Genomic DNA, 72,089 nt, shown 5'->3' on the forward strand with positions numbered 1-72,089 from the left:
CTACTACCATCAGTTCAATGTCTGAAGTGATTTCCTGCCAAGTACCTGGTACGTCCTCAAACCATGTACAATTGGAATCATCTACAACTTCATAATAGTTTGCCAGGCCCACAATGCTGATTCAGCTGTGACGCCATTATCGTATTACAGATGTGCTATAGAACAGGTCCCACAGTCACTGAGGCATAGGTAACTTTATATTCTGAGTAATTGAGGTTTGGTTTAAACTACATTTAGGATCCTGTTTTTTCCCTCCTTCTCTTATTAGTAAGATATGTTGTGAAGGGTTAAGATTTGTTTTGTTTTGTTTTGTCTTCTCCAGGAAAATCAATAAGGTTAAATAGAAATAGAATTCAACTTCTTCATGAAAATTTAACCCAAAGTACAAGAAATTTTTTTTAAGATTTTCATCTCATTTTCTGCTCTCAAGGAAAACCACCTAGTCAATAAATATTTGTTGAGCATCATATATTTGCAAGACACTTTGCTATATACTGTGGATTCTGTGGTGAGTGTGGCAGAGTCCTTGTCTACAATGACTTGTCCGCTTTTTGTTGTGCCTGTAGAACCAGAAAGACAAGGAGTATTTTACTGACTAAGATGGGAGTATTTCTAGTAGACAACTCAGAGTGCAACGAATTTGCTCACATCCAATGGTAGAATGATAAAAGGAACTTAATTGGGAGCCAGAAGTTCTTTGTTCTAGCCTTGACTTTACCATAATCTCCTTGTGAGGCCACAGAAACGTCCTTCCTGGGACTCTCAGCATTTTGACTTCTTAAGTTTTTGAATAAGATAGTCTTGGAAATATTTTCTATTTCTAAAGCATAATGACTTATATTTCCCTTGTTGGCTTTCGTGCTTGATGTCTCTAAATCTTTGGAGTTTTTTTGAGTCTCTTGTCAGTTAGTCAACTGCAACTTTAAAAAAAATGTTCATGAAGGATCATTCCTTAATTTGAATTTCTGTTAGTCATCCATTGAAAAACAGCCTGGGCTTAGCTAAATGTGGTACACAAATGACAAGACAAGCTAAAGGTGTAAAACACACATCAACACAGACATAAACTTTCCATCTTCATGGAGTCTAAGTCATTCATTCATCTGCTCGTTTGTATAGTAAAATTTACTGATCCTCCAATATGTATTGAGTAAGCTGGGTTTGTGCCTTCTGGGAATCAGAGGAGGAACACAGGCTTTAACTTGATCTGTAATTTATCTTGATTTATGATTTTTCTAATTCTAAATTTCTTCAACTACATAATGATGGATAGTGTTTCTTAATTTATAGAGTTGTTATGAGTATTAAGCGAGATAATTTGGATCTATCTAGTCTCTGGGGTCCTACATTTAAAGGGTATTGGAAATCCATTTTTCGTTACTAAAGATCACACATAGACGTACACATCCGTAAATACATACACATTGTTGCACACACACACAAGCATACATTCACATAAAAATACATGAATATACTTGGATATCAGTTATTTGACACCTTCATCCTTAAACTGTTATATAAATGAATCTAAATTTAAAAATCGTAATAATATCTATTAAAAATGAAATGAGTGAAAGAATATCATAAAGACTATTTCATGCTTGCCATGGAAACTGTGATGAATCAATGTTCTTTGTTCTCTGGATATTGTACTATTCATCTCTTGGTGACTGGAGGATGTAAGAGAAAGCAAGAGCTTTGCTGGTCAAATATGTATTGGACACAATTCTAGTCCTTTATACACAGTGCAACTATAAGCAAATAATTTAAGCTCTCAGAGCCTCAATTTTCCTATTGTTGGTATGAGAATAATAATCCTCCAGTGGGGAGTTAGAGCAAAGAATGAATGAAAGAACACACTTAAAGCCCCAATATGGCACATTTAGGTCATCATTTTTTCTCTCTGCAGGGTCTTTCCCATGGACAGAACAAATGCATGGCCAAAAATTAAGCACTTTCTGTGATTCCTCAATAATAATGTTCCTTTTTGAGTCTATGGCCATCCTGATACATGGCTCAGAATTCTGTTCTGCTCAGAGAAACACAGCCCAGTAGCTGAAAAGTAATTTGAAAGTAACTACTTGCTTTGTGTTTCTCAAAGAGCAACAGGTGTTAACTCTCGTTTTCTTCTTGTTCATTTCTCAAACACTACTCAGCTGCTCCAGAGATGGCCTATATGATTCTAACACCAATTCCAATGTATAGGGCTTTCTCTCATCACTAAGAAATTAACTCAATTCTGACAATATCTACCTGGAGATAGTATAAGATCCCAGAGTTTAAGGGCTCAGTCCTACAAGACTGCCCCCAAACCCAATTCAGATGGCAATCACAAGCCCAGGTTGTCACCTGTGCTCTGACCAACGGGCTATAGATTGGAGGTTCCAATGACCTCCTCCTTGGCTTTATCATAAAAGAATATTTCAGGAACAGCTATGTGGAAGAGACACATAGGGCAAGGTATGTGGGAAGGGGCACACAGCTTCCATACTCTCTGAGCACCCCACTCTTCCCACATCTCTATGTGTTCACTGACCTTGAAGTTCTCCCAGCCTTGTTCTTTTGTGTTTTTATAGAAGCTTCATTTTTGCATAGGTATGATTGATTAAATCCTTGGCCATTGGTGATTGAACTCAATCTCCACCCCTCTCCGCTCCCTGGAGGTCAAGAGGTGGGACTAAAAGCTCCCACCCTCTAATCTCATGGTTGGTTCCCCTTGCAACCAGCTCCCATCCTTAGGTTACTTCGGGGCTTTCCAAAAGTCACTTCAGAAATTCCAAAGGCTTTAGGAGCTCTGTGCCAGAAATGGTGACAAAGACCAAACATATATTTCTTATTATAAATCATAATATCACAGTCTATGGCAACCCCATAGATGCTGACAAAGTCGTGCTCCAACCTCAGTCCTTTGCAACACATCTACCTCTTTATTCCCCACTTGCCTATTAGATTCTCTCCTTCTCCACCAATCTTCTACGTTTTAAGGGAAAAAGAGTGGAACCTTATAAACACTATTTATTGAGTTTATTATTTGCTGCATCCCAGACTCTGCACTTTTTATACATTATCTTACTTAGTACTTGAGAAATCTTGCTATGCATGCAGTTTTATGCAAATTTTAGAAATTAGGAAAATGAATCTCAGAGAAATTAAAGAACTCACAAAAGACCCCAGGCTTATGAGTGTAAAATATTTAAGATGGGGGAAAAAAACAAAATTTTAACAAAGGGCCGTTTAATTTCAAAGCTTGTGCTCTTACACACTACCCTCCCATGTTTCCCTGCTGTTTTTTCAATGTATGGTGGTGCTCTATTGATTTCCAGTGACACTCTTGTTAACTTTATGTAAAAGTCATTCATGTTATTTGTTCATAAAGATACATGGTGTGTGTTTTGTTTCATTTGGTTTTGTTTTGATTGGTTTGATCTCTTCTCCATGAGATGCTTTCCCAATGCTATTGATTTGCAATACTTGGTAAACAAGGATTGCATGTGGATGGGATTCCAGGTCCTCTAGGTGTCTGACTTTACGATTTTGGGTAAGTAACTTTCTGTGGGCCTTGTTTTTCTCATCAGGAAAAAAACATGCTTCCTAAAACACCTACCTCATAACGTTATTTCCAAAGTTTAGTGAGATGATAAATATGCCATTCTGTAAATTCTAAAGCGGTTTTTTTCTATACTTTGTGAAAATGGTGATGAAGGTAATGCAACTTGATGGTGGCTTTGAGACTGTTTACTGTAGGAAACTGCATATTGTGAGTTTTTTGGTAGATACTCTACTTTTTCGCTTCAAAAATGCTTCCAGCTAATACAAAAATATTTTCTTTCATTTAAGAAATCAGAATATTATCTGAAGGGTGTGAACACATGTTTTGATATAATCCAGAGAAAAAGATATGTGCAATGTTAAATTACAAAACTCTTAATTACTACCCTTTCAGATTGTAGCTTAAAAAAATTAATTGGTAATTATAATCCCTCAAAAGGCACCAAGACTGCTTTGCCCACTTATTTTCGGTCTGTGTCTTTGCTGTGTATTTTATGTGTCATGAAGTGAATTAAACAATTGATCCTATGTGAAACCATGCAAGTACTCTCAAACTCAGGATGTAAAAATATTTTTAATAATTCTCTTCTCTGGTATATTTTAATAGCTCATTTATCCTCTGCAATTGGGTGAAGAGGGTATTTCTTCTGCTCTATAACTCCGGAAAGATCACTGTATCCTTGCAAATAACCTGAAAATGCATTCCTAAGCACTCCTTTCTGCCAGAATAAACAGATATGTAATTGATTCCTACATGTTTAGTGAGGGAAAGATAAAGAACAAATGAATATGTGAAAAAAGTGTGAACTAATGATCAAGGATAAATAAAAGTTATAGGAGAGTGAAGGTTATTAGTTTAGAGGGTGTCATATATAGAACTCATCTTTTTCTCAACTACGAATCAGTTAAAAGGTAGAACGTTTAATTGATGGAGATGAAACAATGGCCTTTATTAATGATAAAGCTCATACTTATATTAGTAACTGCACCTTAAGTGTATGATCATAACACCTCTTGATTCTATATCCAAGAATTTTTCAGAATAATGAACCAGATTCAAGTTACTATAGAAAACCACAGCCCTCACCATGTTGAGGTACTTATGTAAAACTTACAGTATGAGGTGACAGAGCTTATCAGATGAGAAATGTTTGCTCTGTCTGGGCAGCTGGCTTCCAAAAAGAAGGAAGGAGGTCTGATTTGCACCTGCTAATTTCTACTCCCAAAGATATCATCAGAATTCATCAGAAAGGAAGAAGTGAGTGAGCACAGGTACAGGACAGAATTATAACAGATCAAGGTCTCTTGACGTGGAAACAAGAAGCAGAGAGAGATTTGACTTCTAAGAGAAAGAGAAGACTAGCTGCAGGAAAAAGGCCTGTGACAAGTCCCAGTTAAACATATCCTGGGTTCCTACAGGATCTAACTTAGCAACTTATTGATTCATTTAAAGACTAACATGTCAAGATTTACTTGCTATCTTGGATGTTACTCTTCTAATATTTCCTGTATTTTAGTAGATAATTGGTATGAACTGAAGACACTTCAAGTTTCAAGGAGGTGAATTCTAATGATGAAATTATTACAATCTTGGAAATAGTACTATGGAGCTCCTATTTAAAAAAATGAAAAATTTGGGGCCAGCGCAAGCAGTTAAGAGCGCGCGCTCTGCTTCGGTGGCCTGGGGTTCGCAGGTTCCTATCCTGGGCGTGCACCGATGCACTGCTTGTCAAAGCCATGCTGTGTCAGCATCCCATGTAAACTGGAGGAAGATGGGCATGGATGTTAGCCCAGGGCCAATCTTCCTCTGCAAAAAGGGGAGGATTGGCATCAGATGTTAGCTCAGAGCTGATCTTCCTCACACACACACACACAAAAAATTAAAAAATAAATTAATTAAACATTTTTAAAAAATGAAAAATTTAAAAGCTGAAAACATGGAGACATTAAAAATTAGGATTGCTGGGAAGATGGTGGCATGAACTCACCTCCTCTTGTGGACACAACAAATTTACAACTACCCTTGGAACAACTACCCCTGAGAGAGAACAAGAAACTGGATAAAAAGAACCCTCACAACAAAGGACAGTGCTGACTGAGCTGGAAGAGGCAGAAATACCTTTCTGCAGAGGAAAAAAGCCATATTCGAGCCACAGCACTTCACAGTTGGGAGCAATCTTAAGCCGTATAGGGGATCTCCCCACCTTGCAACACCTGAAACAATTGTGTATTGCTATGCCTGGGGCTGGCTCCACACAGCTGCAATCCTGAGAGAGCTGACGACAGGCACGGAGGCCAGAGACCTACAGCAATTATGAGCCTCTGAGCCCAGCAACCAGCCACAATAAGGGTCTACTCACTTAACAGAAAAACTGCAGCAGGAATGTGCCATTAGACCTTGCAGCTGTGCTGGGGCTCCCCCACCCAATGAAGTGATTAAAGGGTCCATAGCAGCCATACACAGCTGAGCCTTACAACCAGCTGGCCAGGGGGACAGCCTAGCCTTCCCATGCACCTGCAGCAACCCCACTACAACAGATGGACACGTGTAGCCCACACAGGGGACACTCCTGGAACATTTGGAACTGGTGACAAGAGGGAAGCACATTTCTGGGCCTCATAAAGAATCTCTTACATAAGGCCACTTCTCCAAGATTAAGAGATGTAGCCAATCTGCCTAAAACATAGATATAAGCACAGAGAAATAGGCAAAATGAAGAGAGAAAGGAATATGTTCCAAGTGAGGGGACAGGAGAAATCTTCAGAAAAAGAACTAAATGAAACGGAGATAAACCATCTACCTGATAGAGTACAAACTAATAGTCATAATGATGCTCACTGGTTTTGGGATAAAAATAGATGAACACAGTGAGAACTTCAACAAAGAACTGGAAAATACAAAAAAGAACCAATCAGAAGTGAAGAACACAATAATGGAAATGAAAAACTCACTAGAGGGAATCAATAGCAGAGTAGATGGTACAGAAGAACAGATCATGGAACTGGATGAAAGACTAGAGGAAATCACCAAGCTGAACAGAAAAAAAGAAAAAATAATTAAAAAGAATAAGGACAGTCTAAGGGACATCTGGGACAATATCATGCACACTAACATCCATGTTATAGGTGTCCCAGAAAGAGAAGAGAGAGACAAAGGGGCAGAGAATCTATTCAAAGAAATAATAGCTCAAAAATTTCCTAACCTAAGGAAGGAAACAGGCAGTCAGGTACAGGAAGCACAGAGAGCACCAAACAAGATGAACCCACACCAAAACAGATTACAATTAAAATGTCAAGAACTAAAGACAAAGAGAGAATCCTAAAAGCTGCAAGAGAAAGGCAACAAGTTACATACAAAGGAAACCCCATCAGGCTATCAGCTGACTCCTCAGCAGAAACCTTACAGTCTAGAAGGGAGTAGCATGATATATTTAAAGCGCTGAAAGGAAAAAACCTACAGCTGAGAATACTTTACCCAAGAAGGCTATCATTCAGAATGGTTGGAGAGATAAAAAGTTTTATAGATAAGCAAAAACGAAAGGAGTTATCACCAATAAACCAGGCTTACCAGAAATGCTAAACAGAGTTATTTAAGTGGAAAAGAAAAGACTGCAAGTAGAAATAAGAAAATTATGAAAAAAAATAATAAAATCACTGGTAAAGGCAAATATACAGTGAAGGTAGCAGATCAACGGCCTATGAAGCTGATATGAAAGTCAAAAGACAACAGTACTAAAATTATGTATTTCCAAGATAAGAAGTTAACAGATACACACACACACAAAAAGAGGTTAAATATGCATCAAAAACAGAAAATGTGGGAGGAGGGGAGTAAAGAGTAGAGCTTTTAGCAAGAGGTGAAAGTAAAGAGACCATCAACTTCATATAGATTGCTATATATGTAGGTTATTATATATGAACCTCATGGTAATCACAAACCATAAACCTACAGTAAATACACAAAAAATTAAGAGAAAGCAACCCAAACATAATACTAAAGAAAGCCATCAAACCGCAAGGGAAGAGAGCAAGAGAAGAAGAAAGGAACAGAGAAGAACTACTAAAACACCCAGAAAAAAGTAACAAAATGGCAATAAGTACATATTTATCCATGGCTACTTTAAATGTCAATGGGTTAAATGCTCCAACCAAAAGACATAGGGTGGCCAATTGGATAAAACGTCAAGACCTATATATATGCTGCATACAAGAGACACACTTCAGACCTAAGGACGCTCACAAAGTGAAAGTGAAGGGATAGAAAAAGATACTCCATGCAAATGGCAATGAAAAGGAAGCTGGAGTAGCAATACTTATATAAGACAAAATAGACTTTAAAACAAAAATTGTATCAAGAAACAAAGAAGGGTACTACATAGTAATAAAGGGAACAATCCAATAAGAGTATATAACACTTGTAAATATCTATGCACCTAACATAGGAACACCTAAATATATAAAGCAATAATTAACAGACATAAAAGGAGAAATATACAGTGACACAATAATACTAGGGGACTTGAACACTCCACTTACACCAATGGATAGATCATCCAAACAGAAGATCAATAAGGAAACCTTGGCCTTAAATGACCATTAGACCAGATGGACTTGGTAGGTATATACAGAACATTCCACCCAAAAACAACAGAATACACATTCTTTTTGAATACAAACGGAACATTCTCCAGGGTAGATCACATATTAGGCCACAGAACAAGTCTCAATAAATTTAAGAAGATTGAAATAACGCCAAGCATCTTTTCTGACCACAACAGTATGAAACTAGAAATCAACTACAGGAAGAAAACTGGAAAAGCCAGAAATATGTGGAGAATAAACAAAATGCTACTGAACAACTATTGTGTCAATGAAGAAATCAAAAAATACCTGGAGACAAATGAAAATACGACATGCCAAAATTTATGGGATACAGCAAAAGTGGTTCTAAGAGGGAAGCTTATAGCACTACAGGCCTACCTCAACAAACAAGAAAAATCTCAAACAATCTAACAGTGCACCTAAAGGTACTAGAAAAAGAAGAACAAAGCCCAAAATCAGTAGAAGGAAGGAAATAATAAGAATGAGAGAAGAAATAAATGAATTAGAGACTAATAAAACAATAGAAAAAAATCAATTAAACTAAGAGCTGCTTCTTTGAAAAGGTAAACAAAATTGACCAACCTTTAGCTAGACTCACCAAGAAAAAAAGAGAGAACGCTCAAGTAAATAAAATCGGAAACAAAAGAGGAGAAATTACAACTGACACCTCAGAAATACAAAAGATTATAAGAGAATACTATGAAAAGCTATATGCCAGCAAATTGGATAATCTAGAAGAAATGGATAAATTCTTAAAATCATACAACCTTCCAAAACTGAATCAAGAAGACATAGAGAATTTGAATAGACCAATCACCAGTAAGGAGATCAAAACAGTAATCAAAAACCTCCCAAAAAATAAAAGTCCAGGACCAGATGGCTTCCCTGGTGAATTCTACCAAACATTCAAAGAAGACTTAATACCTATCTTTCTCAAACTCTTCAAAAAATTGAAGAGGAGGGGAAGCTCCCTAATTCATTCTACGAGGTCAATATTACCCTGATACCCAAACCAAAAAAGGACAACACAAAATAAGAAAGTTACTGGGGCCGGCCGGGTGGCACAAGTGGTTAAGTGTGCGCGCTCCACTGCGGCGGCCTGGGGTTTGCCAGTTTGGATGCCGGGCTTGCACAGACGCACCACTTGGCAAGCCATGCTGTGACGGCGTCCCATATAAAGTGGAGGAAGATGGGCATGGATGTTAGCCCAGGGCCAGTCTTCCTCAGCAAAAAAAAAAAGAGGATTGGCAGATGTTAGCACAGGGCTGATCTTCCTCACAAAAAAAAACAAAAAACAAAAACAAACGAAAAAGAAAGTTACAGGCCAATATCACTGATGAATATTCATGCAAAAATCCTCAAGAAAATACTAGCAAATTGAATACAACAGTACATTAAAAAGATCAGACACTATGATCAAGTGGGATTTATTCCAGGGATGCAGGAATGGTTCAACATCCACGAATCAATCCATGTGATACACCACATTAACAAAATGAAAAATAAAAATCACATGATCACTTCAACAGATGCAGAGAAAGCATTAGACAAGATATAGCATCCATTTATGATAAAAAATCTGAATAAAATGGGTATAGAAGGAAAGTACTTCAACATAATAAAGGCCATATATGGCAAACCCATAGCTAATATCATACTCAATGGAGAAAAACTGACAGCCATCCCTTTAAGAACAAGAACCAGACAAGGATGCCCCCTTCACCACTCTTATTTAACATAGCATTGGAAGTCCTGGCCAGAGCAACTGGGGGAGAAAAAGAAATAAAAGGGATCCAAATTGGAAAGGAAGAAGTGAAACTGTTGCTATTTGCAGATGCCATGATTTTATATATAGCAAATCCCAAAGATTCCACCAAAAAACTCTTAGAGATAATAAATGAATACAGTAAAGCAACATACAAAAATCAGTTGCATTTCTGTACGCTAACAATGATGTAGCAGAAAGAGAAGAATACAATCCCATTGACAACTGCAACAAAAAGAATAAAATACCTAGGAATAAATTTAACCAAAGAGGCGAAAGACTTGTACACTGAAAACTATAAAACATTCTTGAAAAAAATTGAAAAAGGCATAAAGAAATGGAAAGATATTCCGTGCTCTTGGATGGGAAGAATTGACATAGTTAAAATGTCCATACTTCTTTTTTTTTTTTTAATTTTTTGTTTATTGCAGTAACATTGGTTTATAACATTGTATAAATTTCAGGAGGGAGGAGGGCGAAAGGGATAATTCGGCACATGTGTGTGGTGATGGGTTGTAATTAGTATTTGGGCGGTGAACATGATGTAATCTATGCAGAAATAGAAGTATAATGATGTACACCTGAAAATGTCCATACTTCTTAAAGCGATCTACAGATTCAATGCAATCCATATCAAAGTTCTAACAACATTTTTCACAGAAACAGAACAAAGAATCCTAAAATTTATACCAAACAACAAAAGATTCTGAATAGCCAAAAGAATCCTGAGAAAAATGAACAAAGCTGGAGGTATGAACTCTCTGATTTCAAAATATACTACAAAGCTATAGTAATCAAAACAGCATGGTACGGGCCAAAAACAGACACAAAGATTGATGGAACAGAGTCAAGACCCCGGAAATAAACCCACACATCTATAGACAGCTAATTTTCAACAAGGGAGCCAAAAACAATGGAGAAAGGGAAGTCTTTTCAATAAACGGTGTTGGGAAAACTAGACAGCCACATGCAAAAGAATGAAGGTAGATCGTTATCTTATACCATACACAAAAATTAACTCAAAATGGATTAAAGACTTGAATGTAAGACCTGAAACCATAAAACTTCTAGAATAAAACATAGGCAGTACGCTCTTTGACATTGGTCTTAGTAGCATATTTTCAAATACCATGTCCGAACAGGCAAGGGAAACAAAAAAAAAAATAAACGGATTGGACTACATCAGACTAAAAGCTTTTGCACAGCAAAGGAAACCATCAACAAAACAAAAAGACAATATAATAATTGGGAGAAGATATTTGCAAACCATATATGTGATAAGGGGTAATATCCAAAATATATAAAGAACCCATGCCTCTCAACAACAAAAAACAAACAACCTGAATAAAAAATGGGCAAAAGATCTGAACAGACATTTTTCCAAAGAAGATATACAGATGGCCAACAGGCACATAAAAAGATGTTCAACATCACTCATTATTAGGAAAATGTTAATCAAAATCACAATGAGATATCATCTCATGCCCGTCAGAAGGGCTATAATTAACAAGAAAAGAAATAACAGATGTTGGAGAGGATGTGGAGAAAAGGGAATTCTCATACACTGCTGGTGGGAATGCAAACTGGTACAGCCGCTATGGAAAACAGTATAGAGGTTCCTCAAAAAATTAAGAATAGAACTACCATGGGATCCAGCTATTCCACTTCTGGTTATTTACCCAAAGAACATGAAAACACGAAATGCGTGAAGATATATGCACCCCTATGTTCATTGTGGCATTATTCACAATAGCAAAGAGTTGGAAACAACCTAAGTGCCCATCAAGGGATGAATGGATAAAGAAGATGTGGTATATATACACAATGGAATACTACTTACTCAGCTATAAAAAAAGATGAAATCTTGCCATTTGCAACAACATGGATGGACCTTGAAGGTATTATGCTAAATGCGATAAGTCAGATGGAGAAAGTCAAATGCCATATGATCTCATCCATAAACAGAAGATAAAAATAACAACAACAACAGACAAACACCTTGATATAGAGATTTAGATTCGTGGTTACTGGAGAGGAAGGGGAGAGGGAGGAGGGTGAAAGGGGTGACTGGGCACATGTGTAGGATGGTGAATGGTAATTAGTTTTGGGTGGTGAACATTATGTAATCTACACATAAATTGAAATATAATGATGTACACCCGAAATTTTTATAATGTTATAAAGCAATTTTACCTCAATAAAAAATTAATGGTAAATAATTGAAAATAATATAATATATATATATATTTACACGGGAAAATAAATTCATCCGTATTTACAAACTTCTAGTCATATCATTGATTAAGTATTATTTTGTATATTTCCAGTCTTTTTCTTTGAGAATATACAGTTTGTATCCATAAAAATTATATGTATACATATGTACATATAATTATATATAACTGTAACTACATGTAAATATATAAATATATATCCATTTTTTTTGTCTTCACTGTTTTGACCTAGGCCTATATTCCACTTTGACTTGGTGTGTCTTAGAACCCTGATAAGGTGTGGGCGATAATCATCAGGAAATATTTATTCAACATTGCAGAAGACTATACTACACAATGTTGGGGACAACAAAAAATAGAAATCACAATTGTTGCTCTGAAAGAGTTTATAATTTAGAAGGAGAGAACAAAAGTATATCTGAAACAAAAATTATACAAAAGTATATTTGAAAACAAAAATTCAGGTAGAAAATTGGATGTAGTTAATGTCAAATGAGAGATTAAAAAAAAGTGTAAAGAATTTAGAAGGAAATAGCAAACGTCCTAGAGGCCAAGATGGTCTAGTAAGGCTTCATGGAAGAGGCAGAGTTTACAGTCAGTCCTGAAGGATTACTATGATTAAGGTAAGTGAAGAGGATAGTAGAGAGAATTCAAATAAGAAAGACAGATATAATAAAATTACAGACTAATTCTCTCTTTGGGGTAAACATTTAGTAGACCTGCTTGATTAGAAGAGGGAAGAAGGAGAAAAAGAGACAGAATGTAATGAGGAATAACGTGTATGTTAAAGCCATCCATCCATACCAAGTATATAGCTAGAGAGAGAGGTAAGAAGCAGAGCTAGGATTTGAACTAGGATTGCTGTGCATTCAAACTTATACTCTTAAAAACTGTAAGAAGTTTTCAATACATGTTTGCAAGAGGTGAATTGGAAATGTAGAGATGGGGTGAGTTTCTTTATAACTCTTTTTCAAGGATTAACTTGATAGATTTAATAGGTGGAGGCCAAGGAAGCAGTGCTGAAGGAAGAAAAAAAGAGAGAGATGTGAGCGCACGCATGCTTTGGTATATGTATATGTGTTTGTGTATGTGTACAAAAGAGAAAAAGGTGATTCAGCCATTAAGTTAATAGCATCCAGGTCAAAAGAATGAATGAATTATCCTCTTCAGCACTGTGTTTGCTCTCTGGTTTGCACAAGGTTTCTTCTATTCCATTCGTCCTTTGAAATGCTGCTCACCAAGGAGATCAATAAGGTGAGAAGAAAGAGAGTATGACTGAATGCATGAACAATCTTCACTGTAACAGGAACAGCTCCCATGCCACTTCATGCTGGGAGCAGATGGGGTAAGGAAGACAGAAGCTGTACATGTGTTAAAACTTTCAGAGTATCATTTGGTTTTGGAGAGTCCTTTAAAAGGTCACATAAGTACTCTGAGCCCAGGTACGGACATCTGTTAAATTATATAAAGACTGAATAAGAATGTGATTAGACTATATGTGTAAGTACTCAGCACTTAGTAGTTAAAAGTTGATTGATTTTGAAAAAAAAGTCTCATCTTTGTATATAAAAAACAATGATGTGTTTTAGTTTTGCTGAATCTACATGATGATTGAGATGTGCGTATGGATATACTGTGGAAAGAAAATAAAGGGCAAGTGAGTCCAGGTTTATTCATTTCATGCATTAAAATAAGAACAAGAAATGCACATGTGTTGGATGAGGATTTAAACTGTTAATGTGACTTAATAGCGCAGAGAATAGTGCATTGGTTCTCTGTTTTAGATTTCTATAATGTTTATTTCTTCTCTGATGGGTTGAAGTCCTCCTATTCCACTCCCACAAAAACAATTATAATACATTAAATTAAATATCATTTTAAAGGTGTTATATGGGGAACCAAAGTGAAGTTTAAAAAGATCAAATCTCCCACCTCCTTATGACCCCAAAAATCAAAGAAGAAAATAAGATCTGCTTGTATAAAAAACATAGATCCTTGTGGTAACCTATGTACCCAGACTGCTTCATTCTCCTCTGCCATATGTTAAAAAAATAATTAGAAGCCTCACGTGTATCTCCAATTTTTTGTGTTTCGTGTAAATCAGTTTTAGTGATATGTGGGATGGCCAGCCTTTGTAATGTTATTAAGTTATATGATCTTTTGAGATTGGCATCTGACTGTCATGGAAAAGATCAGTAATTTCAAAATTGCTGAATACAGTATGAACATGATCAAAGAAAGCAAAGACACAATTCATCTCAGCATTGGTGACTTTATGATGTTCAATCCATAGCTAAACAAATTCACATTGATCCAAAGGTTTTAGCAGCACTCAGCAATGCTGGCAATCTAATTTAGCTCAAAATTCCATAAAAAGTAGACTTCATTCACCAAAATGTTTTTAAAGGCTATTTTTTTCTTTGCCTTTTTTTATGGATTAGCAGATTGAAGTCTTGGAGGCTTTCCCAAAGAGTTAACTACATTCATTTACAAGCTAGCTAGCATTCATTGATGAAATAATTGTAAAAAAATAATAACATATAGTATTTAAAAGCTGAAATAATAATGTTACCTGCTAGAATTTTTTTTTCAGATAAGCCATTAGTATTAGATGCAATTAAAATCAATGCAATGAAGGCTTGGTGAATTTCAAACAATATACTTTATTAGGGACAATCTTCTCAGCTTATATAGAAGAAACAGTACTATTTCTTTGGTTTTTCTTGGGAAAATCACTATTATTTTTTAAGCCTTTCTTTGATATTTTATTATAAGCACAGCAAAAATCAAAGTTATTTCTTTTTCAGATGGTTTGAAACAATATTGAACAAAGATACATTAGAATGAAGTCCTTAGGCATTCGGGAGGATTTTGTTTATTAGTCCTGCACTGATGCACTCAACTTAAGAACAAACTTGAGTGTGAGATAATATTTTTGAGATATTTTTGGAATCTAATTTTTCTCCTCTGGATCCTTGAGGTAATCTAATGGTTTGAGTAAACAATCTGATACTCTCATATTTCCATTTATAGTGTCTCTGAGATTCAAATTTATGTCACAAGCTGGTGTGAAATCACAATATTTTGTTTGTTGTTTTTGCTTGTCTGGTTTTGTGCTTAAGGTGCCCCCACTCCCTTGCTCATGTTTTTGGTCATCTTTAGTTCCTCTTTGGTTTGGAAGATTTTGCTTCTCTTTTCTATTAAGAGAGAATATTTACAGTGGTTCATGTGTCCACATTTCAATCATGGAGAATAGGCAGTTTTGAGAAACCATGCTGTTCTTATCTTTGGCTTTCCTAATGCCAACTTGGTTCTAATTTCCCACTGAATTCCGTTTTGGAAACAACAAGAAAGACTCTGTTTTCTTTTTTTTTTAATTAAAATATATTTGACGTATAACATCATGTTAATTTAAGCTGTAAAACACGTTAATTTGGTACATTTATGTGTTATGATATGATTGCCATTGTAGTGATAATTACACATTATTATCACGTTGCATAATTATTCTTTCCTTTTAGTGGTTGGAATAATTAAGTTCTAATCTCGTAGCAAGTTTGATGATTACAATACAGTATTGTTGTCTCTATTCACTATACTGTGCATTAGATCTCTAGGTATATTTACTACTCATTGCAAGTTTGTACCCTTAAACCACATCTGTCCTATCCCCTCAACCCCCCATCCCCTAATGACTAGCATTTTACTGTTTTTATGAGTTTGGCTTTTTGAGATTCCACATATAAGTGATACCATGCATACTTGTCTTTCTCTGTCTGACTTATCTCAAGACTCTGTTTTCTGAAGATCAATGCTTTGAGAAAGATTTGAAATGTTTTCACATCAGAGGGGGAAATACCAAAAGAATTTCCCCATTTCCTAGCATAAATTAATAAGAAATTCAATAAATTTCTTTCCCTTTGAAGCCTCCCTTTGCCTCTGCTCCTGAAATATCACTCTTTTTCTCTGTAAGAGACATTTTTTTTCCCAGAGCCTTTCTGATATGGGGGATTAATGTTTCATTACATAATTATAAATGCCTGCCTTGGCAGACACTTTTCTGTCCCTTGTTAACATGACTCTTGGGGTAGCCTCTTCAGACAAGGCTTTCTAGTGAGTGGAGAGCAGCTTTTAACAAGAAAATGGCACACGATGATGGGATGTAAATGCACAAACACCACTCAAATTAAAGTTCTTGTCAGAAAAAATTGAACTATTAGAGAGAAAATGCATTTCTCTTTCTAGTTTATGCAGTACCCTTATTATCCCAAGTGCTTTTATGTATAAGACTTTGGGAATCTTTCTATTTGGTTTACTGCTGTTCTGCCAAAGAAAGAAGTAACTACAGTCAACTTCTTTCACAATAGGGAAGTGCAAATAGATTTCCAAGTGTGTGTCAAAATCAAGAGCAATCCCAGATTTTTATGGGGTTAATGGATGGAATGGTGGTTAAAACCTCAAACACACCTGGGTTAAATTCCTAATAGTCCATATTATTGCTTTGTGATCATGTTATCTGTAATTTTCCTGTTCCTCATTTAAAAGTGGAGATGATAATAGTATACTTGTCCTGGAATTGCTGTGAGGATTAAAGAAGATATGACACAACACAAGTATTAGCTGTTATAATCTATTATTGTTATTAATTCAGGTGTATACTTTCATAACAGAACAAAATAATTACTGTTTCTACTTTCACACTTCTTAATACATTCTCAAATCCCTGCTTTCTCCCTACTGCTCTTTCCATTTCATGAAAACTTCTTTATTCCAGGTCAATAATGACTTCCCATTTGCTGAATAAATGGGCATTTTTCAGACTTGAGCCTCAACTCACTGCAAATTTTAGCACTGTTCATCAGTACTTTCTCCGTGCAACTCTTTTCTACTTTGACTTTTCAGTTGATTACAGAACACATACGAATTTCAAAATCTGAGCCTCCTCTCTTTACTTCCTGCTCAACTACTAAGGAATTCTATTGTTTTAAGTATACGCCCTATGCTGTAAGCCCTATGTGCCATATATCATCTATGCCCTTCTATCCAGACTATGTGGGTTGACTCTTCCACTACGGGTTTTCCAAAAGTAAACGTAACAAACTCATGTATTATAGATGAGATGAGATTACTTGTCAAAATCAAGACACATTATTTGGATGAAAAACTATGCTTGTAACAATAGGAATATGATTGTAGGTCTGAGCTGTAGTTTGGTCCTAATATCTATGCTCCCGCAGTGCATTATCATGTATCACTGGGGTACAGATAATTTGTATCTGGACTTTGACCTTAAGAAATAAACCAAAAAAGGAATCATGGTTAAGGATCCATAGGTGAGGTAAGGATATTTAAAATGGTCCCTAGTGACTTTCTTATTGGAAGTCAGATATAATTGCCTCTCCAATCAAGAACAAGTGATTAAAAGACAGAAAAATTAAAACATGAAACAGCAAGAAAAGTCTGGATACTGTGGCTACTATTTTAACACAAGAAGGCAAGAGAGGTGCCAGCAAAAGAAGAGTAAATATTTCACTGGCAAGAAAAGGTCTAGGGTAGTAGTTTTCAAATTTAAATGCACATTAGAATCATCTGGGGTTTTTGTTAAAAATATAGAGCCTCAACCTCTACATATTTTGGGTAGTCTTTAGAGAGTATCTTATACACGCTCTCAAAGAAATCCTCCTCTGCTGACTGCTGCTGCTTTCTGGCCAAGACTGCAGGGCATCTGACACGTCCACTGGGAGGCCACTCTGTCCCTGGGCATCATGGGCTACATCTGTACTCTGCTGTTTCTCCTCTCAGAAAGGCCACTCTGCCAGACAGCTGTGACCCAAGTACCAAGTAAAACCCAGTACCAACACCCCTGAGATTTTAAAACACTATTGCCCTCCCTGTGGTTCTCTCTGCAGTGGAGCCTAGCGTCACAATGCTCTGTACAGAAATGGGGAAGAAATGCACTGTTGCCCCGTCAATTTCTGCCTCTTCACTCATCACCTGTATACTTGCAGGAAACTTCACCCTTTTATCATTTCTTCTTTCCCCATACATATCATGCAGCAAATACATGTCTTAGAGGTTGCTGGCTGCATATATCCAGCCCTACTTGAGGCCCACACTGCACTGAAATTTTTGCCTGAATTTTTACAGTGGTCTTTTTGCTGACATCTCTGCCTCTCATCTCACTCCTTCTGGTCCATTCTTCCTTCAACTAGAGTTGTCTTCCTCTAATGTAAATCTCACCATTTCACTCTTTGGCTTACGATCCCTCGATGAGTGCCTCTTGCTTTCAAGATGACATTTAATTCGACACAACCAGTATTCTGTTCATCTTTCAGTCTTAGTTCTCACTACTTGCCTCCACACCTCAAGCCTGTCTTTCAGACATTATCCTCATAGTCTATGTCTTTGTTGAAATTAGAATGTGTGACACCTTTTCTCCATTTACTGATAACAAGCCCTTCAACCCAATAATACTGTAAGGTCATTTTAGTCAGGGACTGTTTCTTGTTCTTTTGTATTTCCATGTTCCCTAGCATAGGACTTTAAATATTGTTGCCATGGTAAACCAGGAAGACAGGAAGGAAGAAAAATAGAAAGGAATGAAGGAAGGAAGGAAGGAAGGAAGGAAGGAAGGAAGGAAGGAAGGAAGGAAGGAAGGAAGGAAGGAAAGAAGGAAGGAAGGAAGGAAGGAAGGAAGGAAGGAAGGAAGGAAGGAAGGAATACATTTGTCTAGAGACTAATACCTAGATATAAGGTTTGTTTAACATCCTCATGTATTAGTACTTTGTTTTTCTAATACATTTCTACTATAGAAACAAAACTGAATTACAGAGAGTGATAAGCTATTTCTTCTCGGCTACAATTGCTGGGTACTACTATTTCCACCACTTTCCTCTCAGGCACATACCACTAATACAACCATCAATCCATGCTTCTGGTTGTTAAATGAGAATCAATAGAACACCTTCAATCATTCATATTGCTGGGCAAGGAGGGAGGCCAGAGAGAGAAATATTGCCACACCAACGAAGGTAAGAAGAAAAGAAAACCCATGGGAGAAGCAAATGGAAATCCATAACTTAGGGATTTTTTTTTAATTGGTCTCCTGCACAGTTGTTTTGCTGTTCTGAAATAATCCTTAAACACACTTCAGAAACTCCAGCCAGGCCAGGAAGTAACAGCCCATTTCTTTTGAGTCCTCAGTGGTATAATGAATATCACTTGAAGACAATCCATTTCATTTCTAGTGCTTTCTACAGTTTATTGCTCGACATCTAATTGTTAAAGAAGCAAAGAAAGGAGTTGGTATTTATCCATACATAGTCTTTCAGCCAAGGCCAACCTTTTATACTCTTCTTTCTGCAGCTGGGGCTACATTTCACACATATTTTGTCAGCTAGAGTTTTGCTAGGTTCTAAGAATAGTGGCCTTTAGCAGGAGAGTGGATGGCAAGAGGAGAGAAGAGAATAGCTTCCTGCTTTCTTGCTGTTCTTAGCATTATCACACCAACTGTGTCTCTTCATCCCAATACCAGCAGTTGGTCCAGCTCCAGCTTCTTTTACCACTCCTAGAGACAAGCCCACCAGACCTCCCCACAGGGCAGTGTGGGAACTGGCTAATGCTCTCTCTCCTTTGTGGTTTGAGATCATCTTACATGACTTCTCCAAATTTCTGGACCCCAATCCTTTCCATTTTGTTTTCCGAGCTTCAGAGTAGTAAATGCATTCTACCCAAAAGTTATATCCTTTAGGTACCCCAGTGTTCACTTTTTGTTCCTTCACCACCAACCTCCCACCTAATAATAGGTTACTAACATCCTAGATTGAATCCACTCTCCTGAAATTATCTAGTGCCAGTTGTGTTTCCCAAGTGTACTTTCATCCACCAGGACTCTGGATTCTGTTTTCAGTCCTCTATTAACTGAGAGGTCGTAATATTTCTACACTGACCGACATCAAACTTATACCCATGTGTCTGGACTATATTAATGGCACCCTTTCATTTTCATCTTTCTCATTTCTACTCATCCTCATTTCTTCCTATGCCGTAATACAAGCCTTACATTACAATTATTCCTGTGTTCTGCATGTTCGACGTGTCTGCATACCTATTCTCCTCTAGGTGCCTTTTTTATACTGGTCTCCAACATATTTCTTCTGCCTAAGACATCTACTTCAAGTCCTATCCCAGCACCTCTAACAATGAGTAGCAGCCTCTACTACCACCACTTATAATACTCAATTTATTTTGTAAGCTATTGCAAGTCTATCTTACCTTATAATAATGTTGAAGATGATGATGATGATGATGATTTCCTGTTTCTCAACATTGTTTTCTGAAGTTAAATGTTATGTGAGGACAAAGACTGTATCCTCAGTTTCTTTTGCATTGCCCATTGCATATATTACAGCCAGCTCCTCAGTGAAGCTCTTTAACTGTATACAGATTGTCTAATTTTTTCCAACAGCTTAGCAAGTAACCATAGTTCATTCTTTTTTCTCAGTGTGGGTGTTCTGAATGTTGTATTTCCAGTATATCAATGCTTGCTTTCCAATATGTGTAGAAGGATGTAGTTCTTAACAGTGATAAGTGTTTGAGACTTAGCTCATGTGAACTCTTTCTAGCAGGTTTGTTATTGCTTTAATTCTTGAAAGTTTCCTGTTAAAATCTCAGACTTGACATGAGCTTAGGTAACTGGGATTCCTGTGCCTTTATGTGGTATGCCAGCCATTCTATGACTGGAATATCCTAATCTGATTTTTGCTCTCTCCACTAGAAAAGAGGCCTGTTTGCTGGTGAAAAACAGTGAAGGAAATTATCCCATCTTAGCTTTAATTCTCATCTGCATGCTTTATCCCTCTGCAGTAGTTCTCTACATTTTCTTCTGCATCAGGGCTCTAATTACATGAAGTATAGTTGTTAAATGTGAAGAACTGCCACTTAAAAATATAACTGCAGGGGGCAGGCCTGGTGGCACAAGTGGTTAAGTGCGCGTGCTCTGCTGCGGCTGCCTGAGGTTCGCCGGTTCGGATCCTGGGCGCGCACCGACACACTGTTTGACAAGCCATGCTGTGGCAGTGTCCCATATAAAGTGGAGGAAGATGGGCATGGATGTTGGCCCAGGGCCAGTCTTCCTCAGCAAAAAAAGAGGAGGATTGGCAGATGTTAGCTCAGGGCTGATCTTCCTCACAAAAAATAAAAAATAAAAAAAAAAATAAAACTGTAGGAACGCTTCATTCTAGGAGGTGCATAATATCTAGGAAAATATTCAGCTCCAAAGCAAATTTGCTCTCTCTCTTTAAATAACGCTGTAAATAAAAGATGCAATTCTAACTTGCTCTTATTGGGCACATTTTTTAGCCAGTAAAAAAAATCAAGAAAGAAAAACAGAATATTCTATGTTGCTTTTTTCACAAGTGAAGGGCTCTTGAAAAACAAATTTCTTATTTTTAAATGTGAATGGTAATGAGACGTGAAGTATGTTGTAGGCCTTTACTCTCTTATATGTCACTAAAAAAAGAAGAAGAAGAAAAAGTAGAAGGAGGAGGAGGAGGAGGAGAAAAAAAAGCAGAGCAGAAGGCGAAGAAGAATCTATCAGACCAAAATTTCTACTGGTGGATTCAGCAGTAAGTTACAGGGTATAAATTGAGGGGCAGAGGAAGCTCATTTGGAAAGATAAAGTTCTCTACACACCCCAATGAAGACATGTCTGAGCTGGTTCAGTTCTGAAGACTGAGAAGAAATGCTTAAAAAAAATAGAAAACATTTAGGAGACAGAAATATTCCCTAGGGTTTTCACCTACTCTTTAACATGACAATCTTTTCCTCTGATCAGTGTCTTTTCCTCTGCCTTCTCTATCCCCTCATAGCTCTGAGAACATTGCCCTCTCACCATCTTCAGACAGAGGTAGACGGTGGCTCTAACCTCAGTCCTATCATCAGATAAATCAAAGATTCAAGTCACCCATCAAGAGCGGGGACATAGTGGTCTAGTCCTCTGCAGAGCTCCTTTCTGATCCATCAGATAAAGCCTAGTACCTCCTGGGTGTGAGTCCCTATATTTTTTCCCCTTAATCTCTTTTTATTTCTTACTCCCTTCCATACCATGTTCTTCAAAGGTACCTTAGAGTCTGCTCCTCATTTCAGACTGAGATTTCCTTTATCACTGGAGGCTGCTCTGAAGGACTACCCTTACTTCTCCTCCCCCTAATAATAGGAATCAATAACAATGGCCTCCAGGATTCCCAGCAGCTGCATTCCACCTGTCTGGTTGAACACAGTGAGATCACCATGCAGACGATGGTGACAGAGATTCTTATGCTCACTGGTGATCTGGTGTTAGTTTATCACTAAGGGCATTCAGACCACCTGAGTTCTCTTTTCTTCCTACTGTTCAGTGGTTTACTTTCAAAAACATATCATAAAAATACTGTTAACTCATCTGTGAAAATTCTGTCTGTTTCAGTTTGTATTTATTTTCTACTCTATTTCTTTTTTCATGTGTTTTAAAAAATCTTTTGGGCTTTCTCTGATTCTTATTGAGGATAGAGAGTAGCTAATTAAATTCAGTGAAGCCTTCTATCTTTAAAAACTATAAAATGAGATTGTAGTAGGAAGTTTGAGCAAAAAATACAAATGTCTTCTGCAGATAGGCTCATGCACGCTTCTGATACAAAACATTTGGGGATTTACTCTGGATTTCAGTTAACCATTTTATTAGAAAACAGGTTTGGTCTTATCACGTCCGTTTGAGTGATGCAGTGGTTCTTCAACAGGTCTGGTATTTTACACTAGCTACAAGCTAATAAGTTAGCTTATTATAACTTCATGGATGCTGGAAGATGACACGAAATGCCAAGATCAGAGACAATGGACTTTATTACTTTCTGCACAGCAAGCATGCTGTCAAGTCCCACAGGGGCTATGGGGAGTGGCCCAGCTGAATTCCATGCATACAGTCTGTTTGCATTGCAGTCCGGAAACTCTAAGCTGGGAGAATCACTTCTTCCATGGTGAGCCTGCTCTTTATCTTGGTGACGACAAAACCCTAAGAAATGACCTGGGTACAAAATGATCAGGGACTTGCATTCTTGCCATATCCAGCAAAAACAGGTGTGGATACTCAATACTCATGTCAGATTACCTCTTCCAATATTCTTTAACTTCAATTTCAATAAGAATCTTTTGGAGAATTTGTTTAAAATTCATATACCTGGATAACACATAAAGAGATTTTTATTTAATAGTTTTGGGTTATTGACCAAGAAATTGCACTTTTAGGATAATCAATAGATGATTCTGATGCAGATTGTTTCTTCTAGTACAGTGTTTTATTGTCTCTAAATTGCTTTCCTGTACATAGTACCATGAACAATTGAGTTGGATGTACTGTATGAAAGAAAAACAAATTCTAAACATGTATTCCATAGTCACAGATTAACTTGCATATGGCTATTTATTATCCATATATCATATGTCATAAGCTGAACACAGTAGAGCAATTATACTAGTTTACTGTATTTGGCAATGTGTTCATGATATTAGTAGCTTTCTGTAAAGTGTTTTAGGCAAGGCATGAGCCGAGAAGAGGTGTGAGAGAGGAGTTAATGGGTCTGAGTCAAGTGGAGTTGGAATACTCTTGTTTAGAAATCAGGTGGTTATTCGAATAATTGTTTAGAAAGGAAAAAAGACCAAGAGCTTAAATTTTTGAGATCTGTTTTTGAGCTGATTCTCCTACAAACAATACAACTTCAGGAAAGTCACAGAATCTCTGTTAATTCATCTAGAAAATAGGGATAATATCTGTCTTGCCTGGAGGTGGTGTGATTCAGATGAGAAAATATGTATAAAGCATCTTGTCAACTGCAAAGTGGTATGTGGATGCAATGGTGATAATTTTAGCCATGGTATTTTTTTGCCCTTTAGGAAAAATGCAGTCTCTTCTGCTTTACAAATACAAGACTTGAGAATATATCTTTTTCAGAGAACTGATCAAAGTAGTCAACATTACGTGATTAACCTGAATATCTTTCAAACAGAAATAATTTCAGTTACGTTATTCCAGTGCTACTAAAGGATCTTAGCTGTTAGAGAAGTCTCCATTTATAATATTTTTTCATTGAGAATTGCTATTAATCAAGAATTTATGCATCAGTGCATTTTTCCACTTAAAATTAAAATTACATGAATTTAATTCACATGGAAATAATGTTAATATGTGTAAACAGCCTCTCACTCAGAAGCCCTGACATTGTTTTAATATGATTCTTTTCCCCCAACTATTGCTCCTTGAGATTTTTTGAGTTAATTTGCAAGTTCAGAATAACATGATGGATCTACTGACTAACAAGTCATTCTTTATTTAATAATTTCAAGGCGCACATTAAGAGCTCAGGAAGAGTTTATTGTTGTGGTTTCTTCCCAAGTACAACTGGTCATGATATAACAGCTCTGCCTTAGTAGCTTCAGGAAATTCATGAAGGCATAGAGCTATACAAGCCTCAGTTTAATCATCTATAAACCACAAATGAGAATACTTATTTGATAGTATCTTTTTAAGGAAAAATGAGGACATCGCATGTGGAAAAAGTTTATACATAGTAGGCAATAACCACTCTTTTTTCCATTTGAAATATATTCCAACACCTTATTCTATTGTAAAGTGTAACAATTTTGCACAATGAAAGAGAAGGATTAATACTTATCATTGATGTAGAAAAATCTTAATATTTATAATTAAAATAGAAACAGTGAGAGACAGGCATGTTTTCCTTTAGCTTGTTTAATCTCTATTTTCTCAAAAATAAAATGGAGCAATAGTATTTGCTAATCAGGGTTGTTATGAGGCTGGGAATATAAAGTGCTTCAAATATTGGAAAGTGTCTTATGAAAATATAATTATTACCTGGAGACTATATGATTATATTGTAATTACTTTTGACTTACAGTTTGATTTTTTTCCAGTTTTATTGAGATATAATTGCATACAACATTGTATAAATTTAAGGAGTACAGCATAAGATTTGACTTCCATATATTTATTATGAAATGATTACCACAATAAGTTTAGTTAACATCTATCACTTCATATAGATAAAAAAGAAAAAGAAAAAAACATTTTTTTACTTGTCATGTTAATCCTTGGGGTTTACTCTCTTAACAACTTTCAAATGTACTATACGTCAGTGTTAACTATAGTCATCATGTTGTACATGACACTCCTAGTACTCATTTCTTTTACAAGTGGAAGTTTGTACCCTTTGACCACCTTCCTCCAATTTTCCCTCCCCACAACCCCTGCCTCTGATAACCACAAATCACATTTGTGCTTAGAGTTTGACTTTCAAATTATATTGTGATAGATTTTTTTTCCCCAACACCTACTTGATTCCTCGCAAAGTAAGTAAATACATAAATAAATAACTCTTAAATGTTAAAGATAAAAACTAGTTATTTAAAGCAGTGGAAATGGATCTCTAAAATTCGAATTGAATTTCAGCACCTAACTTTACAAAAACGCAAGTCACAGGAAGCAGTTTTGTACATGTGGGTGGAGTGAACAACGCTACAGCTTTGCATGACTTTGCTATGAATTCTAGAATGCTATTATTCCCCTTTCTTTCTTCCTACTTCAATTGCCGGTGACTGTTTCTTTTTTTTTTTTAATCTAAGTTTATGAATAATGAATTAATCCATAGAATATGTTATGAGGTTTAGCCTCAAATCATACACAGAGTGATGACTGCTTATGGGCTATACCCAAACACCACCCCAGGTAAGCAATGCTCCAGACTCTTAAATAAGCACAAACGTTTGAGTTTTTATTTTATTTATTATAAAGAATTAGCTCACATGATTATGGAGGCTGACAAAGCCCATGATCTGCACGGCGCCCAGTCAAGTAAGATTTCACTTAAGTCTAACCTAAATCTCATAAGCTATAATGCAAGCTATTTTTTTTTTCCTTTTTCTCTTTCATGATCAGTCATAGTTTCTTGAATATTATTAGGTGTATTAGGGCTCTCTAGAGAAACAAAACCAAGAGGAGACATGTCTAGAGGACTTGCAGTATGTTATTCCTCTGCTGCAAAGGAGAATATGACCAAAACTGAAGCACCGCAATCATTTGTATTATAGATACAATGTCTCGTAGATTCTGCTTGAGCGTTCGGGACTACAGTTTGACCTAAAATATTAATAAATGCTGTGGAGAAGAATTCCAAATAATTTGTATAGACACTTTCCCTCAAGGAAGTGGAGCATAACTTCCCACTGCTTTGGCGTGGGCTCACATAGTGACCTTCTTCCTAAAAAGTGGAGTATGGAAAAGGGGACAAAGAGTAATGTTACAGCGGAGAAACTTGACAAACACTATGTCAACCAGACAAGCAAGGTCAACATCCACATTCATAAATCATGTTGATAGGATGTGAGGAACACGGCACTTCACCACTGTGAGTGTCTTCCCGCAAACCCATAACCACGGTGTGATCATGAGAAAAATTTCAGACAAATTCCAATCACGGGACATTCTACAAAATACCTGACCAGTACTCCTCCAAAGTGTCAAAGCCATCAAAATCAAAGAAAATCTGAGAAATGTCACAGCTAAAAGGAGCCAAAGAGACAGGACAACTAAATATAATGTGGTACCCTGGGTGGGACCTGGAAGAGAAAAAAAATATTAGTAAATCTAAGTAAATATGAATAAACTATGGACTCTAGTTAATAATAATGTATTGGTAATGGTTCATTAATAGTGACAAATGTACCATATTAATAGGGGAAACTGGATGTGGAGTATGTGGGAAATCTCTACTATCTTTGTAACTTTTCTGGAAATCTAAATATATTGTAAAGTAAAAAGTTTATTAAAAAGTAAAAAAACTAATAAAAGTTGTTTTAAAACTGTAAAATATAATGTAATTTCAAATTTAGTTAAAATAGATTTCAAAGTTTGTATATAATATTTTTCTAAGTTTCTATTATTTTTATATATGTGTATAATGTTTTATAATTGTTAAGAGCATGTAATATTCTATCACAATACCTATGTATTGTGTACTTAAATGTTCTCTTATTATTAAACTTTTGAGAAATATAGGGAAATCACTTTAAACAATGATTGTATCTATCTGTCAGTATCTATCTATTTATACATTTGTTTCATTTGATTTTGTATGTGACATTTAAAATTCAGAGCCCGGATTCCTACTGTTAGAGGCTGGGTTTTGTGGCTCAGAGCCCAACAAGAAAGAATAATTTGTAAAGAAATACATATTTAAAACACTTGGTAAAAGTTCATATCCTCTTCTTACCACAGGTCTTAAGAAATTTGGAGTTCAAGCCCTAATGTTCTTTCCAACTCCAAAATGTGATTCCTCTGTCACTGCCTGACGAATGAGCCTATAATGAAAGTCAAATCTGTAACTCTCAGTTCTCAAAATTGCCTGTGCCAAGACACTGTAAATATTCTAAGACTTCTCAATTCAGTTTGACTAGATGCCCGAAGCTATACTTGAGACTAGAATATTATTAAATTTTGCTACTGTTATATGAAACAGAATGATCTGTTTATCCATCATCTGTCTATCTATCTATCTATCTATCTATCTATCTATCTATCTATCTATCTATCCATCTATCTATCTAGTCTACCAAATCGTGCATGGGTGCATGTGTGCATGTATGAGAGAGAGAGAGAAGACAGATAATTTAAGTAGCAGATTCCCATTTGATTTTAAAGGTAGCAAAAAGATGTGCCAAAATTATCTCATAAGGCAAAAGACATAATAGGATCCAAGGAATAATAGTAATAATAGTAGCCATCATTTGTTGAGTGATTTCTATGTTGCAGATACTGTAATAAGTACTTTTCTTATATTCATTCCTTCCTTCTAGCAACCATGTGAGGTTGGTACTATTATCATTTACCAAATCAGGAAGAGAAAACTGAACATGGTGAGGTTTAGTAACCTGTTCAAGGTCACACAGTTAGTTGCTGTGTGGATTCTAGTCTATGTATCTAACCTGAGTGTGTGTACCCTAGGCTCATTGCCTCCTAGAGGAAAATACCACCTGATCTGGATAGTTTATTACTAAGGAAAGTATTTCTATAGCATCAGGTATTTAATCGCTTTCCATCTGCTTCAGAGGTTAGAGTTTTTCATTAGTTTAAAATTAAGGTTAATCTACCTCTAGATTGACACAATAGAGAACTAGTGATCCAAAATGAACCAGTGATCCAATTTACATGCCTGTATATGTTTGTCAGAACTCGTAGAAATGTACACCTCAAAGAAGTGTATTTTACTATATTTAAATTATACTTCAGGAAACCTAAAGTTAAAAAAAAAAGAATCATGCCTAAATTGAATTGGATAAATGCAAGGTAACAATTTTAAAAAATGATATTTTCAAATAATAAATCGTAATAAGTACTTGTTCTGAATAGTGAAACAATACAGTTTTTCATATTTATAGATGCAAAAGTTATTTTAAACGTTCTTTTCTCTTCTCTTAGTCACTCCACCCACCTTCACCCCATTAAAGAACATACCAGCATAAACTTGAAGCAGAGGCTGGATTAGACGTCAGTAAGATCTGTACAGATCGGAATTCTATACGGAAAAAAAAGAAATCTTTCCAATTCACTTCTCACAGCAGTATTTTTGTTTTTGAAGTTCAAAAAGTTGTCATGTACTAATGGTGAAATTTGCCTTTCAGTAGTTTATTTTTTTCTAATATAAAAAAGAGGCAAGCAAACAACTTAGTAAAACTTATATTGTCTTACTAAAATACCCTAAAACCTTTTAAAAGTTTTTGTAAACTGTCTTATAAAACACTACTCTTTAAAAATCTGCCTTTTTTTTTTACTCAGAATGCTCGAATCAGTGTTAGGAGAGTTCATTCCCATTTACTCTATGCTATTCTGTAATGATTACACTGGATTAAATCCTGTATCACCTCCCAGAACGGGTATTGTGTTGGAAAAGAATGCCAAGGCCCTCATCCTGATACTTGGCATTGGGAAAAAGGCGGCTAGATCTACAAATGCAATACATTATGAAATATGTTCATGTTAACTTGTTCACAATACTATATAAATAATGATTTTTAATTCTAATCTGCCATGTCCTATCACTACTGTGATCCCTTGAATTGAAAGTGTTACTCATTCCTTCATTTGACAAATATTTATTGAACATATATGTGTCAGGCTGTTTTAAGCACTGGGGATGATATAAAATGCTAGCATTATATTTTTAAATTCTACTAATTTTCTTCTTTGTTATGTACCTATACTAAAGAAATCACTTTTTTTTTTTTAAATACACATAATTGGTCAGTAGCTGAGAGTCACATGGTAAAACTATAGTGCTAATTTAAATGTAGTCTTCAGTAGGATTTCCTTGATCAATCTTAGCAATCATGAAATACATACACCCCAATATAAACAGTTCCATCATACTTATTTTATTATTTTTTGTTAAGAATTTATTTTTTCAGAGCAGTTTTAGTTTCACAGGAAAATGAAGGGGAAAGTCCAGAGCATTCCCATATATTCCCTACCACCACACATGCATGGCCTTCCTCATTATCAACATCCCCCACCAGAGTGGTACATTTGTTAAAAATGATGAATATTGATACATCATAATCACCCAAATTCCGTAGTTTTCATTACGTTTCACTCTTGGTGTTGTACATTCTATGGGTTTGGACAAATGTGTAATGACAAGTATCCACCATTGTAGTATCATAAAGAACAGGTTCATTCTCCTAAAAGTCCTGTGCTCCACCTTTTCATCCCACCCACTCCCCCCAATCCCTGGCAATCACTGATCTTTTTGTTGTCTCTATAGTTTTGCTTATTCCAGAATGTCGTATAGTTGCAATCATACAGCATGTAGCCTTCCCAGGTTGGCTTCTTTCCCTTAATAATATGGATTTAAGTTTCCCCATGTCTTCTCATGGCTTGGTAGCTCATGTCTTTTTAACTATGAATAATATTCCATTGTCTGAATGTACAACAGTTTACTTATCCGTTTACCTACTGAAGAACATCGTGGTTGTTTCCAAGAGTGGGCAGTTATGTACAAAGCTGCTATAAACATCCATGTGCAGGTTTTTGTGTGGACATAAGTTTTCAACTCCTTTAGGTAAATACCAAGGCATACAATTGCTGGATCATATAGTAAGAATATGTTTAACTTTTTAAGAAACTGCAAAACTGCCTTCCAAAGTGGCTGTACGATTTTGCATTCCTGCCAGCAATGAATTAAAGTTCCTCTTGCTTCACATCCTCACCAGCTTTTGGTGTTGTCAGTGTTCTCCATTTTGGCCATTATAATAGGTGTATATTGGTATCTCCTTGTTTTCATTTGCATTTCACTGATGACACACGATGTGAAGCATCTTCTCGTATGTTTATTTACCATCTCTATATTTTTCTTAGTGAGAAGGTTGTTAAGTTCTTTAGCCCATTTTTTAATCTGATTTTTCACTTTGTTGTTGTTGAGTTTTAAGATTTCTTTGTATATTCTGGATAACAGACTTTTATCATATGTATCTTTTGCAAATATTTTCTCTCTGTGTCTTGTCTTCTCATTCTCTCGACATGTCTTTTGCATAGCAGTTTTTGACTTTAATGAAGTCTAGCTTATTAATCATTTCTTTCAAGGATTGTATCTATGATATTGTATTTAAAAAGTTATCATCATACCCAATGTTGTCTATGTTTTCTGTTATGTTATCTTCTAGGAGTTTATATTTTTAAATTTTACATTTAGGTCCATAATCCATTTTGACTTAATTTTTGTGAAGAGTTTTGTGTAAGATCTGTGTGTAGAATTATTGTTTTATATATGAATGTCCAGTTGTTCCAGCACCATTTGTTGAAAAGACTGTCTTTCCTCCATTGTATTAGTTTGCTCCTTTATTGATGATCAGTTAACTGTATTTATGGAGTTCTATTTCTTGGCTTTCTTTTCTGTCCCATTGCTCTGTCTGTTCTTTCTCCAATATCACACTGATTACTGTAGCTTTATTGTAAGTCTTGAAGTTGGGTAGCGTCAGTCTTCCAACTTTGTTCTCCTTCAATATTGCATTAGCTATTCTGGGTCTTTTACCTCTCCATATAAACTTGAGAATCAGTGTGTCAATATCCACAAGATAACTTGCTGGTTTTTATTGGGATTTCATTGACTCGATAGATCGATTTGGAAAGAAATGACATCTTGACAATATTGAGTCTTCCTATGACCCATGAACATAAAATAGCTCTCCATTTATTTAGTTCTTCTTTGATTACATTCATCACAATTTTGTAGTGTTCTTCATATAAATCTTGTACATATTTTGTCAGAATTATACCTATACATACCTAAGTACTAATGTAAATGGTATTGTGTTTTTAATTTCAAATTCCACTTTTTCATTTCTGTTATATGGGAAACCAATTGACTTTTGTATATTAACCTTGTATCCTGCAACCTTGCTATAATTACTTATTTGTTCCAGAAATGTTTTGTCAATTAATTCAGATTTTGTACATAGATGATTGCGTCATCTGCAAACAGAGACAGTTTTATGTCTTCCTTCCTAATCTGTATACATTTTATGTCCTTTTCTTATCTTACTGCATGAGCTAGAACTTCCAGTTCGATGTTAAAAAGATGACAGGGGACATCCTTGCCTTGCACCTGATCTTAATGGGAAAGTTTTGAGTTTTTCACTATTAAGTATGATGTTAGCTGTACGTATTTTGTAGATGTTTCTTTTATTAAATTGAGGAAGCCACCTTCTATTCCCAGGTTGCTGTGAGTTTTTATCATGAATAGGTATTGGATTTTGTCAAATGCTTTTTCTGTATCTATTGTTATGATCATGTGATTTTTCTTTTTTAGCCTATTGATGTGATGGATTATATTGATTTTCAAATGTTGAACCAACCTTGCATACTTGGTTGATTTTCAAATGTTGAACCAACCTTGCATACATCCCACTAAGTCATGATGTGTAATTCTTTTTATATATTATGGGATTTGATTTGCTGTTTTGTTGAGGATTTTTGCATCTATGTTCATGAGAGATATTTATTTGTACTCGTCTTTTCTTGTAATGTCTTTGATTTTGGTATTAGGGTAATGCTAGTCTCATAGAATGAGTTATGAAGTATTCCCTTTGCTTCCATCCTATGAAAGAGATTGTAGAGAATTGGTATAAAATTTTTCCTTAAATCTTTGGTAGAATTCACCAGTGAACCCATTTAGGCTTGGTGCTTTTTTGTTCTGGAGCATTATTAATTATTGAGTCAATTCCTTTAATAGATATAGCCCTATTCAGCTTGCCTATTTCTCTCGCATGATTTTGGCAAATTTTTTCCTTCTGAAATTGGTCCATTTCATTTAGATTATCAAATTTGTGGGTCTATAGTTGTTCATAGCATTCCTTTATTACCTTTTAAATGTCCATGGGATCTGTAGTGATGTCCCTTCTTTTATTTCTGATGTTAGTATTTTTGTCCTCTCCTTTTCTTAGTTAGTCTGGCTAGAGTCTCATCAGTTTAATTGATCTTTTCAATGAACCAGCTTTTGGTTTCATTGATTTTTCTCTATTGATTTCCTGTTTTAATTTAATTGTTTTCTGCTCTAATTCTTATATTTTTCTTTCCTCTGCTTATTTTGGATTTAAATTGTTCTTCTTTTTTCTAGTTTCCCTAGATGGAACTTAGATTATTAATTTTTTATCTTTATTCTATTCTAATATATGCATTCAATGCTACAAATTTCCCTCTAAGCACTGCTTTTACTGCATCCCACAAGTTTTAAGTTCTTTTTTCCTTTTCATTTAGTTCAAAATATTTTTAAATTTCTCTTCAGATTTATTCTTTGACCTATGCATTATTTAGAAGTGTTTTGTTTAATATCCATGTATTTTGAGATTTTCCAGTTACCCTCACATTATTGATTTCTAGTTTAATTACATTGTGGTTTGAAACCAGGTATTGCATGATTTCTATTCTTTTAAATTTGTTAAAATATGTTTTATGGCAAAGAATGCGATCTATCTTGGTGAATATTCCATGTGAGCTTAAGAAGAATATGTATTCTGCGGTTATTGGATGAAGAAGCCTATAAATGTCAATTATATCCAGTTGCTTGATTGTATTGTTAAGTTCAACTATGTCATTACTTATTTTTCTGCCTGCTGGATCTGTCCATTTCTGATAGAGGAGTGCTGAGGTTTCCCACTATGATAGTGGATTCATCTATTTCACTTTGCAATTCTGTTAGTTTTTGCCTCACACAATTTAATGCTCTGTTATTAGGCAAATATTTCTATTCTATAATCAGAGGTACTTATCTGTTTATTCTTTGTATATCAGAATCTTGACTTCATAATCAGTTTAGTTCTACATGTTCCAAACATATAGCCATATAAACAGACCCATTCTTAACTTTGAGACTCTATAAAAGTCTATTGAGATTGACTTAATCTATACTCTAATCAGTAGATTATACTTGTACAAATGGATTCTTGAAAGGATGAAAATCTATGGACTATTATAGAAACTCACCTTTTTTTTTTTTTTTTTTTTTTCCATTCACTGCCTGCAAATGAACTGTGTAAACTCCTTCCTTTCCACTGGAAAATATCTTAAGCAGACTTCATAGCTTTCTGATTAGATTACTTTCTGTCATAATAATAAGCTCATATTTACATCAAATCTTCAATTTTCCATCCATTTCAACACTCTTTAATCCCACCAATTTATGCCTCTGAATATGCAGTAGACAGAGGTGGGGTGTTATGTGGTATTTTTATTCCATATTTTCTTTCTTTTTCACTTCTCCACAACTCTCCTGCTATTGGATATTTAAAAGTCAAGGAAGAAGGGCTGAGAAATTCCAATTCCATGGGAGGGAGTGGTGGAGCAGATAAAAGGAGAAGGAATTAGAGGAAGCATATTGAAGCTTGCCATTGTTCTTTGAAGCTTTTTTTGTAGGCTTCCATATTCTGGTTGTCTTTTGGGAGGTCTATTCCTTGGTTCTTTGGTTCTCATCATGAACACGTATACTATACAGTTCCCTTCTGATGCAGTCTTTGGTCAACCTTCTATAACCCTTCTCAGCATTTGGAACTGGAGTTACCCTACCAGACTTTTACTACTGGGATTTATTGCCCAGGAGCAGGCTGCCTTCTTGGGCAGGGTCTCATCAAAGTAATACAAGTCCAGTTGCCTTTTGTAGCATAAAATTGGCCTATAGGAAGCTCACACATCTTTTTGCCAATTAGAAATCTCAGGTTGCCTAATTATTTTTTAAATTAATTTATTTATTTTATTGAGCTCATATTGGTTTGTAATATTATATAAACTTCAAGAGTACATCATTATATTTCAACTTCTATATAGATTGCGTTGTATTCACCACCAAAAGTCTAGTTGCCATTTGTCAACATACACATGTGCCCGTTTACCCCTTTCACCATCCCTCCACCCCCTTCCCCTCTGGTAGCCACCAATCTGTTCTCCATATCTATGTATTTGTTTGTTTCTCACCCACATATAAGTGAAGTCATACAGTAATTGTCTTTCTCCATCTGATTTATCAGGTTGCTTAACTCCTAATCCCTCTTCTCCTACCCTGCTCTCTTGTTTGCCCTTACAACTTCCTGATGTCAGACTTTTCTGAGTTGTAAATAGTTACCTCCCTTTGCTCATGTAGGCTCCAAAGTCTACTGACAGCATAGAGCAGGAATGAGTTTCCACAGCTCAGCAGTCATTTCATAGGAAGGGAGATATAAGTTTCTGTAAATTTAGAAACTCAGTTAGCTCAGATGGGGGAACCATTCTGTCACATTCTGCACATCACTTTATGCTAGGCTAAGAGCTCTCCACTTAGAGAACTCTCTTCGATTCCTTCCAAATGTGTTCCTATCACATTTCTGACTTTCTCTTAAACAGCCTTGATCAGAGGTAGCAGCTAAAACAGTCTTGCTCCTTGTCCTGCATGGATGTGTCTACTAGATCACAATAATGAATGGTTTTTTAAGAGTCCATATCAGCGAGATGGAAGGAAGGAAGAGAGAAAGAGAGAAAGAAAGAGAGAAAAGGAGGAAGGGATGAAGGGAGGGAAGGGAGGAAGGGAGAAAGGGAGCAAAGGAAGAAAGGAAGGAAGGAAGAAGGGAAGAAAGAAATAAAAAGATTGATTTACTGGGTACAAATTTGCAGAGGTAAAATTTTGGAAGAGAACTGAGACGGTTCATACAAGCTGTGCTTCTCTAAAACAAGTGCAAATTGTTCAATTGGACAATTAGGATTGAGATATGGGTGAAAATATTTTTTTTCCATTTTATGATCACCAACTAAAAGGACACTACACAGAAAGTGCTAACAATTGAGTATGTGTGCGTGTTATGTTTCCTTCTAGTGGTCCTAATCTATTTTTCTACATTCCCATTTATTATAGGAGGAACCTGGATAAGCAGGCATGAATCAGTTACTAAAGCTTTTCCTGGAAGATTCTCTTGGTTTATTACTTAGAAGTGCTTGTAGCTGGGAGTAGCCATTTTTCCAAGGGGTTAGATGGTGGAAGGAGGAAGCAGGGGGTACACTATCTCTATAATGAACTTTCTAATAGGGCAATTTTTTAGATTTTCCACAGTTATCACTGAAAAAAACCCTCTGTGGTCGTGATGGAACTGCTTTCTGTACTCCCAAAATGGTTGAAATGTGAGTATTTGAGTTGTGTTACTTTGAACATAGGGATCTGGAATAGTCTGTACTGATAATTACTCTGATCCTATCTCAGAATTGTGGCAGGATGTCAAGAATTTCTTCAAGTGACAATTATAATTGCTTGGTCTTGGGGTAAGAAGAACTATATGTTAACGAGAGTGAGCTTTTAATTTCTTGCCCTTCAAACAGACATCACATGAAATTTAATGACCCCCGTGTCTGGATTCTTCCTTTTACATTTCACTTTAGAAAAAGCATCTTAAGTAGAACAACATTCAGGGTACTTATAAATCTCTTTATACTCAAGAGAAAGAAGATCCAGGAATGAAAATACTGACATTTCTTTTCAGAGTTTTTTTGGGTCCTTGAATTTGCCTTTGGAAAAACCCCCTTTAAATGCTGACCAGCACTGCCCTTGCTCAGTTCCTATCTTTTATAGCATCACAGTGAAAGATGAGGACTCTGATTAGATAAGGAGAACATGCATTCTTGGTGAAGTGCTGCATCTGATTTTCTGTTGTGCTGCTTTGTGTGCTAATTGTGGATTCTTTGTGCCAGCACTGAATCTATAAAATGCAGATGTTTTTAAATCATTGTATGTCACTGAGAAACAGACAATGGAACTTTTCCTATTGTTTTAAGTAGTGACATTAATATCAAAAAAACATTAGTCTACTTAACCTATGGGTCTAATAGCCAGCCCTGACGATCTAGTGGTTAAGATTCGGTGCTTTCACCACCACGGTCCGAGTTCGTGTCCCAGTCAGGGAACCGCACCACCCATCTGTCAGTTGTCATACTGTGGTGTCTGAGTGATGCTGTGGTGTTGAAAGCCGTGTTACTAGTATTTCAAATACCAGCAGGGTCACCCACGGCAGACAGGTTTCATCAGAGGTTCCAGATTAAGATAGGTTAGGAAGGACCTGGCCACCCTCTTCTGAAAAAATTGGCCATGAAAACCTGTGAATAGCAGCAGAGCATTGTCTGATAGAGCACCAGAAGGTGAGAGGATGGTGCAAAAAGACCAGGCAGGGTTCCGCTCTCCTGTACACAGGATCGCTAGGAGTTGGAATCGACTCGACCTCACTAACAACAACAAGGGACAGGTGATTGCATTCATTACCTATTGCTACATAACAAATTACTCCAAAATTCGGTGGTTTAAAACAAAGCAATTTATTATTTCACAGTTTCTATTGGTCAATAATCTGGGTACAGCAACCTGGGCCACAATCAAGGTGCCAGCTGTAGTCATCTTAAAACTGAGTTGGGGAAAGATTCGCTTCTAAACTCAGGTGGTTTTTGGCAGGATTCAGTTCCTCATGGATTGTTGCACTGAGGGCTTCAGTTCTTCACTATCTGCTGAACACATTGCAAGAAGCAATCCGACACTTTGACAAGTGCAATGTTTAAAAAATATTCTTAATAAACTGATGCTCCAAAATCTCAGAGTGCTGATATTTCTCCAAGAGAAAAATAAAGCTATGATTCATTTTAATTTTGGTAAATAGAGGCCTGATTTTGTCTTCTTTAAGATATATGGTCACTAGGCAGAACAGAAGAGCTGAGGTATTATTTATTTGTAGAGTGACTAACAGATAACAGACCTGAAGTGCTAGTATTTATTCATCTGAGTCATTTCTTCCAAGAACACAGACTCCCTTGCCCACCTAGAGGCTTGCAGCATGTCCAAAATAATGCAGTGCTTCCATTTAATAAATAGCTGAGAATAAATATTAGCATTTCAGGTCTGTCACTGAAACGAAACCTAAATTGTCAAAACAGCTTTTTAGTTCTAAGTTGGGTTTAATAAATATTTACTCAAAGATGAAAAATTGAATTAATGATGAGAAGTTTAATATATTCTACCTTATGCAATTTAGTTCCATAGAAGCCAGTTAGAAGCTCTGATCTTGTTAAAAGGATATCCAACAGAGTAAAAATTGAGGAGTATTCGGAAAATTGAGGAGGGAAATCAGTGCTACTTAACATGTAATGGAATTAATTTCTCCCTCCTTGGTGCTCTGTTAGCATTTATAATATTCCAATTAGTAGGCATTTCAAATACAAAACTTCTCTCTACCTTTACCAAGCTCGTTCAAGCTGTCATCCTCTCTTGACTAGACTAGAGAAATAGCCTCCTAACTAGCTTCTCTGCTTCCGGCCTTGTCTCCCTAATGTCTTTGCTTCACAAAAAAACCATAAGAACGAATACACCGCTGTGAGGTGGGATGTTGATAGTGGGGAGGGTCTTGTGTGGGGAGAGTCAAGGGGTATCCGGGAACTCTTTGTACTTTCCACTCAATTTTACTGTGAACCTAAAATATTCTGAAAAATTGTTTATTAATTTAAAAAAAGTCACAAGGATCCTTTCAAAACAAAGTCAGGTCATTTTTTCTCTTCTGCTCAGAATCTTCCAACACTTCCCATTCCTATCAAAATAAAATTTAACATCCTTACCACGACTTACAAGCTCTATAAGGTCTGGCCCAGGCCACGTATCTGACATCATTCAGGCCACCCTCCACCTTATCCTTTCATTTTCAGCAAGCTGGCTTCCTAGTTACTGCTCAAATGCACAGTCATGCTCCTACCTCTGAGTTGCATTTTCTGCTTTGTCTAACGGAACTGTCTCCTCCGAGGTATCTCTGTACGTTGTTCTTCTCTTCTATCAGAAGAGAGTATGTTTTCATTCTTTCAATTTGTATCGGAGGGGCACCATGCCAACTTGTCAAAGAGGCCCTTCCTCAACACCGAATCTAATAGAGTAAGCCATTCTCCTCCGTCACTTTCTATCCTCTGACACTGTGTATGTATCTATGTGCCCAAACATAACGCTTTCATTCTGACCGTAAAACATTGAATGGAAACTCTCAAAAGCATTTCTGTCTATCATAATATATTATATTCAAGTAATCAATGGTGAGATATTAAAAATATATTGGCTGTAAGCTTTCTGCTGTTGGAAGACTGAATAATGGAAAGAATGTGAAGTTGTTTAGCTTTAGGGTACACCAAGATAAAATGGAATCATTGCTATTTTTAATTGTATGCATGTTGTTATATGCATTAAATCAGGATTTCAAGTGAATGTTGATATCACATGTGGAAATCATACTGACTTTTAAATATTACCTGTCATATATAATATGAAAAAACCTCTTTAGAACAAGTCATGGTGCCCAACCTTAAGTAGTTGACAGAGATGTTGGAGAAGATAAAAGATTAGCAAATGAAATCCCTCAGAAAGGAAACATTGATGAAAATCAGATCACCATCAAGAGTTCTTAACTTTGGTGTCACGGGCCACTATGGTAATCTGTTGAAGGCGGTGGCCACCTCTATAGACTAATGTAAATGTTTGTAAATGCATGCAATAATACATATAGGATTACAAATTACAATATTACATATAGGATTACAAAACCAATTTTATTGAACTATTATACTTTCTGTGGATTGGTTGGAGGTCCATGAATCCAAGGTTAAAAACTCCTACACATCTGGTCACTAGAAGACTGTCCAAGTATGGAATCTGTGAAACTGAGTAAGTTACATGAGCCTCAGTTTCTCAGCTGTAAAATGAGAATAGCAATAGTGACTCATGGTAATCCCAAGGCATGGAGGTAAGGATTAAATAAAACAACACATGTAAAGAGTCTAGCACAGTGCATATATCCTTAAAGTACCTAAATGATGTTATTTATTAGGATTCTGTATACTCCCCCACTCCACTATGTTGACTGTAACAGAAAGATAAGGTCCTGGGGGATGGAGAGACTCTTTCCTATCTACCAACAACAAGCTGTTCAGTTTCGACGAGAGGACAAATATCGGTTTCTCTTTCAAGTACTTGTTCCTATTATTGAGGTGAAAATTATTAAATGTTTGTTTCACTAGGTCAGCCAGGAGCCGGCTGTTCAATTTTTATACTCCCAAAGGCTTGCTATCCTCTAAATTGACCAAGAAGTCTGTTCAGCACAAAATTATAGAAAAAAAAAAAATGAAGATTTTCTGAAAAACGAGGTTAAAAAAGAGACACTTGGTGAGATAGAAACTCTGAATAATTCCACTTGAAATTTAAAGTAGATTTAAACAGAATAATGCTGTGAACACCTACATGCTAATAATGAGCAGAAAGAAAGACAAAACAGTCCGCTGGAACTCAACCGTCAGCCTCCACATGAGAGAAAGTCCTCACCTGGCATGAATCCGTGAGCCCAAGACCTGCCTCATTCAGGCCTTTGAAGAGCAATATACATTCTTCATAAAGAAACCCTTATCTGTAAAGAAACATTGGCACTGTGTTGAACATAGTTATGTTAAACATAACACTGTTAAAAACCATTGCTCGTTTTTAATGGAGAAAGAAAATGCTTTCCTGCCAGGGAAGCATCTGAACTCTGCTTCCCATGTGAAAATATGGTGGTGGGTATTGGGGAAGGAATAGTCCTCAACCTTAGCACTGTGCTTCCTCCACCCAGCCCACTCCCTGCTCCCTCGCACACACACACAAACACAACATCCTTAATAGTAGAGGCAATTCAGGAATCACCTAGTTTAAAAAAATATAGTTGTCAATAGGAAGCTGGAGGAAAACATTCACGCAGGAAAAAAATAAATATTTTCTCCCTCCACCTCATACCCCCCCCACCTCACCACTCCCACCTAGTGAGGGACTAAAGCTTCTGTCTTTGGGACTTTTATGGTTTCAGACCATTGAACTTGATCTGGAGCTCTCTGAGAAATTGCTCTAACTACCCTATCTGCTCTATGGGAAAAGAAAAGTTCTCTTGTCACTTCCTAGATATATGACTTCAGACAAATAACCCACAGGTCTTTGAAATTCATTTTATCACCTGTAAAACAAAGATAGTAATAGTATCTAATTCATGGGTTTGTTGTGGTAAGTAAATGTACTAACTTAGTTAAATTGACTAGAAAAGTAGCTGGCACATGAAGTCTTTTATAAATAAGAAATGGACAAACCTGGTACACAATCTCTTTCCAGGACTTAGAATTATATTATATTAAATTATATTTTTTAATAATTAATTAAATTTTATATATATATATATAATATAATATATATATATTGCTGAGGAAGATTCTCCCTGAGCTAACATCTGTGGCAAATCTCCCACTATTTTGCACGTGGGCCGCCACCGACCAGTGGTGTAGGTTCATGCTGGGGAATCAAACCCAGGCAGCTGAAGCAAAGCCCACTGAACTTAACCACTGGGCCACAGGGGCTGGCCCAAATTATATTTTTTAAAAACACAAGTCACACAGTTGACATGAGTATGTTCAATGACTAGAAACCTCTTTGCTAGAAATCTCTCACAACCACGTACCAAACTATTCACTTAAATCAAAGGGAGTGCCATCCTCGGACTAAGTCACTTAGAAAAATGCAAATATGTATAGCAGTGCTAACCTATGAAATTCTGTTCTGTTGAAGACTAAATATTTATTTTGTTTGGACAGACAAGACCAACATTACCTCATATAACAAATATTAGAATACCAAAATAAATAAAAACCATTAAGAGAACAATATAACTTTGTGTACAACCAAAAATGAGTAAAAGGCTGCCTTTACCTTACTATCTTCCATTTCTCCCTTTTCTCTGCAATCTTGACCAACTTGAGAACCAAAGTTCTCATGTTAAACACAATCCAGAGAGTTAATAAAGTGGATCTTCCGGGATTCTGAGAAATGAGGAGTTTCACAGAAATGATTGTATATTAAGGGAAGAGAAAGAATTAGGAGTACTAACTTTGTCCAAAAAACATGAGTCAGCCTTAGGATAAAATTTTGTGGGGCATGTACTGATCATAATTTTCTTTGTCCTATCTTTTACCCTATGGAGCCATATCAAAGCCATAGGAAGGGAAGGGAGTAAAATTAAGTGAACACATGTATTTCAACTTTTGGCCTATATAACTGGCTATAGCATGAGCAGGGGTGAGGGGAAACTTGCCATTCTTAGAACACCTATTTAAGCACATTAAAGCTGTACAAATAGTCATGTATAGTGAAATAGAGGCAGGGGAGGACAACACATAACAGAGATTGGATGACTTAAGATAGTACCTCATCCACCAAAGTAGGAAGTGGAGAAGAAATAACGTTTGTGAGCACTTTTACACATGATTGGGGACTTTCTAAAATACCTAGGGTGAAGAATGAATCTGGCAATGTTGAAATTCTGAGGTTGGGAATGAATTAGATAAACGTATTTTTAAAATGTGATTGTCGATCTAATATACTCTCAGACTATTGAGCCACATCTCAGACCCACTAAATCAGTAAACTGGACAGTGGATTCTAATAATACAAGTTTCAACAAATCTCGCTAGATAATGTTGATGTACGCTCAATCTGAGAACCACTCAATGGTATGATGATTGAGGCCCTTTGAAGATCTTGGTCTAGAACAGTGGTCTAGAATCAAGGGTTCCCCAGGGGACACTGGCAATGTCTGACGACATTTTTGTTGTTGCAACTGAAAGTGGGAGCGCCTCTGACAACTAATGTGTAAAGATCAAGGATGCTGCTAAACATCCCGCAATGTATAGGACACTCCCTCACAACAAAGAATTATCTGACCTGAAGTGTCAATAGTGCTCAGCTTGAGAAACCCTGGTCTAGAACAATAGTTTTTAACTTGAATGCACGTTGTAATCACCAGGGAAGTTTTCTTTTCAGGGATTCTAGTTTATCTGGTATAGCATTTATACCAAACATGAGTGGAGAGCCACTGGACTAGAAGCTTGATTTCTTCAACACCTTACCTAACCCTCTGTCTACAATTAATACAGAGGCTCACGGACTGGGGATTTTACAAACCAGCATTGGTGAGAGGACTTGTATATTAGGGAAACCATTGCCAGAGACAGGTAAACTGAGTGCCAGACGAAGAGAACATCACATTTAAATTTACTTGCTAAGGCTTTTGATGATTACATGTGTCAGAACTGCTATTCCTTCATTCCATGGTTATGATCTGAGTTCATCCCAGTAGCCTCACCCATTTACCCCTACTACTGTCAAAACTTGCAACCTCAACCACAAAGTCTAGATCTTATGTTTTGTTGCGTTTTAATCCCTTTACCTGCCATATGAGCTCTTAAGGACAAAGGCTAGGTTGATTTTTCATTTATTCGTTCTCTTCTTGGGCTGAGAACTACACAGGTACCAAGTGAAGGGTTAGTAAGTAATTAATATTATAAGGAAATCAGCACTATGTTCTGAACTCTGAAAGCAGTGTAGTCCAGGGGAAAAAGGCTGGGCTGGGAACAAGGATGCATCTAGGTTTGAAATCCATTTCTACTGATTATTAGATTTGGGTGAGGAAATTAACCTCTCTGTGCCTTGATTCCTTCATCTGTAATAGCTACTCTTTAGAACTATTGACATGATTAAATGAGGTTAAACATAGGATGCATCCAGCACAGGGCTTAGAATATGGTCACTTTATCAATAGCAGTTTATAAATATTATTATCAGATATGTCAGGAGATTCTGGTTTTATTTCTTCAAATCCAGTCGCTTCTAAATAAAGGTCCTAATTGTTTGTTTCAAAATCATTCACTAGTCTTGAATGACTTAAACTATCCACACTAAGTAAGTATATTTAAGCATTGTGGAAAGGGATGAAGACTACTCAAATGAGAATAAGCAAAGGCTATTTATTCAAAGCTTGCCAGAGCAAGGGACTCAGCCACCATTACTTGGTTTTAGCAGATCATCAAAGGCAGGCAGAGGAGTGGGAAATCTTTAGGGTGGACAAAAGAGAAAGTTTCAAATATTCCCTGATTGGAGGCTATTCACAGGAGGAAGCTGGATGCAAGGCGACTAGAAGTGAGGCATCCTGTATGATTGGTTAGTGAAGTATATTTGGCTTTCTCTGATTAGTCCTAAGTTGAAAGTAGTGGAGAAAATTAGGAAAGCTGTCAGTTATTGATCAAGTCCTGACCATGTTGAGGCAATTGCTACAGAGGTTGTGGTCCGGTTTCGTGATCTGTGAGTTGGCTTCCTCTGCTGGTTGCTGCAGGTGGTGGGTCTAAGTTCTATTTTCGTATATGGTCTGGGCGTTGTCTGGGGATACATTCAATCTTTCAGCATAAGGAGTGGCAATGGTTATAGTAAATAAGGCCAATCTCAAGTAGAAGTGGTTGCATATCTGGTTACGAGGTGCTCAAGCTGTTACTACAAAAACCATTTACTAACACCTAAAATTATTTTAAAGTTGAGCTCTGTGTTAAAATTCAACCTAATTAACTTTAAGACAATTCTTTGGTGTGAACTCTAAACTTTATGCTTATTTAATCTTCGTAGCTTGTTGTTTGAATTAAAGGGCTATTGTGGCACCTACTTACATCACAGGCACACATTTACATGTGTACCCTTGCTCACCAACTATGCCCTTCATTTTTATGCACTCAATAATCATAAATTTACATGGATAATGTAAACACCGAATAAAACTGTCTATTTAAGTTTTTAAGTGCTACTTTCAACGTTTAATGTTTCTAAGTCTTAATCTATTTTTCCAGAAAAAGAAGTGTGGGTAATTCCTATATCACGCCAGTCTGAGGATACAAAAGCCACAAAATAATGGCGATAAAACACTGTTATGCTTCTTATCTCAGTTATCACAATTGAGGGGGGCTTTAGCAGTGCTAATATCTCTCCAGATTAGTTCCAGATTAGTTCAGAACGTCTCTAGGTGCTAACGTTAAGGTCAATACATCCACCCCTCGCTCCTCTGGCATTCGCCATTTCCTCTCTCCCACTTTTGATGCTGGCTTGATGGAATACTATCCTCCTTTATTTTATCAAAGCTTCACAAAGTAGGTTTGCCTTTTACTCTCATTTCTTACAGGGATTTCAGAGGTAACAGCACTTTAAACTTTCACTTCAGACCCTTGGACCCAGGCCTGAAACTCAGAGGACTTGGAACAGGTAGGCAATGTGAATAGTTTTATAACCTCTGTGAGGTTATAAAAATCAACGAAAGGCTTGAACTGCAGCTTCCCGGAATCTTGGCAGAACATCTTGTGATCCTCCCAGAACATGGGAGGATGGGGGTCCTGCAAGGAGCAATCCTGATGTCATCTCCCAGTCACCGCCCTACCCCCCTGAGAGGCTGTCATGAGACAGCTTCTCATCACCTTGCAGACTCTGATGAGCTATGGGGCTTTCTGCCCTAACCCCTCAGGATACTGCCGACTAAAACCTCTCAGTTGCAGTCTAAAATTGGCTCCTCAGCAATGATCTGTCCCACAACTTGCATTGCAGTCATCTGGATCCTTTTGTGTCAGTGTTGCCCTTGTTGGTGTGTGGAGATAAGGGAGCTGGTGCTTTTGGCTCTTCTTCCTTTTACTATATGTGCAAGTAATAAACTGTCTTAATCTAAAAGTGGTTCATTGTGCCTTTACTGGCCAAATCTGTCAGGCCTTGGCCTTCCCCTTGCCTTTTCTTGTGTGTGCTTGGCAGATTGCAGCTCCAGGCCCATGCTCAGATGCTTGGCAACAGACCCACAGAAGTGGTAGCCACAGAGGTAACAGCTTCCCATAGACCACTCCACAAGTTTCCTTGTCATGGTCCCACTTTGGAGGCTGAAAATATTTGGCTTCTCAGCATTTCCCTGCAAGCTCTGAATTGTCCACTCAATCCAGTAGTTCAGTAAGGCTGGTTTGTGTGACCTTTCTTTTAACTTCCAATTCTGTTGGAATTCTGAGGACTTGCGCATTACCGTCTCTTCCTAGAATCGTGTAATGTCTATTTACTGTAATAAATCCCTTAATCCATAATACTCATAGTAGATCTTCTTCCTTGACTTAATCTTGACTGATAAAATCAGATTTCATTTTTAAAGCTTCCATTGAAATTGGAAACTTCCAAAAAGAGGAATTGGAATATGTTAATAAACAGGAAATCTTTTGTCTAGAAGACATAGTCATTACAGTTTGGGATTAGGTCAGCTCTGCGCAATTTTTTTCATATTTTTCTTCCCCAAAGCTTAATAAACCCAATCCAAATCTCTGCATTGTGAGGTAGCAATTTTGGTTATAAGTTCTTGTGTCTTACTCTAAGTTTGTTTCCCTAATGTCACTGGCAATCTTTGTCTTTACTTTTTTACAGCTCTAAAATATAGAGAATGAAACAGGCTTACTGCTCAAAAACAATTGGATGATGAAAATTGAGAAAATTTGTGGGAGTGATTAGACCACGTGGAATAAAATATTTACTTTTATTAAAGGAAAATTTCTACTGATACAGGGACAAATTGCTTTTATCTGAGCACAGAACACACATACCAGGTGAATTTTGAAATCCCTTTTGGTCTTATAATGCAATAATATTGATATATTATATTTTTCTTAAAACTGTGTATTTGTATTAATGCAATTGCAATTTGAAAATAACCTTCACATATAATATTTTCTTTGTTTCCACATAATTTCTGTGATTTATATAAGGTAAATATTATTATCCTTATTTTATAAATGAAAAGACTCAATGCCAGTAGTTTGAGTGACTTGTACAGTGTTGTAAATTTTAAATGGTAGAAAATAAACTATTTTATCAAAATGTGTACCTATCTTGTATTTATTTACTTTCGTGTTTTATTTTTAATCAACTATTGCTATTAACACAAAACACAAGATGCATTTAAAAGCTGTCATATAAACAAACTGTGTGATTTTTAATTCTAAGAACCATCTTTTAAGTAGGTTTGCACTTATTTGCAAATAGACACTTGCAAGCTTAAAAGAGAAAGAAAACCAAGGTAGATCAAGAGATAAAAATAATAATTTTCCCTTCCTGAGAGATCACCGGCAACCAAAATTTGTGAAATTAATAATCTTTGAAAGTTTCGATTGTCCCACTACTGTGGATATTTGCAGTTATTGACACTTCAGCCCAAATGGCCTGAGACCCTTTCTTCCTAGGCTTTAAAATTTGCAAAGAGAAAGAGTTCACCAATGGGTGATTGTGGCTGGACCCTTACACTTACTTCCGATAGGCTTGGTTTTCTGAAGCACAAATTGTATAACTTTTCACACAGAATTCCCATTTGAACATCAGATTAAAATTAGTGTTTAAAGAACATTCTTGACACTTTAATACAAATCTTGCAAGACATTGCATTTTGAGGATTTAGAATAATCTGATTGGTATGTTGTTTTTGTTATTTTTGTATTGGCTAGTGTGACTCGATTATATATAAATTACTAAATCAGTGGCATCTAACCAGGAGTAGCCATGTAGCCATTGTAATCACTTGCGGAACTTTTTCAAATATGTAGGCAAAGGAACTATCTCAGCTCTATAGAACCAGACTCTCTGGAGGACAGAACTTTGGAATGTACTCAAAAAACAACAAAAAAGACACTTCCCCAGTTATTTCTATATTTCTTATGTGCATTACTATTAGTTAACAAAAATGTTGGTACGCAGTACAGACATTAAATAAATATTTTCAGGTAAGTAAACAAATACTCAGCTTTGATGGCAAATCCAATTTTCCTACCAGATTTCCCTTAGTGATTAGATAACAAGAAGTTCTCAGACCTCAGCCTAACTCCACCGGAACCTGCCCACTGCTACCATGCTGCTCCAGAAGCGGTGGGAGAAATCTCCCCAACTATATCCTTGAGGAAAGCACTACCCAAGACGTAAGATGTTCCAGCAGATGAAATTGAGTACTATATGTTCTGCAACAGCATTTATTCTTTTAATTTATTTATTCTGTAGCATCAATAACATAAAGGGGGGTGAGCGGGGAAGTAAAAGTGCAGATTTTGTATGTGATTGAAATTGTTATTGGGGCGGCCCCGTGGTGTGGTGGTTAAGTTCGCCACGCTCTGCTTCAGCGGCCCAGGTTCGCAGGTTCACATGGTTGGTGCGGACCTACACCACTCGTCTGCCAAGCTGTGGCAGCAACCCATACATAAAGTGGAGGAAGATTGGTACAGATGTTAGCTCAGGGCTAATCTTCCTAAATAAAATTAAAAATAAATAAACAAAAGAAAAGGAAATTGTTAATTTAAAATGTAATTATAGCTATAAGATGTTTTGTATGTGCTGTAAGGAATAATTACACTACTTAAAAAATGAGGTTTTGAATGATTAGTCATGTTCAGACATGGAATAATACCATGGAAAGGCGCATGAAAGTGAAAGAGATTTATTGTCCTCACAGGTCCTAGAAGAAGGAAGCACTTATGCCATACAGGGGCCATGAGAGGAGCTCCAAGGGAGTGGGCTCAACCAAGCAGGTGGGGAGCTGAGAAAGAGAATCAGGACCCATGAATAAGTGCCTTTATTAGGGGTCAGGATGGCAGATTTCACTGGTGCATTTGAATGTCACTAGGTCACAGTCAGGGGAGGGGAAGAAGGGGCACTCTTGACGGGCACCATCCTTATCACACTGTTGTGTCTGGTCATCTGGTGTTCACAGACTGTTTGTGGGGATATTGAGGCATCAGAGAAAATATGAAATTTTCGAGATTTACAATACTATAAGACCCATGGTAACCACACACAAAAAATACATACAGAAGATACACAAAAGAAAAAGAGAAAGGAACCAAAGACTATTACTACAAAAAAATCAGTGAAACACAAAGGAAGACAGCAAGAGAAGAAAAGAGGAAGAAAAGAACTACAAAACAGACAGAAAATGAATAACAAACAGCAATAGTAGGTCCTTCTCTATCAATAATTACTTTTACAGGGAGTGGGGGTTGGAGGGTGAAAGTCCTCAATCAAAAGGCATAGGGTATCTGAGTGGATACTAAAACAAGAGCAAATCATATGCTTCTATAAGACACTTACTTTAGATTTAAGGTTACGCATAAATTGAGAGCAAAGGGAAGGAAAAAGTTATTTCATATAAATGGTAAGCAATAGAGAGCAGGTGTGTCTATACTCATATCAGACGAAATAGACTTTAAGTCAAAAACTGTCACAAGGGACAAGGAAGAACATTACATAATGATAAAGGGTCAATTCATCAAAAAGATATAACGATTATAAATATGCATGTACCCAACATATGAGCACCTAAGTATGCAAACCAAGTATTAACAGAACACAAGGAAAAAATAGAAACTAATATAATAATAGTAGGAGACAAAATCTGCAACAGCATTTATTTTAAAAGCTTACGTCAAGTTCATGTTATTTGAGGATTATTGTGATCAATTCTAGATTTATTTAAACAAATATTCAAAATTAAAATGATCTACTCAATTAGTTCTATGTCACAAAAATAAATATCTGTTCACTGAATCTGATTTTGTCTTCTTAGGATGTAATATTTTACAATGTTTCTCTTTTGGTGTTTTACCATGACAGAAGGGCTCTGTTTGTCTTGGAATATTTTTTGTTTGTATCCTTGAAGGATGCAGCTTCTTTTCTCATATTCTTTTTCTAAAACTCAATTCTGAAATTAAGAAAAATGCACGTGACTGATAGACTCTTCTTTTTATGAACATACATAAAGTATAACAAAGCTGGAGGGGGGTACATATTCACTTCTAGAGAATAACAATCTTTCTATGTTCAGGAGAAATGAAACTCTACTTGGATACCTTTTCAATTTTTCTTAGCAGCTTGTAAAAGATTAATTTAAAATACAAATGAGAATTATTAACATGCTGCTACTAGGTGGAGGATAACTCATGAAATGTACTCTCAGCTCCTTTAGGAAATCTGGAAATCCAGTTATTTGAAGGAACATAACAGAGACGGTCACTGATGTATTAGTGATATATCATATCATGATCTAAGCAGACAGGGTGTCTGTTATTGAAAGGTAAGATTTTTAAGGCTAGAAAAAAACTAACATTTGAAAGTTTCAAGTAGTTTTTGCCATCTTGGGTGGAAAATAAACGTTGACTTCAGGGCAGACATTTCTTTTGTTCTGGAAAGAGTTAATTCGTTAAGCAAATTATTTATTTATTTATTTATTTATTTATTTATTTTTCTGTTCGCATTCTGTTCAGGAATGTGAATTGAGGATAGCTGCAGAATTCTCCTTCTGTGGAGCTAGGAAAATTTTATTGTTTAAATCTGGATTTTGGCTATCCATTGCCTGAAAATCATTGCTTGCTCTTGGCAGATTTTGGTGTATTCTTACCCAAAGAATTTATCACTTGAAATCAGGACCAGAGCCAGTGAAGGAAAAATGATGGAAAAAGAATTAAACTCGGTTTGGTGCAGCAGATCCTGAATTGTATTACTGTTGTCCTTTAAGATTAAATACATTAATTTTGTAAAATTAATTTTTGTGATTTTCCTCTTTAGGAACAAAAACTCACATTTTTAAAGATGGTTGGAGTGTCTCTGGTCTCATCTCAAGTGAAAGTGATGAATTTCAAACTCTAAATGGACATTGTTTAGGGAATGATCTCAGACCACATTTTTAATTAAGCAGTGAAGTGAAAACAATTATTTATATTTTAAAAATCCTCAAATGTGAAGATATTAAACAATTCACTTATAAATAACTCATAGCTCATGGGTCAAAGAAGACGTCACAATGGAAATAAGAAATTATTTGAACTGACATATAATGAAAATATAACATCTCAGTACCTTTGGGATGTAACTAAAGAGATACAGAGTAATGTATAGCCTTAAATGTACATGTAAGAAAAGAATAAAAGGGAATTCGATATTCTAAGTATGCATTTTTAAGAATCAGGAAACCAATAACAAATTAGATATAAAGAATAGAGCCATGGAAACAATAAAGCCCAAAACAGAAATAAATGAGTTAGAAATCAAATACAGATACTAGAATTGACAATATCAAATATTATTATTTGAAGGATTAACAAGTCTGACAAGACTGGTCAAAGACAAAGAGAGAAACAGAGAAGGAGAGAGAGAAAGAAGGTGAAATAATTAATATATTTTAAAAAAAGATAATATGCTACAGAATTGTTTTTACACAGTGGGCACAAATCCTAGAACATTATAACTTACCAAGAAGAATAGTACATCTGTATAACCAATGTCTATTAAGAAAATTGAGTCTATAAATGAAAAAGTTCCCAGAAAGGAATAACTCCAGATCCAGGCGCCCTCACCAATGAATCATTTTAAATACTTAAGATAGAAATAAAGCTAATTGTATACAAATGTTTCCAGAAGATAGAAAAAGTAAGAATGCTTCCCAAAATGTTTTATGAGACTAACCTAAAATAACATCCCTTTTTTTTTTTAATGCAATCCTCTCAAGAATATTCCAAGAAAGGAAAGTTATAGGTCATTCTCTTTCATAGGAATACATGCAAAAATTCTAAACAGCAAGTTAGCAAACAAATTAAATGACATATAAAAGAATTATACACAAATTTATAATTTTATGGTACAAAATTTGGATTTGTTCAAAAGAGGTAAGGTTGGTTTAGTATTTGAAAATAAATCAATGTATTCCACACATATTTACAAAGTAAAGAAGAAAATTAATATGGTGATCTTTATAGATGCAAAAAAAAGCTTCTGATAAAATTCAAAATAGATTCATAAAACTCTCAAGTAGCAATGTATAGAAGAGAACTTTCTTAATTCAGTACAGAATAGCTATAAAACACTTACAATAAACATCATAATTAATGTAGAAATATCGAAAACATTCTCCCAAATATCCGAAATGTGGTAAGAATGTCTGCAATCATGATTTCCTCTCTGCTTTGTACTCAAAGTCTTAGGCCAATAAGGTAAGAAGAAGGAAATAAAAGTTACAAGGTTTGGGAAAGAAAAAATAAGACATTGTACATAGCTGGTATTATTGTGTATGTAGAATATCCAAAAGAATCATAAAATAGTATTAGGAACAATAAGTAAATTTAGTAAAATCACTGGATACAGGATCAATATACAAATCCATTGTATTTTTTGCTTTTTTGTGTGTGTGTGAGGAAGATTGGCCCTGGGCTAACATCTGTGCCCATCTTCCTCTACTTTATATGTGGGACTCCGCCACAGCATGGCTTTACAAGTGGTGTGTCAGTCTGCGCCCGGGATAGAACCTGCGAACACCGGGCTGCCAAAGCGGAGAGCGTGAACTTAACAGCTATGCCACCCGACCGGCCCCAAATCCACTGTATTTCTATAGAAATTATCTAGCAACAATCACCAAGAAAGCAAATTTTTGAAAACGATATCATTTATGATAACTCCAAGAACATCCAGGAAAAAATTTCATATAAAAAGCATAAAATTTCTACATTGAAAATTATAAAACGTCACAATAGATTCACAGCAATCACATTCAAAATCTCAGTGTATGTTTTATTATCAAAATTGACAAGATTCTAAAATGAAAATGACTATGTATATAGCCAAGATAAACTTGAAAAAAGAGAAGAAAGTTGAAGGACTTACATTACTCTTTATCTTTATCTTCTACTTCAGAATCTAGAGGAAAAGCTGTTAAACTACAAGAAATCTGAGTGAATGGCAGTTTCTTAATCCAATTAATTTCACACCTTACCTGGTGAAAGAGGAGAATAAAGACCCTGAGGGAGGAAAGGATGACCTGAATGTAAGTAATGCCAGAAGGTAACAGACATACCATCCAAAGAGTAAAAAGAAAACTTTTTCTTCTGAGAAAGCCAGGTTGGAGAGTAGGCATAAAGTGTGGGTTAGTGGGAAATTTTTAGTAATTTGAAATAGACACTATTTTTTCTCACTCAAGGTATTGTAATAATTTCTAAGTTTATGGCAATATTCTGCTATAAACCTCTTGTTATTGTCATACCTGAACTCTTCCCTAGAATTAACAAAGTGATAAATACTGCATCATGAATAGATTTTCTAGCTCTAGATTTAGAAGTGACTGGAGAAAAACAGGAAACATTCCATCCACTATTTCCTGAGGAGGCAGGAGAAAGAGCCTGATATGAGGATTAATCAGAACTGGGCACAACTGAACCTCACAACAGGAAATAGTATGTTAAATGGCAAGAGATACAATAAGCTGCAACATAATCCAAGTTGGAGGTGCAGACATTTGAGAATTAGCATGCCAAAAATCAGGCCTACATAGAGTAAATTACTGTAGGATTTGGAAAAAATAGATCTCTTTTGTCTTTTCAGGTTTTTTCTTCAGTTTTTATTTTTATAATTTCTTAACAACTCCCAACTATAACTAAATGTCTTCCTGCTAGCCAGAAACAAATATAAAATCTAGCCCAGTAGTAAATATAACCTCAAAGACAGATACATTAAAGGACAATTTCTAGGCTTCCTTTGATGTTTGTCTTGTACTAGGCCCCAGGCACCTTGAAGTCATGCTTACCAAACCATCCTGTGACTGTTCTTTTATCTGGATAATTCTGATACTGAGTTAACACAAGGACCAAAAGCATAAGTCTGTTTACCTACAGAATGCCATCTCCAAGTCTACTACTTGCAAGATGAGAGGCATTAGCAACCACAAGTATTTACACAGTGCCTACTGCTTTCTCTTCTAAGCTCTGGGTTCTGCTGTTAAGACAGTGGGCATATCCTCCACAGTCCTTCTCTTCTTGAAACATACATTCCAATTCTCACATTTGTCCAGAAATTTGCCACTCCTCCGTCAAGAATAGAGACTATTTCCACTCCTTTCGAAACGGGATGGGCGTTTGTGACTGCCTCAATGAATAGAATGCAGTGGAAGTGATGCTATAACTTCTGAACTAATTGATAAAAGGTGATGTCACTTCTCCTTGGCTGGTTCTTACACTTAGATCTCAGCCTTCTTGTTGTAAGGAAGCCCAGGTCCCATAGGGAGACCACATGTAGTTGTTCTAGTTGACAGGTCCAGCCAAGGCCTCAAGCAACACTACATTAACTGCCGGACGTGTGTAAGAGAGTCGTCAGAATGTTCTTGTCTCCAGCCTTTTAGCCATACCAGGTGATGATGAGAGGACCAGGAATAAGCTATTTCTGCACAAATTGCAGATTTCTGACCAAAATAAATGTTGTCATTATTTTAAGCCACTAAGTTTTGGGGTGATTTGTTACCCAGTGATAGATAACCACAGAAAATACCTATACAAGTTCGTTTAATTCTTACAAGAACCATTTGGGGTAGCTGCTTACTAGTACCTCATTGTTATTCTTATTTTATGTAAGGGGAAACTGAGAAACAATGAGGTTAAATAACTTGTCAAATATTACACAGTTAGTAAATGGCAAATATAAATGCCCAACAAGTCATATAGTCTGTAATTCCTAAAGACATTCAAAAAAAGAATAGAAGTGAATCATTTCCCCCAGATATGCTGACTCCGTGTAACCTTCTCAGCTACCACCTGCATTTCCACCTGCGGGCTCTGGGAACACCTCACCCCAGGATCCTGCACTGCGGTTCCATTGTTGCTGCAGGGAGGAGGCTGACAGCAGAGTGCCACCCAGTAGGCTTTGGCTCACACTCAACTGCCAGTGCACTCAGTCTTTTCCCGGCTTGATCTGCTTTGTGATCTCTGACATCCCTGTGTCTATCAGATACTGCCCTAAGTCACAGGCTCTACTAGGGTGACTGCATTTCTGGTAACTCTCCAGGAACTGCCTGCTCTGTGCCTGCCAGAGTTCTGCTGAGAGTAGTGAAATGCTATTCACGGCTAAATATGCCCCAACATTTACATCTGCCCACAGCCATTGATCAATCTAGGGGATACCTATTAACTTGTCAATTTTCTGTATTCTCTAGTGGTCAGAACACAGAAACTCCTTATCTTATAAATCAAACTTAACCTTCACTCCAGCCTCCTCTGCATCCTCATTATTTTGTTAACTAAATCCAATTAACATGCATAAACATACATACACATTTCAAGATAAGTTATTTATACAAGAATGGCATTTCCAAGAGCAAAAATTAGGACACAAGACCTGTCAAAAGTGGAGTAGATTCGGAGGACATGGAATGAAATTTATGAAACAATAAAACATTTTAAGCACTACAGTATTATAATAGAAAAATCAGAACAAAGGGTTCATATACTAGGCAAATTAACACGTATACTTATATTTTAGAGCTTTCTGTAAATCTCTAAGAATTGAGTTTATTCATAACGAAATGTTAACCAGCATCGTAAAAAATTTCCTTCAGAAGATGATTTTTTTTTTGCAAAGTTTGTGCTATTTCTGCACAAATTGCAGATTTCTGACCAAAATAAATGTTGTCATTATTTTAAGCCACTAAGTTTTGGGGTGATTTGTTACCCAGTGATAGATAACCACAGAAAATACCTATACAAGTTCGTTTAATTCTTACAAGAACCATTTGGGGTAGGTGCTTACTAGTACTTTTTACCTATTTAGAAAAACTGGAAAAGAGAGGTTTTACTCTATGTAGACAATAGAAAACTGGACTGGATCTTAAATTATTAATCTAATACAATACCCATGCCACTGTGTTTTAATTTGAATTTTCCCTGGTATGGCAGATGGCAAAAATGACCACAATGCTTCACTCAACCCTGTTCCTATTCCCTTTGCAATGTGACTTTGCAGGGTATATTACCCCCTCCCTTGAGTCTGGACTGTCTCTGTAACTTAGCTTGGCCAATAAAACTCAGTGGAAGTAATGGGATACTTAGTTTCCAGCCTAGGACTCAAAACTTGTATTCTTCTGCTCACTCTAAATTAAGAATATATATATATATATATATATATATATATATATATGTATATTTCACTCATTGAAATGTGAATGAGTGAAATATTTTTAAAAATTATTTTTTCCTTCTGCTTCTATGTAGTTTAACCCTAAAGGTATTGTCATTTGCTTTCTCTTCAGCATCTATTTACCTGAGCGGCTGTTAAAGCCAGAGGATCAAAAAGAAAATTTTAATTATTTTTAGTGGATTGTCAGTTGCTCGTTTGGAAACGATGCCATTTATTTTGTTTTAGTTGAAAGTGTGAGAAAGGTGACGTCTCAGCTACAAATAGTGATGAGTAATGTCTGATCATGTGCAGCCCAAGACATAATGAAATAGTAAATGGCACTGAAATGTGGGCCACCGTGAAATATCTGTTAACCTGATTTCAAACATTAATAACCCGGCATTAAGTCTGATTTTCTCCAAGCAGGTCACCCTGCATGAATCATGCAGGATTTGAAAAGATTAAACTTTTTTCTTCCTGGAAACAGAAAGGTAAGAGACTCATGACTTTTGACCTAAACCCAAATAGCAGAATTATAAAAGTTTCTCAAACCAGAATTTCATCTGCTTGCTGGTTCAGATGATGCAAGCCTCATTCGTTGTTAGAGACAATAAGAGGACTTTCGTGATTAATGCTTCAGTTGGAGGAAAAGAAAAAGAATGAGGGATCATGAAAGGCAGTACACTCAACATCTCCTTCATTGCCCCTCGACTGCACCATCCTTGTTGTTTTTGTTTGTTTTTCCAAAAATCCTTGGTATCATGCTCCTTTTCTAGAGCAACTATCAGCTACACTCTTCAGCAATGTAGGGCTTGGTTTATCATCTTTTTGTAGCACAGTCTAAGAGGAAACCAATTAAAATAGGACATGCTAATGAGCGCTTACTAGGGACTTCAGTGATGACTCTTAGTCAGGTTTGAGCTAAACAAATGTGAATCAATGGACCAGTCAAAACAGATGCTGCAGGGCCGGCCCCGTGGCTTAGCGGTTAAGTGCGTGCGCTCCGCTACTGGTGGCCCGGGTTGGGATCCCGGGCGCGCACCGAGGCACCGCTTCTCCCGCCATGCTGAGGCCGTGTCCCACGTACAGCAACTAGAAGGACGTGCAACTATGCCATACAACTATCTACTGGGGCTTTTGGGGGATAAAAAAAGGAGGAGGATTGGCAATAGATGTTAGCTCAGAGCCGATCTTCCTCAGCAAAAAGAGGAGGATTAGCATGGATGTTAGCTCAGGGCTGATCTTCCTCATACACAAAAAAAACAGATGCTGCAATAGCTAAACTTGAAGCACTCTTTTCTCAAACCCCCAAATTATTTACCACTTCTCCTGGTTTCTTCCTTTTCTCCTCTTGCATCCTGTTCCTTTTCCAAGAATGCACTTTGCAAAGATTTCACAAGTTTCGTTATTTGAAAGCACTCCTAAGACTTTACAGACATAGTCACATAAACCTTTTATTAAAGGCAAGAGAAAGATTTCAGACAAGCATTGGAGGTCTAAGAGCAGGTCCTTAATCCCACACAGACCTGTTTTGTCTCCTGGTTGAACCACCAAGAGATGCATGGTGCATTTTGACTTGGAGAGAGTTCAAGGCAAAAGTTCGCAATGATGTTTTTATGCCCCTCAGTCCAAGGTGGACTGTCTAATTGATCATCAGGTTAAAAAAAAAAATCGGTAAACAAACTGCCCCTGGTAGTCACCAGGGGAGTGTCAGACTTTAAACAGCACATCATAAACCCACTGCCCTTAGCTTGGCCAAGAGTCAAAGACAGACATCCAGGCTTTCCTGGAGTTGAAGCTAGAGTTTTCCGGTCCAGCTGTAAATCAACTCTATCAAATACACCCTTCACTCAAGCACATGCTTAAAGCCCCTTCTTTCGCCTACCATAGTATACTACATACATGTAATTTATTTCCTCTTTCGCCTCTGTATTTTTTGCTCTATTTATTTTTTCCCATGTATAAACTAACTTAACTGTTTGCTTCCTTCCTTCTTTCCTTGGACACTTGCTAATCACTAGCAGATGCTTAGTCTACCCAAGTAAATAAAAAATATTTCTGTCTTCAATCAGCTCATAGTCCAGTGTCCCTCCGTCTCTCAGGTTCTCATTTACGAAAGGCAATATTTATTGGGAAACTTGTGAAAGCCAGCCCTGGAGCTCTAGTGGTTAAGATTCAGCACTCTCACTGCTGCGGCCTGGGTTCGTTTCCTGGTCGTGGAACCATATCACCCATCTGTCAGTTATCATACTGTGGTGGCGGCTCACATAAAGAATTAAAAAAACTAGCAACTAGGATACACAACCATGCACTGAAGCTTTAAAACAAAAAATTGGGGGGGGGTGGGGAGTGGCCCCATGGTGTAGTGGTTAAGTGTGTGCTCTCCAATTCTGGTGGCCTGGGGTCAGATCCTGGGCGAGCACCCAGGCACAGCTTGTCAGGCCATGCCGTGGCGGCATCCCACATAAAGTGGAGGGAGATGGGCACAGATGTTAACTCAAGGACAGTCTTCCTCAGCAAAATATCGGAGGATTGGCATGGATGTTAGCTCAGGGCTGATCTTCCTCACAAAAAAAAAAAAAAAAAATGGAGGAGGAAAGGGAGTCAGAAAGGCTTAGGGTACAAAGAGCTTGTCCCAGGGGTAAAATGGATATTGTTGTCCTTGTAATGCTACTGGTAAGGTTTAGTCTTAGACCTGTTCTACAGTAACAGACTTCATTTCAGACAGTGCAGCACTGTACTTTTATTCATAGAAATACTGAAATATCAATTTGACCCCGAGAATACCTGGTGATAAAATTTGTCCTCTGTTAAGCACATCACTATAAGGATGAAGCAGATCGTAAATTAGTGCTTATCTTGCTCTTGACTTTTTGCAGCTATGTCAGACACCTCTTTAGAATGACCTCAGTATTTCCTAAAATCACTCAAGATAGCCACCCTTCAGCAAGGGTAATTGATTTATTCCTCTTCTGACTTGGAGGAAGAATTAATTTGCTGAATGTAGCTTTGAGCAAAAGCAAATGTTGAGTTGACCTCATAGTCTGGCTATTTTCATCATAAAAGTGATTGAGAAGGGTAAATAATAAAAAAATAAATATATAATCACACACACACACATGCACACACACAAACTCCTGGTTAAATCCATCAAAGAGAAAAGTGTCCTCTTAGTAATTTGGGGTAATAATACCTATTCTCCTAAGGAGTTTTAATAAACATATATAGACTTATTTTACTTCTCTCCATTCTCCTCCCACAATTGGTCATGCCATTTTGATGCTTCCAAATCTCCAATTTCTTTCATATCCATTGTCTCCTCTTCACTCCCACTCTAACTCTACTGGTTCATTCACTCATATTCTGTTATCTGGAATAATATCCTAATATACCAGCTAACTTCTGTATCAGCAATGTTTAACCTCGTAATCCAGATTTTTCACTTTACCAACAGAAATGGAGTTTTAAAACACAAATTGAAATATTCAAGTCCATTTCTCAAAAACCTTCCATAGCTACTCAGCATATAAATAAAGCCAAAACCTCTAAAGATCTCTCTCCCTACTCTATCTCTAATCCATTCAATTCACAAATAAATTTAAGCTACTCACATGTGGCAGACACAATGATGAGCCCTCTAAATGTCCCTGTTCACGGTCTCTTCAAGATCTGGCACTTTCATACTGTCCCTGCTGCTCAGAGAATGCAGCAGTGGCTCCCCATTCTGCCCACCCAGACAGGCAGAACCAATACTTCCCCAAATCCCGCACACTCTTTCTTCGCCTTATTAGTTGTTTTGTCACTTTTAAACATTTCGTTACGGAAATGTTCAAACAGACATAAAAAAAGAGAGAATACTATAACAAAGACTCGTCTATGCCCATCCCATAAATGCAACCCAATCATTGATAATAGACAAATTTGCTTTATTTATATCACCCCTCCCCACTTCCCCATTTCTACTGTTGAATTATTTTAAGGGAAATTTGAGATATTTAGTAGGAATTATTTTCTAAGTGCAAATGTCCATTAAGTATTTGACTACCTTGAAGAGTAGTTGGTATAGGGTAAGCAGGATATGTTCTTGCTTCTTTGCCCCTATTTACCAATTTTCAGAATAATAAGAAATTGATGTGCTAGAAAAATTTCAAGATGACCAATTTAGTTGTGTTATTTTCAGTTTGAAATCATGGATTTTTAACATATTTGATGGGTTTTAATCCATTGCAGTCATTATTCTTTGTGATACTCAAATTACCCTTTTTTAACCAGACATTCTTTCAGATTGGCTCTTCTTTATTTTTATCACAACACTAGTAGTATTTGAAAAATCCTTTGCTTTCTGGTACCACAATGTACGGTATATTTTCTACACCAGCCAGATCTAGAAATAGCCATTTCTCTGAGAAGCTATACTTGCCTTCTGTGGAAAATAGAATTAAAAGTCCCCTTCTGGATGAAAGGTGATCATTGCTACTGGGTTGAGTAATGGTTCTCTTTGGTGATCAAAACCAATAAGGATTTTTCAGCAGATAAAGTATTTACACTGATATTTTAAATTTAAATGTAGAGATACAAAGATTTTGATTAACTTTTTAAAATATTTTATGTGTGCATCTATTTCCTGTATGTTAAAGCTTGGTTCCACATACCATTAACATAATTACTTATTTGCCTCATCTTACAATGTATCTATGATAGTATCCTAATAACAATACCAATATTATTATTGAAAATACCGAGTACTATTATTACTATATTACTGCATACTGTTTTATACTTCATTGCAGTTCTTTTTGTCCTTAAGGTATAATCAATTAGCCATATTCAAATTACTTGTTTTAAAGTTTATTAAAATAATTCTCCTCTATGTGGTTAAGCTACTGACATAAATATGTATATACAGTCATACATATAAATATCAAGTCATAACACACACACTCACATGAGCATAGACACACACAAATACTGTGGTGATCCATGGACTCGAATTCATCAGCACCATGCCCAATCAGTTGATTGACACAAACACCTAATATAGTTTTTGAATATTGACCAAAAATGACTTAGAAACATGACTAGCTTGGTCAAATTTGAGGTGAAGGGTCTCAATAACTATAGATGAGCAGTGTGGAAGAGGCAGGTGCTGATAAAACCTGATGATAAGAATTTCAGTTTAGGAAAAGATGAGTGGTGGGCTGAGGTTGAGATATTTTGCTGTAGATTTGGTTTTGGTACATCCTTCTAATCACACTTCACTGGAGGAAACCCATTTGGCTTTTAGTTATCTTCTAATGTCAATATTTTCTACAGTGAAAATAGACACTATAATCTATAATTACAGTTTATTCTTTGATGATCTTTACTGTCTTCTTTGTATAACCATTTCGCTTAATTTGGTGAAATTTACCTACATCTTGCAAGTCCAAATACACAGCCCAGTAACTTGTATCTGACACACAGGAAGGAAGAGTGTGAATGTGGTTCTGGTAATTGTGATGAGATCCTGAAACCCAAAGTAAATGGCTAAATTTCTTGTCATTCCAAAGGCCTTGTCTAATAACCTTTAGTTATTCCCTTAGGAATGAGGTGGTTTATAGAAACAAATGTAAAATATTTCCAGCTGTTCTCACCATATCTAGTTTTAGGTCTCACACCCCGGGTGCTTAGGTTTGTTTAGACACCAGTAGCCCACAGTGTGGTGCTCAATCCCTGGGATAAGACAATGTTAACGAGGTGACAAGCTCATTGACTGACTACTGTAAGTCACTGGTGTTCTCCTCCATGAGAATAGCACAGGGCGAGCATGGGGGTAGGGATACACAAATTTTAGCAAGATAAACAGCTGCTATCTGAACAATACAAATGGTCACAATCCAGGTACAACTGAACTATACTTCTAATAGCACAAATAAAAAATCCTATTGATAAAAACATCTCCTGAGAATTTGAACGAGTTCCAAAGAATTTTAGAGGACATTCTAACACTAACAAGGACTATGAAGGAAAGAACAAAGTGCTTATTTCCAGTAAAAATAAGTAAAAGACAGAGAGAATTGACTTCAAGAAACACCTTGGGACAGTCTGAGCCCAGAACTTATTCATAAATTAAAAGGACATAAGGAACAGTTTTTAAACAGGGGAAGTAAGCTTTAGTTTTTCACAAAGAAGATCCTATATAACTCCAGCACACAGCTGTGTAATTAACTAAGTTTGTATATGCAAAATCAGCTCCGCCCTTCCACTTTAATACTGAAAAACTAAATTGCTAATTGGACTAGAAATGTTTAGAAGGGAAAAAAGAGAACAGAAATGGGAGGCTGGGGATACACATAGAAAGAAACGGTGAATGAAGATTCTATCTTCATTCGGTGAGTGAAGAGGTTATCACTGCAGCAACATCGATGTTTTTAATCTCCTTAAAATTCCCTCCCAAAAACCAAACCCAGCCAGGGTTAGACAGAGAAAGAAAAAAAGAAGAAAACAGGACAGAGAAAAACAACAACAACACATGGATAATCTTCTCAACATAGCTATAACAGTAAGGCCCGCAAACCCCATAATATGGGCAAGTGAGGCCAAATGACCACCAAGAACAAAACCAGAAAAATCTCAGCTAACAAGTGCGCTGGTAAATATAGTATTAGAAAAATCTCCATTTTGACACCCGAAGAAGCAATTGATTCTGGTAAAATCACTAGTAATGAAATCATTAGCAAAAAGTTTGATGGGAAAAGCTAAATGGAGTGATCAGGCTGCCAACCCCTGAATCCAACTTGCATATTAGCCTCAGAGTCAGGATAACTAATCATTTTGTGCCTTTTGACATGAAGCGATTTGAAGCACATGGCACCTTCTATGGAGCAATGTTGTCAAAATTGGAACCTGAATCTAATCAACTTCAAGAGATAATATCCATTGTTGGAATATATGAGGGGAAGGAAAACAAGTTGAACGATGCCACCAGAAAAAAACAACTATAGAATGTGGGACATTACTCAGGACCATTGATACCGTTGTTGTAAGTCAGTGACAGGGAAAAAAAGGAGGGAGGATTGATTTAAGTTTAAAGAGATCTTAGATAAAGATATAGATTTATAAACTAATGCAAACTTTGAACTTTGTTTTAATATATATTTGAACAAATAAGCTGTAAAAAGATATTTATGAGATGACATAGGAAATCTAGTTTGAACTGGGTATTAAATGCTACTAAAATATTATTATTAATTATATTAGTTGTGATCGTGGCATTGGGATTATGTAAGAAAATGGACATTTTTTAGAGATGATTACCAGTACTTAAACAACACAAGCAATCACAATCCAGGTACAACTCAACTATAAATCTAATTCCACAAATAAAAAAATCTTATTGGTAAAAACATTTCCTGAGAATTTGAATAATTAGAGGCATGTTTTAGAAATGTATGTGGAAATGACGTAGTGTCCAAAATTTTATTTTATCAAAGGAAAATGAAGAAATGTATAAAAGAATATAAGAAGTAAAGTTGACAAAAACTTGATAGGTTTTAAATCTGGAGGATGTGTATTGTACTAGTCTCTTAAATTTGTGCATGTTTGAACATTTTATAATTGAAAAGATTAAAAATAGAAAGACAAATTCCAGTGATTTTATTCAACAAATATTTATTAGGCATATTCTTTGTGCCAGGCCTGGAGATTCAAAGTTGAACATTCAGACATGGAACTTATTTTCACTTTACGAGAAAAACCAAAAACAAATCAATAAAATGTTATAAAAAGCTATATGTGCCATGAAGGAAATAAACAGGATGCTGAACTAGAGAATAATGAGAAGGACTATCTAAGACACGGCAGGCATGTGGGGTGGGATCAGCATTCTCAGAGGACATTAGAATGGGATCTGAAGTGTTTAGTCATTTTTTTTTATGGAGAAAAAGAGTTTTCTGGACAGAGAGAACAACCTTCATAAACTCTCTGTGCTGGAAAAGAGTTTGCTTGGGCAAATAATTGAAAGGTCACCACTGGTTTTAGAACTCAGTAACGACCCAAATGAGGTGGAGGAAGGAAAAGGCATCGGCCTGAGCAGATCTCAGAAGCCCTGGAAAAGGGCGAATTTGTGTTTAGCGTATGTGCGATAGGAAGCTACAGACGAGTCTTAAGAGAATGTCATTTTTCTTTGTACATTTTAAGATCCCCATTACTGCTGCTTATAAAATAGTTTGGAAAACATAATGCACTTACCTATTTCTTCAGTCAACTACATGACAGTTATAGAGCCCCTGTCATGTGATAAGTGCCGGGTTAAGGTTCTGTGGAGATATGAAAATCTGATATGCTTTTTTTTCCTTGCCAGTAATTTCAGAATGGGGAAGAGAAGAATAGGAGAAAACCAGCACAAATCATTGAAAAGTAATTGCTTTCCAAACTCAAGTTAATGTCTATTTTCAATACAAGAATATCACTAACTAGAAAGAAAAAACAACTAGTTTGATTTTGGACAATTTCTACTGTATTTATCCCCTGATAAAGAGGTACAGCTAGGCAGAGCAAGGTTCTGCTGAATTGCAAACGAATGAAAGAAAATGAGTTACAAGATATGTAAAAACTCTGGGCAGGAGCTGGGGGAGGCAGGGAGGGGCGGAGAAAATGACAACAAAAGACAAAATGAAAAACCTTTTCTGATCCTTTTATTACGCAAAAGTACATACAGAGGATTACTTTGTTATACTGTGCTAAATGACACTAAGAGTCATAGGTCTACCTATATCTTTTTCTAATCAAAGTTTTTTTTGCATTATTTTAGTTCTTCACTTTCTATTTTTAAAGCGTTTTGAGACACGTTCAGAATATAGCCAAGAGAGCCACATTTGCCTAGTGAAATAGCTGTTTTAGATGAGTGTGACTTATTTCTGACATATGCTGTACAAGCAATTGTGTTAGGATGACATCCATCAGAGATAATGGCAAGATAAAAATGGCACCATCATATTTCATTCTGATAATCATAAAAGCATACACAGAAAGCCCTAATATTTCAGCCCACAGGAGCAAAACCCTTCGTTTGGTTTTCATAGTGTAGATGTATTTAAACGAAAATAGCAGAAAAGGAGTATTGCTCAAAACTAATCTAGTCATATTGTTTATAATTCCATTTTGGTGGGTTGAAGTTAATTTCTAGTAAATCTCTGCTTCTAGTTTCCAAATTAACATGGCTATCATGATCATTTATGAAATGTTTTCTAAAGACCTAACATTACAGTATGCCTTTCTCTGCTTGATACATTACAAATTATTGAGTAAATTCTATAAGTTTTCATTCTGCATGGAAATATACCTACCCAAGCCAATAGAAATGACTCTAGCAGTTAGTTCTATTGAGGAACTTCATCTTATACTTCATTCTACATTTAAGCCTTTTGGTTTCTTTCTCTTGAGAAGGAGCAGAAGCCAGTAATATGTCCCTCCATTAATGACACTTTTTCCTCATCAGAGAAAAAATCATGACAAGAAGGCATAGCCTCACTTAAAAAATCATGCTAGAGTAGTCTAGCATTTACTGCTCACGGTCAGTTTTATAAAAGAGGGAACATTTGAGCAAAAACAAGGAGAATGTATTGGAGTGAGCCCTCAAGATATTGGGTGGATGTTCCAGGCAGAGAGGAGAGCCATTGCGCGCTTACCTGGTGAAGGTACAAGTTAAGGAACAATGAGTGGCGGGGCGGGGCAGGAAGTGGCACAGATAGTCTAGAGCAGAGTAAACAGCACAGGAGAGAAAAGATGAGATCAGAGTAACAGTGATTCAGATCAACTAGAACATTATAGATAATAGTAAGCATCCTGGCTTTTTCCCTTAGAGAAATAGGGAGCCATGAGAGGAATATAAGCAGAAGCATAACATGATCAGACTTAGGCTTTAAACACTCTGTCTTCTGTATTGAGAATAGACTGAAGGGGTAAGGGTGGAAACAGGGAGATCAGTAAACAAGACTAACAATGACATAGATGAGAGATGTGAAGGGGACATAGCTATGAAGTTGAGAAGCGATCAGACTGTAGAAGGATGTAGCAGCACCCTGTATAGTATCTTTGCGGAGAAACCAAATAGATGTGGCTAGAATGGTGAGTAGAATTATGTTATTTATAGTAAGTGTTGCTAAATAAATGAATGTTGACCTGACTGAATGGCTCTTATCCCACTGTTCTGACTTTGAACTTGAACTATACAGTTGTTTTATTAAAGACATAAAATAGCATAGAAGATATGTTGTAAAATTCACAGGCAAAAATCGTGGAAACAAATATGCTAATACATTGGATGAATACCAGATATGTTTTCAGAAATATAAAATTATAGTCCTATAGTTAGTTAAATAAAGGAATTGGAAAGCAAGAGAACAAACAGATCTCTCCAAATATAAGAATAACTTAAGTAAATAAACCTAGGTGTTTTATTTAACATTAAACATGCTATCAGTTAAAATATAATTTCTTAAAAAATTCAACATAAACAGACCACATCAATCTATAAAAAGTATAATGATATTAACTGAAAACAATAATAGGATACTGTCTCAAGCAAAGGAAAACATAATCTTACCATGTTTAAGGCCCTTATTATGTACTGGGAATTAACCTGAGTGCTTTACATAAATCAATCAACCAATTTAATCCTAAAAACCTTCCAATGGTGTAGGCATTATTATTGTCTTCACTCTCATTTTATAGATGAGGAAATTGTGGCCCCGACAGACTGAATAACTTAGATATTGACACACAACTAGTAAGCGATTGAGCTGGGAATCCTTTCCAAACAGCCTGGCTCAAAACTCAGTCTTAGCTGAGATGTTATAATGCATGTTTTTGGAAATCCTTATTTGATCATAAAGTCATCAGCAATGCACCTGCTAAGTATTAATTTTTATGTATTTGTTTTTTTTAAGTGAATCAATAGAACAGGAAATGAAGAGACTCCATCATAAGTACTCATTAGGTCACATTTGAGAAATTGTGTTCTTCTGTTGATGTTATATTTTAAAAGGGTTATTGACAAACAAGATCGTTTTTGATGAGGGATACAGATATCCCAGAATCTTCTACATTTATCCTCTTTAGTCTAATAAAATAAGGACAAATACAGAGAAATCAAAGGAGGCTGGCTGTGACTTACAATGGGGAACTTACTGAGGTTTATTTGTTTGTTTTTGAGGAAGATTAGCCCTGAGCTAACATCTGCTGCCAATCCTCCTCTTTTTTGCTAAGGAAGATTGGCTCTGGGCTAACATCCATGCCCACCTTCCTCAACTTTATATGGGATGCCGCCGCAGCATGGCTTGATAAGCCATGCATAGGTCCGTGCCCAGCATCCGAACCTGCGAAGCCCTGGCCGCCCAAATCGAGCTCGCGAACTTAACCACTGCGCTGCCAGGCCAGCCCCACTTACTGAGGTTTTGAACTATTCAACAATTAAATCTAAAGAAATGCATTCTTTGTTACTCGAAGTAATTAAGCAAATACTGAATAACTGATCTGACAGTGTGGGCTGAGGCTGGAAAGCAGAATGACTCCAGGTAGCTGTCGGGGGGGAGAGAGAGAAGCCAGAACCGGCAGCCCCAGGGTGCAGAAGTTGTGTCCTGTGGTGTACAAATAGGACAGACTATGCTAAAGGAGAAAGAGTTGCAGCAGCTCAAATTAATGTGTATAGGACTGAAGGACTCAGGTTCTGTTTGATTGTCGTTCATTTCCAGCCAAGCAGATCTCTTCCAGTGAGAGGGCCACAGCAGGGAGACTCTCCCAGCAGGCACAACACCTGGAAAGAGAAGGCTGGCAACACTGTGGTTTGGTTTGATTCAAGATCTGTCTAGGTCTCCACTGCAGGGCTCTTGAAAACCTACATACTCCACAGAAGATAAGGGCTAAGCTGAGCAACGGGCATTTCCAAACCAGTGTAGGCAGATGGTATCGTTAACCCAGAAATCAAAAGATAAGAAGTATCAGACTGTGAGGTCAGAATGAAAAGGCCACGTAAAAGTGTAAGTGAACAGCAGGGGGCTACATAAGAGAAAAAGCAGTCGTGGGAATAGAATGAGGGGGATAATTAAATTTGTGAGTCTACAGACATTGGTCAGTCAACCACGTGGCTTTTTTTGTGTGTTTTTTGATTGGAGGAGGGGTCATCTTGATTGCCTGGATCAAGATGGACGCAGGAAATTTGGGGGTGGGGGTAGTAAGCTTGAAAGCACGAAGATTTACAACCAAGTGGGTCTTCACCCACCGGAATCTTAGATTAGATGTAGAAATACCTACACACATGCTAAAAGAGTTACATCCACTAAGAGATTCAGGATTAATGGTAAAAAAAATATAATTTCTACCAAATCCTGCAGAAAACACATGTTAAATAAGTAGGAACTGATCCTTAATTATTGAGTAAGCTATCTAGCTGTGTTAAAGTATTTTATTTCTTTTATAACTTCTCTTCTAATATAACATGTAAAATAACTATAAAAGTAAAAAAATTTGTGTTTTAATATAGTTATCTGTGCATTTTTAAATATGAGATTGGAAAACTATAGTAAATTGTCTCCAATTTTCCACCATTTTAGGAAAGCCTTCCTAGATCATAAGGTCAAGGGGTCGGCACATAGTGGTAGACTATTATTACTGAGCTAAAGCACATAATAAAAAGTAAAACTCCTGAATCCTGATCTTGAATCACAGTGCACAAAATGAGTGATAAAAGACAAATAGGGGCTGGCCCCGTGGCTTAGCGATTAAGTGCGCACACTCCGCTGCTGGTAGCCCAGGTTCGGATCCCGGGTGTGCACCAACGCACCGCTTGTCCGGCCATGCTGAGGCGGCGTGCCACATACAGCAACTAGAAGGATGTGCAACTATGACATACAACTATCTACTGGGGCTTTGGGGAAAAAAAAGGAGGAGGATTGGCAGTAGATGTTAGCTCAGGGCCGGTCGTCCTCAGCCAAAAGAGGAGGATTGGCATGGATGTTAGCTCAGGGCTGATCTTCCTCAAAAAAAAAAAAAAGAGAGAAAAAAGACAAATAGACAAAATTGTAATTGCTGGTTAACCATGTCTTTATATAGATATGTCTCTAATTATTCTCTTCTTGCTTAGATATAGAGCTGCTGTTAGAAATTTATTACAACTAAGTGTTTAGGTTATAATTTGGATAATAGACGTTAGAATTTTTTAGGACTACTATTGTAATTTTAATAGAGGTAACATACATATATATATACATGCACACACATATATAGTTCTAATATTTTTGTGATAAGTAAAATGGTTTACTTTCTAATTTTTAAATATCGGGGTAGTGGAATGATGAAATAATAAAGGATTTGTTAAATAATAAAATTTATGAATAAAAACGTGGAACTTTATGAATAGAAGATGAATTCTTTTTTACTCCTTGAAAAGCATTTCATGCACAAATTAAAACATTCAATGCCGTGTCAGAAAAGAAACAGACTAGGCCATTAATTACAGGTAATTAGAATCGAACAATTAACATGAGCATTTGTCATTGAGTCCATTACATTAGAAAGACAATTCTAATTCAATCAGCACAGTCAGAGCCTTGGAATGATGTCTCTACAGCAAGCACTTCATTTTGAAGAAAGATGGTTGTCATTTGGATCATGTCTTTGCACTAGGGAGTTTCATATGCAAGGTTGGGGCTGGGGAGAAGGTAGGCTTATTTCTAGTGAAATATCATTCTATGGCTTTATCATAATTTCTTCCTTCTCTGAGGAAGAAATTGCGTTTCTCAGCCAGGCACCAGAAAATTCTGGGAAACGATTTATCTATATCCAGATAAAACTTGTTGAATTGACAGTCCCAATCAAGAGAAGAATCAGGTACACAGAGGCAAGGCTTTTCGAGTTCCCTTGATGCATGCAGACATGCTAAATGAGTGCAGGTGGCTAAGGTTAATAGGAGTCAACAAAGTTGAACTTGATAAAGTTATGAATTAGGATCAAAAAATAAAAGAACCCTTTACACCAAGGTCTCATTTGCTTTTGCATACAAGAGCAGCTTGGAATTTTACCAATTTTCCAGGATAATCTCAACTAAGACTAAATGGGGTCTTCCTTTTAGAGCACTGTAGCCTCTTTTTCAGTAAAAAAAAAAACGAGTTTATGAAAGAAAAATTTATTCTGCGTATATTAGTCAAAGGTCTCTAGAGAAAAAGAAGCAATAGGATGTGTTTATACACAGAAACAGAGATTTATTTTAAGGAAGTGGGCCATGAAATTGCGGAGGCTCGGTAAATTCAAAATCTGCATGGTAGGATAGCAGACTGGAGACTCCAGGAAGAGCTGCAGCTTAAGTCCAAAGGCAAACTGCTGGAATTCCTTGGGAAATTGAGTCCAAAGCAATCTGCTGTAATTCTTCTAGGAAGGTCAGTATTTATTCTATTAAGGCCTTCACCTGATTGGATAAGACTCACCCACACTATGGAGAGTAATCTGCTTTACTCAAATTCTACTTATTTAAATGTTAATCTTATCCAAAAACACCTTCACAGAAACATTCAGAATAGTGTTTGATCAAATTTCTTGGCACTGTGACAAAGCCATGTTGATACATAAAATTAACCATCACAATGAGACTGTGTTAAACATGGTCAGGCTGCTCTTATTAGCCCCTTAATGAAAAACAAAATTTCCCTAAGCAGATATAGGAGGAGGCAAAACCTAGTGACTCAAGTGCAGAGTAAGAGCTGGCCGAATTGGGGCACGGTAATATTTTTGTGACAAAAGAACTCAAATTTAGATAGGGTTAATCTATCCTGATGAAAAATTGAATTATGGTATTACATGTGGCATTAAATTGTTTCTGATATAGTCTTTCCGGGACAGAAGAGGATAAAAATCCTGAAACTTCTTGTTTCAGACTTCTTTCAATTCGATTGGATTACTCAGCACTCATGGCCTTCTGACCTTTGCCCCCACCTTGCCTTTATCTCCCTTCCCCCATGCAAAAGAAGAGAGGCTCTAGGAAGCCTGGTGGGTTCAGATGCATCTCTTGTTTATAATCTTCTCATGCGCTTCTGATGCTCGTTATCATTTGTGAACAGAGCTGACTGGTGCCCTCAAGTGCCATTTCCTCTGTTCATTGAGGCTAGTTCCAGGCTTTTGAGAACATTGACCATAGGTTTCAATTTTTGGTGTGAATATTATGCTTATTATTTGTCAAAGAGATGATTCTTAACAGTGATCCAATAGTCTTCACGAAATATACGTACATGCCTTGAAGTCTCCATGAAAATAAATAGTGAATTAACAGAATTATATTTCTATTTGGCTTTAACCACATGCAGATAAGTTTTTTAAGGAAATGAATGTTTGAGGAATTGCCCATATAATTCTCCCAAGCCTAATCCTCCCTCATCTTCATAACCAACCCCCTCCAAAAAAAGATAAAAGCATATGGTCAGTATCTTACTTGCTTTTTTGTTTTTCTGTGAATTTCAGACAACGAGCTATCCATTTTTCCTGAGCCAGTGATTAGAAGAGATATTTATCTAAGTAGTCATGTTGGGTACACATTTGGACTTAGATGCTTGATAATCGTTTTGCAATTAGTCAAGGCACAAGCTGAAACAGGTGTTATTTCAAAAGAATATGCAGCTAGGAGGCAAGTGTTAAATAAGCAATTAAGTCAAACGTAATTGCAAAAATGGACGTGTCTTATTTTACTAGGGTCTTCACAGAACTAAACTGAACATGTGGATCCCTTTCTCAATACCTATAAAATCCTATATATACTTATATTTTCATCCCTAATAAACCTGTTTGAAAAATACAGTCTATTCTTTCTTTCCTGAGTGGCAGGCAATTTTTATTACCAAAACAATCTAATGAAAACAGTGTATATTCTTTGAATAGGTTATATGAAACTCAATTTATTGTTATGTCAGTGCTTACCAAGTAAAAAAGATAGAAATTGTTTTGGAAACTGGGTTCAATATAATCTCTCTTTGAATCAATTTCTGACTATGAAATTCTAACTATTTTACCATAGTTAGAAAGAGACCACTTCAAATTTTATCAAAAACTCACAGTACCTCAGGAATCTAACCACAGTTTAAACCTCCTAATCCTACCATACAAGACATATTGAAAGATATAATATATAGAAAATCCTTTACAACTCTCAAATTTACAACCCTATGAGCTGAAGAAGTGGTTGAGAAAAAATTAAATATTAAATATAGCTTGCATTATCTCCCTTCCCTTCCATTTTAATAAGTGGGTACAGAGCTAGTGCTACATTTAACCAAAGAAGACAATCCCCTAATGCCTAATTAGTTGTTATTGGATATTTACCAAAATATTCCCCTGCCAAACAAGAACAATAGCAACAAAAACCCTGTTTCCTGATAGGCTATCTCAGGCACAAATATTTCGCCATTATTTATATTTTTTGGATAAAGGTACAGAAATTTCTTTTATAGCAAATTATATTTTCTGGAGTGGTTGAATTTAAAACTATTT

This window comes from Diceros bicornis, chromosome 14 (genome assembly GCF_020826845.1).
Source record: "Diceros bicornis minor isolate mBicDic1 chromosome 14, mDicBic1.mat.cur, whole genome shotgun sequence".
Classification (NCBI taxonomy): domain Eukaryota; kingdom Metazoa; phylum Chordata; class Mammalia; order Perissodactyla; family Rhinocerotidae; genus Diceros; species Diceros bicornis.